The 72,089-nt window shown below is 44.7% G+C and overlaps 1 protein-coding gene and 1 pseudogene across 1 annotated transcript; both read left to right on the top strand.

Annotated features, from left to right (window-relative positions):
• Positions 1-4,532: 4,532 nt before the first annotated feature.
• LOC119455948 (uncharacterized) lies at positions 4,533-12,107 on the top strand. The gene is made up of 4 exons (XM_037717496.2): positions 4,533-4,687; positions 9,188-9,469; positions 10,487-10,616; positions 11,081-12,107. The coding sequence occupies exons 1-4, from the start codon at positions 4,648-4,650 to the stop codon at positions 11,322-11,324; spliced, it is 696 nt and encodes a 231-aa protein (XP_037573424.1). The 5' UTR covers positions 4,533-4,647; the 3' UTR covers positions 11,325-12,107.
• Positions 12,108-34,881: 22,774 nt separating this feature from the next.
• On the top strand, positions 34,882-53,922 carry LOC119455947 (palmitoyltransferase ZDHHC3-like; annotated as a pseudogene).
• Positions 53,923-72,089: the final 18,167 nt, after the last annotated feature.

Below are 72,089 nucleotides of genomic sequence, written 5' to 3'. Positions count from 1 at the left end.
CAACGCACAAAATACGAAAAATGAAAACTTTGAAATCCATGAGGTCACAATGACGCATACCGGCACTAGTGTCTCGTAGAAAAATTTAAAAAATTGAACTTTCAACTGCATGGTTCTAGTCTAATAATAAACCTACCACTGTGAAATTAACAAAAACTCTTGTTAAGAAATGCTCCATCAGTTTAAACTGATCCAGTGTTTCGTTTTTAGTGTCGCTCGTCTTGCGTAATGCAGAAATTTTTGTTTAAAATCTAATCAAACTTACCTGTGGTTAAATAGTGCCGAGACCTCAAGAGTTGGTATAACACGGATACGGAAACCTAGGCTAACCTAGCGAAGCGGAGCTTTGAGAATTCTTTTTCTCTATAAAGCGGGGATAAACGCGACACCCCAAGATAAATCAGAGAGCGCATCATCATACCCCCATTACCCAGAAACATGCACCCCGAACATCACCGAGAGCGGAGGAATGCAAGAGCGAAATCAGTGCGTAAGAAGTTTCAAAACGATGCGGACGTGGTCTATGTAGACGCGGCGGAATATGCAGAGGGTCGACACATGGCAGTGGTCGCCTCAAATCAAGCGGGCCACTCGCTTGCCAGCGGCACCATTAAAACAGGAAAATCGGAAATTGCGGTAGAAGCGGCCATAGCGCTGGCCCTAGCCTCCACAACGGCCAGCGTCATAATCAGTGATTCTAAAAGTGCGCTTCATAACTTCGCTAAGGGAAGGGTCTCGAAAGAGGCGTTAATGATCATGAGTGCCTTTCGCGGGGAGCGTGACGTTCATGTCATATGGACGCCCGCCCACTCCTCCCTTCGCGGGCAACGAAACTGCACACATCCTATATATATCTCGAGAGTCAGCGAGCAGAGCAGAAGCAGGAACAACGCGGGGCCCGAGTGCAGAGAGAGACCGCATGGTCACTTACAATGAAATCACCAAACACTACAGATTAGACAGGCAGCATTACCCTCCACCACACTCCTCATTAAATAAACAGCAGGCGACAGCATGGTGCCTACTACAAACAAACAACTTCGCAAACCCGATCGCTTATAATCATTGTTATCCAGAGCTCTACTCAGATAAATTCAAAGACTGCAATCAGCGGGCGGACCTCCGACACATAATCTGTGCTTGCCCCAACATATTGGAGGGGCCAAACAACACATATACGAACGCGGAGCAGTGGGAGACCGCGCTGCTCAGTTCAGACAGCGAGCACCAACTACAAGTCATCAGGCAAGCCGAAGATGCCGCTAGGACCCAAGGGCTCCTGGCCGCCATCTAAGGGAGGGGAGATAAACTCCTCTTCCACTACTAAGTGGTTCGTTTGAGAAAGGAAAGGTTGGCGCTATCGTCTGTAGCCCTTGAGGGAGCACGGCTCCGCGCCAGCCTATTACACTTGCCGTTTTCAATAAAAGTTGTTTCTCTCTCTCTCTCTCTCTCTCTCTCTCTATATATATATATATATATATATATATATATATATATATATATATATATAGTTTTAGAAGAGACATGCCCCGGCGTGCTTCTTCGGCCAACTTTTCCGACTTTACTGTCAAGAAAGTTTATTCTCTTTCTCCCAGGAGCTTCCTGGTGCTCGCATTCGGTACGTTGGTGGGAAAATCAAGTCCAGTCAAATTAAACCAACGCTGCACGACCAACTTGGTTTGTTCGTGTAAGTGGTTATATATATATCCACCCGGCAAGGCCTCCGAACGTGTGCCCCAAACGTACACTAAGTAGAATAAATCTCGACCAGCACTCAGCGGTGTCTATTTTGTATCAGCGCGCGAAGCAGATTCGGTGTAATAAAATCGGAAGTCGCTTATCAGTAAAATACAAACAATTTTCGCCGACAAAAGCAACTCGTGCTTGATATTTAACCTGCTAACTCTCAAGCATGGCCCTTACGCGTAAAATGCGCCAGCGCTACACATAATATATTTGTACAATTGCGAAGCACGCGAATCAGCGCCAAGTTTACTTGAATTATGATTTTGACGCACTTTTATGGTTCTAACCACGACTTGCTTCACCGCACTGACGAAACGTGGATTGACTGACTGACGGACTAACTGACTGACTGACTGAGAGAGAGAAATAATTTATTTGAAGGAAGGCAGAGAGGTCGGCCTGAGCTAGCATGCTCTAGCCTGCTACTGACTGACTGAATTAATCCCCAGACACAACACAAGGGCTATGTGAGACGCTGTTGTGGAGGGCTCCGAATTATTTTTGACCACACGGTAATTATTTTTGACCGCGGCGCACGAGCCTTTGCTTGCGGCTTCCGTTGGAGTGTGGTCACCGAGACTGTCAGTCGAACCCGCGACCTCGTGATCTGCAGTAGAACGCCGTAGTCACTGAGCTACCGCTGCCGGGTGCATTATTGGCACAGTCCTGCCGACAGTGCCATGGCGAAAGCTATTAGTTTTCGGTCACCAAGGGCTACAGCTGGGCATCGTCCGGGGCTTTCCTCAACCTATCAAAACCTATAAGGCTCGGTTTCGCTGCTTCACCACTATGCAAACAAAGTGGTCTCAACCATGATGAACGGAAACTCAGTTTCTAGGAATATGTTGATCCGAGGTACATTTGGAAAGCTTCCACGGGGGTACCTCCTGGAACGGCTATCATCGTTACAAGCGCAAACCGATCAGCGGCCGCGCCTGCCGCGCGCGTGAACGTCAGATAGCGTCAATAACGTTGCAACACCGCACAGTACACACAAACTGCAGCGGGACCATGAGAGGGCGCTATGGTAATCAATCCGTGGTGCAAGCCAAAGCAGCGGCGACCGCAGGTATGACTCATCCTCGCCCCCCCACCGAGAAATAAGCAATAATAACTCGACGGGGCTGTTCCGAAGAAATTCACGCAAGCGAGTGTATAGTGGACAGGGCGAAGTGAAATAAAAAAGAAATGAAAGCCGAGAATTCAAACGAAAGCAGCGACAGCGTAATCGCGTCGCGCACCTACGTAACGCGTTCGCTTGACGTAAGCCGTCCCGGCGTCCAATGGTGAGAAGGCGTCGGCTACGTCGTCTTCGCGACAACCCATGTCGAATGGGGCGCGCACTGCGAAGTAGGGACTGTGTGCGGAGGAGAGAAAACGGGGGAGGGGGTGCAAGGCGGAAAGACGCGGTCCGTGAAATGGTCGCGAAGACCTTGGGGCACCGGTGGAAGTATTGCCCTCTTCTCTAGTGCCACCTCCTCTCGCTAGGGGCTGGTCTTCGCCACTACCCTTTCTCTAGCTCTCCTCGCTGCCGCAGCGGAGACATTTTACTTCGCCAAAGGGCAGGCTTTCGTTCTTTCTTCATCTTCGCGCTTAATATTCTTATTGCTATTGGGGACCGTTTTTTTTTTTTTTTGCCTTATAGACGCGTATAATTCTGCTTTCTTTCCTTTCGTTATTCCTCTTTCTCTACTTATTTTGTTGTCTTACTGCCAGTTAGTTCTCTTGCCCTTACGGCAGCGTCTGGTTGGAAATGCACTGACGCAAGCGGAGGGGACGTGCGACGGTTTCAGCGTTCGCAAATCGCGCTCCGGTGACAAGTGTTCGTGCACAGCGATGAGTCGGCAATTCTTCGGAACGAGCGAACTTTTATCGAATGCGTCGAAGCCCCCCAATAAAGGTCTTGCCCTCGAACGTTTTGCACTTCCGTTCGGCTGTGTGCACCTAACCTAGAATAGCAAACAAATAGATAATAAAAAGAAAAAAATCACATAAGCGCCTGCGAGTTCCATGTACTTGAACGCACAACATGCTTGCCTATGACAATTAAGTGGTTTCACTCGGCAGTACTTGTAGTAGAGAATGAAGCGGACAGGTGAGCGAGCTATTGCAGTGTTCGTACGAAGGAAAGCAAGTCTTTCATCACTTATGGTTGGTCGTCGATCCATTGACAATTTATTGCGAGAAGTTCGCGCAGTAAACAAACCACGAATCGTACGCGCTCGAAAACAAGAAACGCCAGGAAGAAAAGAAAGAAAGAAAGAAAGAAAGAAAGAAAGAAAGAAAGAAAGAAAGAAAGAAAGAAAGAAAGAAAGAAAGAAAGAAAGAAAGAAAGAAAGAAAGAAAGAAAGAAATTAAAACAACGTTTCCAAGAACAAGCGAACTGACCGCTTTCATCTGTTTCTCTGAGCAAGCCGATCAAGCGTTTGCACGCGCAGCGAAATCGTTCGCCAGCCGAAACCGGCTTCACAGAGGACAACCGGCACGGACGTACGTCCACTCCACGTCATCCGCCGGTGGTGGCCTCGTCTGAGCGCCGGTAGCCGGCTGTGTAGTACCTCGCCTGGTGCCTCTCCGCTAGCGTACGTATACCTGGCGAAAGTGCAAGTGTGTTCGAAAGCGGCGGAGGAGGGGGGTGAGACGAGTGAGAGTGGCTTTAGTTCGCCCCCACGGGGGGGGGGGGGGGGGGGGGGAGGTTGATGCCGAGGAGGACCCTGCGGTGCTTGGGGGAGCCCCTCTCTTCTCGCACACAGCGCTGTTTACCGATTCTCCCCCTGGAGACCGGTATATAAGAGCGCGGCAGCTCCCTGAGGAGGCATCCAGATCGAGCTCAGCCTTCGAGGTACTCACATACATCCAAATTCTATAGCAGTGCGCGACACTCTTCAATACTAAGTCAATATGAGGACCTTCGCCCTTTTCGCTGCGGTTTTCGCCTTCGGTAAGTGTTCTTTATTTTTACCCTTAGATAATTACGGGAAAAGATGTTAATTATCAATTAGAGGAGCGGTGATAATTAGGTTATGAAGATTAACTAATACTCACGTGGTTGACTGGGTTTACATTTGAAATGCTTCTCAAGGGGTGAGGACTTCGAAGTGGGACTAAAGAGCTGCTACTGATGAGGAATACGAGGATAAATAGGTACAAGCCTAACGTTGCTTGATGGGGTTTAGCTTTCTAAAGCAGAAACTGGGCGTGGAAATTACTTGACAAACGCTAGTACGGCCTACGGAGTTGGGACTTATAAGTGAACCAGTGGATATGGCTGTGTCACCCAGCATCGGTATCAAATATCGAGACGTCAGCTTCGGGAGGACAAATGTTCAGACCTTCAGAGTGCGATAATACATCGGTACTGTGCGTACACTGATCTTAGGAACGACTCGAGCCATTGAAAGCAAGTGCGGAATATTTCCGGCAGCGGTGCCGTGGTACATTGCGTTCTAAACATTTGCTGTTCTAGTTATAGGTGAACTGTCTTGCAATCGGCGTATTGGCCTCGGCCTACGGCTAGTTTCTCTTGTTCTTATATGCTACCACGGATCAAATAAGCTTAGCCAGCTCCTTTCTTATCATGAGCTCGAATCAGCAGCGTGATCATCGGGATACATTGGCATCAAGTTGCGAGATCGTTCGAAATGCAACGAGGGAAAGGAAGACCATAAGAAAAGAAGAGAAATGCCTGCAAGGTTAATTCGAGAGGCCGGGTGGTAAAAACGGTACTGCAAGACCGACTTGGTGCGTTATTTGCACGACGCGTACGCTCTCCTTATTTTCGTTTCGGGAGAGTTTCGTCGCTTCCTAATTGTGACATTTCCACTGAGATAGCGAAGAAAAAAAAAAGAAAACGTAATCACCGAAAGTCGAACTGTAGTTATTGGTGAACTAAGTGGAGTGAGAGGCGAAAAGATACAGGGAGGGCTAAAGACGCCTGTGAAGGAGGGCCGCTGCCTCGGAGAGTGACGCTTATTTTATTATTCCTTTTATCTCCCGTCTGCCGCTTTTCTCGCGAGCAGCCAAGGAGTACGCTGCCTGGCGAGTCGGGCACGTTGCTAGCAGGAGCGGCAAGCACCAGCCGGTGTCCCAGTAACCCCAAAGCGGCCCTCGCGAGAGGAGATCGCCTCCACGCCCCCCCCCCTCTTTGCCGGGCGCTTCTAAAAAACCCCTTCTTTTTGCCTTAGCTTTCCTTCGTCATCTCAGTAGCGCTCCAGTGAAGGGAGAAATAGATGCTCGCGAAAGTAAGAGGAACCTCGACACGGGCATCTGGCTCTCAGTGCGAGGCGGGCTGCCCCGCCGTCTTCTCCCCCTCCTCTCAGGACCCGTGTCAGAAGGAAAGAAAGAAACGAACAAAGAAAGAAAGTAAACAAAAATCCAGGAACGTGTTCACTGCTCTTTCCCGAGTTAACCCGTTAGTGGCGCCATAGTGATCGTGGGATGGCCCGCCTCGTACGCTCAAAGTACTCGGGTCCTTTCCACGCCTTCTGGCAACGGATTCCAGGGTCAAGACACCCGTGTGATGCCGCGGTTAGCATAAAACTTATATAGCCTCGGCGGAGCATTGTGGGTGCTACTTTGCTGATATCTAGCGCAACAACCATTGATGCGTGTGCAGTTGGCGAAGCGGCTCTTACCTCCATAGATATGCACGATGTGACAGTGTCGAATAACAGATTGTCCGTGAACGGCGTTCGCACGAAGGTTTCTTAGTCTCGATCACACATGGCCCTAAGATTGCGCCAATGATCTGTCGCTGCGTCCGGATTCTGATAAGCGGATGAAACTTTTGTAGGCAGGAGAACGTTCCGCCAAGTAGGGGTCTGCTTGGGTAGAGTGGATTTCGTATTATTATGCACCTCATAAGAATTACAATGCATAGTAAAATACACATGAGCGGGAAGGTGAGGACAGCGCAGGCTGCTGCGCCAATTCCTCTCGACGGTCACTAACCCGCCAGGGGCCGTTCTGTGCCCATTTTATCGAAACGCATTGCAGAACCACGCGCTCTAACGTCCAGACACCGAAAGAAAAACAAGCACTGCGGGCCCTTTCACTGCACGCGCCGTGACCTGACAATGAGCCATTTCGCGCAGCACGCAGATGCAAATCACGCGCTCGTAGCACTGCCGATGAAGTCAATCCGCGTCGCGATACAGCGCGTAGAACGCCTCGTCGACACAGAGAAGGGCCGCCGACGGCTGCCGTGCCTGCGCCATTTCCAAAACACCTTGAACTCAAACTAACGGCACACGAAGTGGACGTGACTGTACTACCGATACAGGAGTTAGCTGCAGCGCTGTGTTGCAAGAACGCCGCCGATGCATGGGAGCTCGTTTCGCAATGGAAGGTTTTAGCCTCTTCGCGTGAAGCGAGTACAGCTCCCGCATGGATATGCGGTAGCCGCAGCATCGGTATGGCTCCCCCTCACGTATCCTGTAGAGCGAGAAGGCGACGTGATAGGATATAAGTGCGGCCCTGTGCTATGCAGTGACTGACACGGGCGTCTTCAGTCTGATACGTCATAAAACAACGCCTTGGCAGGCCTACAGGCTGCCTTGTCCGCATTGCTTGGCATAGTTAACACGGTCGTGAGCAGATTGGATGTTAAGAACGGCAATCGAACTTTCAGAATCTTCCACATTGCTAAGCTGACATAAACGCATGATCTGATTGCGGAGATGTAATGACGATCACGCTGGCTTTTGAATATTCCGCCCTCCGACCATCTTTTTTATTCTCACGCCATGCTTGGCCACCGTAAGAGAACGATCTGTAAATGCCATAAGCCCAGCTTACTATACGAGTTTTAACTGCTCAAATATCATTCGCGCGCAGATTTTCCATAGCCAAGCGTAGAATTTACTCGTAAAGTAGGTTGTCTAGAGAGTTGCTGGGCTTGCAGTTGACGCAGCTTGTACAGGACAGGGCGGCCGCTGTCGGGGCGATTGCGAAAAATGCGCGACACGCGCTCCTTATCGCGAAGGACACGCCCTCCTGTATCGAACGCGAGGGTCTTCGGAAGGCAGGCCGCGTCGCAGGCGGGCTCCAGCTCGGGACATGTCGCACGCGTGCGCCAGCAGGTGCCGAGCGGGCTAGCTGCCCACATGCGCCTTTTTTCTCTATGTAGGCCGCCACACCGACGCGTATTTTTAGATAAAGGTCAGACTTCGGCAGAGAGGAAAAAACTTCAGCACACCAGCCAGCATGCAATAGCAGCGCGCGTACACGCTTGCGCCTGTGCCTATGTGCGTGCGTATGTGCGATCGCACCCGAACGACGAAGAGACAGAACTGCCGACGGATAATCCTCGCGGATAGACGACGGTTCTTGAAGGTCACGCCGAAAAACGTCGCTGCCGCTTCCTCGGAACTACGTACTGTACGCTACGCGAAAGCGCGAGCGGGCCGGCGCACCTCCCTCTCCAACGAGGGGGGAAATTGCAAAGACCATTAGACGCACCGAGACAGGCAAGCGTCCAAGCCGTGTAGAAAGGGAAAAAGGCGGTCCGTGAGCCTTCCGAACACGACGACACAATCGTGCCGCTGACAGGGACAAACTTTGGAGCCGGTAGAAGTCGTGCGTGCGCCGTCGCGTTCAAAGGACCCTGCCTGCGGAGAAAGGATGAGGAAGAAAATGCGTCGCATCCCAAGCCAAACACGCGGAACTGGAATGCTCCTCCACCGCCCCCCCCCCCCCCTTTTTTTTTTTCTTTTTTTGGTACTTGTCGACGAAGCTTCTGTGTGTGTCAATGAGCCATCTTCTATGGTTCGAACTTTCGTCCGAGAGGTCTTTCTTTTCTTCGGTCGCTTTCTGCGAAACTTCAGTTTACTTAAGCCCCCCGAAGGTGTTGAGAATGTGGGACGTTGTTAGGAGGAGGGGGACGCGGAAAGAAGGGCAGATGCAGGGGTCAGCAAAAGGGGGTGGCCGTAATTGGAAACTGATGAGCCGCAGTAAGCGAAAGAAAAGTTGGGTGCGAGCGTTCGCCATCACCTTTGATCGGCCGTGCGAAAGATCGCTGCAACCCCAAACAGAAAGGGCGGGGGGAAGCGGGGCGTGCGGTAGAGGTAGCAGTTCTTGTATGTTTTCCGCTACGACGACTTGTATGCACGTTTCCGACAAATTCTCGCATCACAAACAACAGGACTAAACATCCTAGCGTCGAAATCAATGTGTCTAGGTGCTGTCTCTTCCACTTCTCAACCAAGGTGCCTTATAAGTTCATTCGGGTAATCGCGTGAAAGGGCAGACTATATCAGACAGTGACTCTCACCCTACAAGCTCTTTCATTCACAATGAGCAACAGTTTCATGCGGGAAGCATACACTCAGTATTGCTTGCACTCTTTTACTGCACATTAACGGAAAACCCTTTCTCAAACCTCTGGTCTCTGATCCCGCAACATTGCTGACCGCCCACGTTCTCTTATCCTTGTGTCGCGCAGCCGCCTACCAGGTGAACGGTGAGGCCTGCAACTGCCACCTGCGCGAGCTGGATCTCTGCGCGGCGACGCTGCTGCTCTTCAACCAGAACCCATCCGGAGTGGCCACCACCGATGCTGAGGTCGACAAGCAGTGCGGCTTCCTCAAGGAGTCCCAGGACTGCTTCAGGAACTTCACCACTCGCTGCGCCACTCCCCTGCAGAGGGAACTGATCGGTTTCGTCGCTGAGGGATCCCAGGAGCTCTTCAAGCAGTTCTGTACCAAGGGAACCGAAGTCAGGACCAGTGAGTATAATACCTGGCCGTTCGCAAAAGGCTCGGCGTGTTAATTGCAGTGCGCCTTCAGCCGCGTGCAAACAGTGATCCCCATAACAGCTTCCGACAACGCTGGCTGCCACAAAATGGTCTCGGAATGCGCTTACCTGCGCCTACAAATCGTCGGAGCTACGTATTATTAGACAAACACTGTGGCGCAACATATGGTGCATTCGATACGCCTATTGGCAGGAAAATTGGCGAGCTCTCATCGCCACCCACGCTACCACGTGACAATCGCCAGCGGTTATCAACGTTCATAATTTATCTTTCGAACTATCCTCACACGTATCTATAGCTTACTTTAGGGCAGGCCTTTCCCGCAAAAGTCGTTTCTTCCTCATATTTACGCACTGCTCACTTTTCCTTAGTCGTTAAGAGGAGGAAACAAAACGATCGGGTAGTTTTTTTTTTTTTTTTGCTTTTTTTTTTGTGCAAGGAAGCACAGTTTGTAGTCGCGACCGCCGGCCGTGGAAGAGTAGCCTTGTTTCCTTGTTGTTGACTCAGCCCATTGTTGATGTGTTTACGTGAACGAGCCGTTTCTACACGGTCAAAAGTCACCATTGTGTGACATAACACATGAAGGCAGCCAACCGAGGAGGTCTGTTTAGTAGGTACACCCGAACTTTCTCAGCAATGGACACCGATGTCTCCGTGAGCTAGTAAATTCGTTAACGAGATGTAGACTTTCAACACTAGCTTTTTACTGAAGATGACTAGTCTTGAAAGAGCCGCATAAATGGCAGATGGTTTCCTTGTGATGCCTAAAGTAAGTAAACCAAAATACAGCGAACCAAATGCACCATACCAAATGAGTATGAACTACTCAGTGCCAGAAGTGTCACGTGATCTAACATTGTTTTAAACAGTCAAAGCAAGAATAACGTTTGTTCGGCGGCATATGAATAATTAACCAGTAAATATGAAATAAGCTGAATGCAAACTACGAATGAGATTTGACAACCGATTTTCTTTCTTTTTTTGCAGACTACCTGAAGCACGCTCCTTGCCTTGGCCAGACCCTCCCAGACCAGAAGAAGTGTCTTACCGACATCCAGGCTGGACTCGAGAAGGTGTCCACCGTTGCTTTCAGCGACCGTGTCCCCGCTGCCTGCTGGTAAGTTATCGGTTATCACTAGCACGTAGGTTATAATTACATGTGTGAATGCCAACACCTACGAGCATTGCGCGATCTTAATGCAAGAATCTCAAGCAACCATAATTTGATCATTGGCAAGGGCAGATGATGCATACCGTTGTCGGTATCTACACATTATGATCGACAGTTACATTAATTACCGGGTGCTAGTTCTTGAATCACCAATCGTTTATGGTAGCTTCCAGTAGTCAAGCGGCATTTAGTTTTCAGCGCGAAAACGAACACACTTTCTTTCGCACAAAGATCACGCGCCAGAAGCTGAGACTCAGAATCGAATCTCGCACATCATAATTTGCTCGATCCAACCTCTGCTTTTAAAGGTTGACATGATCTTACCCCATTACTGAATGCCTGCCGCGTCGCAAACGACACATACATCTTACGTCTCCTCATTCATTCATTCCTGTTTTCTCTATTCGCAGCATGTACAACCGCTACCAGGGCTGCACCCGCAAGGCCGTCGCCAGCAAGTGCGGTGAGGAGGCCATCGAGTTCGGTGAGATCCTCGTCAAGATGGCCGCTTCCGACCTTCCCAACGTGGTGTGCACTTCCTACGGCGAGAGCAACGCCCGGTGCAACTCCCTGCTGCCACCCCCCGGCACCAAGCCTTCCGGAAAGCCCACCAGTGTGCTCTCCCGTCTGTTCTCCGCCTACCTGGGCAACTAGACGGACTGCTGGCAGCAGTGCTGCTCGGCCCTTCTGAAGCTTCCCCTAAGATCGGATGCTCGCGCCCCTCCTCTTCCTCCTACTCCTCCGAAGCGACCACCGAAGCCCAACGGACTCTCACGGCGGTTGTGCTCCTGTTTAGCCTTTTTAATTTTTTTTTTCTGCTCTGCCCACTTCTCGCAACCTTCTCGGACGGCCGGTGCGGAACCTGCAGGACTGCCGCCCGGCCCAACTTGGCAGCATCTCTCGACCGGCACTTTCCTCTCCTCGGTCGCGCTTACCCCGTCTTCTCGCACGAGGAAAAAAAAAAAAAAAGCAGAACAGATACACACAGAGAGAAAGGCGAACACACACGAACACTCTCACGCTTGTCAGCGATATTAGGGCGCTTCAGAAGAGGTGTTCCTGTAAAATGGCATTTAGTATATTATTAGCGACTGGGAGTAGATTACCCTAGCGCAAAAGATTTAAAAAAATACACAAAAACGACTGTAAAAAAAGACACATAAGGACGTGGTTGAATAGCAAGTTCCTTTTTTTTTTTCCGACTTGTCTTGCCAACTACGTGATCTCAAAAGAGAGAGAAAAAAAAGCAGATAGGTGTTGACGTCACGCAGTCCTGAGAGTACGAAACAAAAGGAAAGAAGTTCAAGACGCAGTCTTCAAGCGCATGGCATCTTCGTCGTGATGAACAGTGTGTGCCTTGTTCCAAGGCTCGACTCATGGGCCTACTCTGTAGGGTTTTGCGTGAATAAAATTCCTAATGTTATTACTGTTTTCCAAGCCTGGCTGTCATTGTCCATGTTCGTCAACCCTTTTCTGGGAACTGCGAGTTGATAGAGCTTCGCTCTCCTTGCAAGGAAGCATCTTATATGAGATCACAACAGCTGCCTAGGGCAGCTTTAATCCCTGAAAGCCTCCCAGTGTTTCTGCTAGAGACAAGTGTCTTTGTCGCACTTTAAACGTGCACTTTAAACGACCAGTGAGACCAACGACCGTAGAAATCCGCAAGCTTCGTTGACTGCGTCGAGATTGGCCTTTACGGAGCCGGTAGACTTCAACGGCTGTCCGTTTCAAAGATCGATGAATCCCGATGCATGGCGCGAGTATCAGTTCAACAATCTGCTGACAGATTGACTGCATTTTTCATGGAATGCGACCAGCTTTTTGACATGGGTATTGTGTCAGTGTCATGAAATCAGGTGCCTGAGTCCTAATCATAGTTCATTAAACAACGCGCACGGCTGGGCTACTTTCACAACTAGTATCGTGTTAACAAGGACGACACCAACAGCCATGACAGGACCAAGCGCTAATCTTCTCCTCTTCACTATGATGTCCTTCTTAGCGCAAAACAAATTGTAAATTATTGTCTGTAATCGCGTATACGCACAGAATATGCGCGCAAACGTGTTCCGTGTTCTCGTACAGTGATTCCGGCTGCAGCGAGTTGTTTGCTGGGGAAATCGAAGGCGGTAACAGAAAGAATGCCCCGGGACTGATGGCAGATATAGGTTCGCGAAAACCTGCTGTGGCTGATTATAACCTTTGTTACAGCAGCTGTAGTGCCTTGTGCAACGCTTATAACCTTTGTTACAGCAGCTGTAGTGCCTTGCGCAACGCTCTATCTGCATACACCGCAGTTCCGATATCCCCTGGACAGATGTACCTCTACTTCCAGGCTGTTGACACATGTAGCTGTGGAATTTATAAAGAGTGCCGGTTAATATGAGTATCAAGGATAGTGAGTTTTAGTGAATGCGAGTACGAACGTAAGGCTGGTGAGTGTGAGTGTACACAGGTATGAGCAGGAGTGGGTGCCGGTGTGAATGAACGCCAGTATGAAAGCTAGTGAGTGTTTGGGGAGTACCTGCGGACGCGAGTAGCAGCGCGTGAGTAAGTGCCGATGAATGTGAATAGGCGAGGGGGGGGGGGGGGGTGAGTGAGTATATCCTCCTTAAACCCTTTGTACAATACATTGCCCATTGCCGTCAACTTATTTTAGAGGTTCACTCGGAAGTGGTTACGCAAAATATTCATTCTGGGTATGTAGTACGGTGCATGTGTAACTGTGATGAAATGGTTTACTCATAGTCGTGTCGTCCGCTTTCGAGGAATTTGTCACTAAATTGATCTATGCCTCTGTGTCGCCACAGACGGCCGAAAGCAAGATTGAGGTGTGCTTCGAAATCACTGAGATTGGTGAAAATACCGGACGCGGCAGCAACATGGCAATGTACTACACGTAGTTCCATCTTCATCTCTGTGTTTAAGCAATGCAATGCAATTTTTACCATAGCAAAGATGAAGAGATGATGGAGATAGTGGAGACATGGAGACGCAGCTTTCTACATCTAACCGTGGTATATAAACTTTAAAAATAGTTTTTTTTTTCGAGTTCATAATTAACATAACAGTATACAATAAAAACCACCTTTAAGAGCGATTATGTCCCGCAGTTGTGTTCGGGTCTCAGGAGGATATAGCCAGAAAACCGTATTGGTGAGTGACCATGACCTATGGAAATGTCTTATCATGTATACCTTTATCGATGCAGTCACGTGGCGACTGCGAGCGCGTCGAAGTTAAGCAGTGAAGGCTTTGGTCAGTCCACATGTGACTACCTTGCATGAACACGGTGCGCACATTATCATAATCGTCGTGTTTTATTTTTACCAGGAGCTGTGCAAGGTGAAAAAAGGGAGGACCGGAATAAAAGGCTGGAGTTATTCGGCTTTCCGAAACTCCGGTCTCCCAGACAACAGTGGAAAGGCTGGTGCATTGTTACCGAAATGCATAAAGTGCTGACATAAAGGCCTTACAACACGGGTGCACGCACTTAATTTCACATTACTGAGATTGAAGCTGACTGAAAAACTAATATGAATAACGCTTATTGTGCACGCAATGCCTTATGTAACATATTAATATTTCAACACGATTGCAAATTGCCAAAATGAATGTACACAAAAAGTTTTAAAATTTTAAATTCCAATAAAGGGTATAGTAAAGGCAAGTTACAATCAAGAAACCTATTTCTGATAAACACATTCAAATATATGCGTCCATTTGAAGATGCAAATTGAAAAAAAAAAAAAAAGGTCTACCTAGGCCGCTGCCCCCGCCAGAGGACCTCCACCCCGACCGCGAAGCAGGATCCCCAGGGCGTTGCCACAGCCCCAAAGTCAAGGACAGTGATGACACCCCTGGCAACACCGCGGATGCAGCGCAAACCCTACCGCATGGCCCGAAGTAAGCCCCAACCACGACCGCCGAAGCCGGTATCCTAGGCACCATGGTTGCAAATGTAAATTCACAAACACAATGAGAGTACCGCAGAAGTGCTGCGAAATTGCATCCTATATTAACAAGAGACTGCATTTTACTCTTGTTTAGCGATAACACATCAAAATTTTGCTGGTTGAAGTAGTTAAGTAGGGAAGGTGTGTGTGATTAATGCGGTGGCAGCCATAATTAGCAGGCGAGAATGGGATATGCCATGATGCCTGGCGGCGATATGATGAGCATGCACTTCTATTATCTTGGAAATTCAGCGAGGGTTAGAAATGAATCGAGGGTTTCTAGCAGCAAAGCATTCATATAGCTCGGTAATATCTTGAACTTGCATGTGTCACCAGCCCTGGTTATTCTCTTTTGCTCGAAAGCTCTTGCGTGTGTTCAGAAAAAGACGTTTTCTGCTGTCAGAGTCGCTTTCTTTTGAAGTATTTTCAGCATTTGAAAATTTGCGCCGTAGTGTTACCAAATATCAGTGAGCAGTAACTGAGATGTTAATGGGAAATAGCGTGATAAACGAGACGCTTAAGTTAAAAAGATAGTATACCTACAAAGCGATTTCGATTTAAGACAGCAACACATATTCGTACCTTTGAGCAGACATGACTAATGCCTTCATTCTATAGGTTATCTGCGCCGTGAATATTATACCTACGGCTTTTATAAATGGCAAAATGTTAACTTTATGCGGTCCTAAAACAATATTATTTGGCAATGCAGCAGAACTTCCTGGAGCATGAGAAATAATACTTTTTGTTTTTGTCTCATTGAGGATGAGGCCGTTTGTCAGTCTGTAATTAGAACTCGTAGTCTTTAATTCGAACTGAACTCGCGATGGCATTATTTCTTTTAATTATTTGCCTGTAAAGAAAGCAGTGCAGTCATTGAGCACACAGCAGAGCGTGTCTTTGTTTGTCTGGGCACGACCTGAGACCGATAACCTTTCCCACAAATAAAGGACGCCCATCCAACCAGTTCAAGAGGCTGCGCAGGTTCTCTCGCTGGTGCTAGTATTGAGGACAGTCGACGAGCAGATTCACAGACGCATCCGTGGTGTTACAGTGAATGCAAACAGCGGAAGATCTCTTCTTGATTCTATGTAGGAAGTAAGGTGCGTAGGCCACGCCCAGGCATAGTCGATGTATGAGCGCATCAGAGCTGCGATCAAGAGAGAGAAAGAGAAAAAGAAAGGGAAAGAAAGACAAGGAGGTTAACCAGTGTAAGAACCGGCTGGCTACCATGTGCTGGGGAAAGGGAATAAAAGGTGATAGAAGAAACAAATAAAAAAATTGAAGTAAGACCAATTCGCACAATAACGCGACCCTACGTGCTAGAACGTTGAAAGTCGGTCGCACAATTCACAAGCCCTTAAGAACTTCAGCAGAGCCCTTAAGGTCTTGAGTGCCGACACCCGTCTGCAACCAGTGTCCTAAAACTTTTTCCTCTGTGAAAGAGCGATCGTCTAGTTTTTCAAGTGAAGTCGCGAGTACTTTTCTTGCAACATTGTAGTGGGGAAAGTCACAGATTGTCTCCTCGCAGCCACAGTTGTCGCAAGAAGGGCGGTCGGCCATTCCAATGTGGAAGGAATATGCATTCGTGAATGCCACGCTGAGCCACAGGCGGCTCAGAAGTGTTTGTTTGGTTTCCGCGGAGGCTTTCCGCGGAGGCTTGTCCACACAAGACGTTTTACTGCAAATCAAGGAAGAAGTCCTCAGCAACGTTCCCCGCAGCGGCGAACATGCCCTCCTAGCAATCGACATCAAAGGAGCTTTCGACAACGTCAGCCACCAAGGAATCCTAGAAGGGCTCGCCAACACCAACTGCGGTGAGCGAACGTACAAGTACGTTCAGAGCTTCCTAAGCCACCGCACGGCAGAGCTGAAGATTGGGGAGATCCAGACTGCAGTATACCACCCTCCCAACAAGGGCACACCACAAGGAGCAGTCATCTCACCCACGCTCTTCAATGTCGCCATGATCGGCCTCGCAAGAAAACTGCAGGACGTAGAAGGCCTCCGCCACGCCTTCTACGCAGACGACATAACACTCTGGACCACAACAGGGTCCCTTATTGAAAAAGAAGAACGGCTGCAAACTGCAGCTGACCTCATCCAAGAATACGTCAGCCAACGGGGACTACAATGCTCGCCCGAGAAATCTGAACTCATACGAGTCTGGCGAGGCCGGGGTAACCACACAGTCCCCACAGACCCAACACGAAAAATCGAGGTACACCTCAACGGGAGCCTCATACCAGAAACGTCATTGCTCAGGGTGTTGGGCATGTGGCTGCAGTCTAACCAGCGTGCTACACACACCCTTACGCTCCTCAAAACCAGTGTCAAGGCGATATCACGCATGATATCCCGTGTAACATCGAAGAATAGAGGCATGAAGGAAGGGGACACACTCCGACTGGTCAAAAGCCTGGTGGTGAGCAGAATCACATACAGCCTGCCCTACTACCATCTCACACAATCCGAGACGAAACAGGCCGACACGCTCTTGAGGATGGCTTTCAAGACCGCTCTCCGCCTGCCGATGAGTACATCGACTGAGAAATTATTGGCGCTGGGGTTACACAACACCCTCAGCGAACTCACAGAAGCCCTTCACGTCTCACAACAACAGAGACTTGCGCGGACTCACACGGGCCGGCAGGTCCTACAAACTTTGGGCTTCAAAGCCACGACACGAACCCAAGAAACCTGCACGATACCTCGTCACGACCAGGACAGGTATCACATTGCCCCAATACCACGCAACATGGACCCTAACCTACACTCCGGAAGGAGGAAAGCAAGGGCCCAATACATAGAGAAAACATTCAGGTTCGATACCACGGCCCGTTTTACGGACGCCGCTATGTACGGAACGAATAAAAAGGGCGCAGTGGCAGTGGTATGCGACCGCCGAGGCCACGTCACCTCCAGTGCATCGACCCGCCCTGCACGATCACGGAAGCGGAAGAACTGGCCATCGCGTTAGCCATCCGCGAAGGTCAACACGCAAAAAAACCACTGACGATCCTCACGGACTCCCAGCAGGCCTGCCGCAACTTCCTACAGGAAGAATCGCAAGACCTGCGGCACAAGTCCTAGCCCAAATACCTAAGGAGGACACTGACGACAACACCATCATAACCATCATTTGGATACCGGGTCACGCTGCCATCACGGGTAACCTGTATGCCGACAGAGCAGCTCGAGAATTTGCATATAACCGAGCACTCATCACGCCGACTGCAGATGACCCTGACCCAGTTGACCCCGAGTATTCAGCAATCCTGAACTACCACAGAGGGAGTCGCTTGCGATATCCCCCACCCCATCGAATACTAAAGACGGAGGATGCCGCTGCCTGGCGTAGGCTCCAGACAGGCACTTACACGAACCTACACATATTACATCGCCTGCACCCCACAGCCTACAGGGACGAATGCCCGTGGTGTGGGGCCACACCAACCCTATACCACATTACGTGGGAGTGCACGCTACACAACATAGAACTCCATGACACGAACACCACGAGGGAGCAATGGGAGGCACTGCTGTCCAGCTCGGCCCTCGACGACCAGCTCAAGCTGATCCAGAGAGCAGAGAAGATGGCAAGAGCCAGCGGAGCCCTGGACTAGGGGCCCCGACCATTAGCGATGCCCCATTGGGGCAAGACAAAACTATATTTGAATTAAAGTTTATCTATCTATCAGAAGTGTTGCTTCCGCTCGTGGTAACCCTGGTGGAAGACAGAGTTGCAGACGTGGATCCAATCTGTGGAGGTGTGCGTTGCTGCACTGGTGTTCCACAGAGTCTGTGTAAGCTCGCGTGCGAGGGAGTGAAGCTTTGTGGATGCGTCTGTTCTCGACAGTGCACGGTATTGATATAATAGGGGCATCATCGTGGGCCGATCGGGCAGCGTCATCCGCACTGTGATTTCCAGAAATTCCGCTGTGACCCGGTATCCACTGGTAGATGATGTTGTGCCTCTTGTCGGTTGCGTGATCGTGTAGTCGGATGTCTGCGACTAATTATACGTTAGGTCCGTGGTTGAAAGGGGACGGCATGCACTGGAGAGCGGCCTTCGAGTCACAAAAGATGGACCACGACTATGATAATTTGGGGCCAATAAATTCTAGAGCAGCATGGATGGCTGCCAGTTCTGCAGCCGTCGATGATGTAATGTGAGACGTCTTGAATTGGATGGTGACAGATTTCACGGGAATTACCACTGCTCCAGATGAACCTTTGGAGGAGACAGAACCGTACGTGTAAACATGGGTGGGTTCTCTGTGACTCTCATGCATGAATGAAAGCACGGTTTGTTTCAGGGCGAATAATGACATCTACGTTTTCTTTTTGATACCGTGAATTACAAGAAGGGCTTGGATTGGATGCAGGATTGGATTGGATGAGCTGCGATTAATGCATTGGTATGCTCTGAAGCGCAAAAAACGGGTCAATTCTGAATATGAGAGAGGATTTGCCTGGTCGTCAAACCACGTGGCTTCACTAAGTTTTTGGTCGCACTTTGGATAAATACCGTTTGGCATTTGATATGGAATACCTAATGGGGGTCAAGACACCCAAATTATATACCGCAGTCGCAATGCAGACATATGGTTCAGAATACACTGAAAGCATGATTGAAGGCCGGCAAAGATGCGCTCTGTAGTACTTTGGAGATCTCGTAGGGTAATATACAAGTGTCATCGTAATAGTACAATGCCTTTTTAGAGCCATCCTCGAGTCAGATTATAGTACAGATCACCCATCTATTGGTATATAATCACCTTCTGATATGAATCTCGCAGCTTGCAGTAAACCGAGGAGTTCGGCAGTCGTAGATGGCGTCTGGTGAGAGAATCGGTAACTTTTGCTCACATGATAGGCGGGAACGTAAAATGCTGCCGTCGAACCTTCATTAGTTGTTGAAGCGTCTTCGAAAACAAATGTAAAGAAATCTTGCTGAGGGCTCATTTGAAGAGTGGATGTGAACATATATGCTACCGAATTCTCATGAGCGTGAATGCCGCGCTATTAGGCATTATGAGCATATACTCCACGTCGGCGGACTCGCGCATCAATAATGTTGGGATGAGAAAGTTTTAGAATCAGCCATACGTGCGAAGATTAGTCAAATGTTTCTCCGGGAGAAAAAAATGCATTTATTGACATGTTTAGGCCTAGGTTGGCGCTGAGGTCATTAAAAATAAGTAAACTTATAATTGAGTGTCAATGAAAGTAAGTTAGGAAAACCATGTTGGCCGGTATAAAATAAGTAATTGGATATTAAATCATCTGTTTACGATATTAGAATAAATGTAAAGTTTCAGTTAGCACAAACTCTTCCGAGGAAGGAAAAACAGCAGCGTGAAACAAGGACGAGACGACTATACACAGGACAGACGCTTACTTCCAACTGTGATTTATTAAAGAAACATATTTTTAAGAACAACACGAGACCAGCACGGGGTATCACACTCGATATATAACAGCCAAATATCAAAGTCACCAAGATTCCCCCCCCCCCAAAAAAAAGAACACACACACACACACACACACACACACACACACACACACACACACACACACACACACACACACACACACACACACACACACACACACACACACACACACACACACACACACACACACACACACGCACGCACGCACACGCACACACACACACACACACACACACACACACACACACACACACACACACACACACACACACACACACACACACACACACACACACATCATAGCCATGCACGATGATAGAACCGTGCGGCCCAGTATACTAGAGGCGATAGCAGACTATCGAGATGATATCACAGCACGACACTTGCCTCTAAAATATACGTAAAGATAGGATGAAGCACAATCGCTGACCAACCAACTAATAATAGCCTATCAAAACAAGCAAAAATGCTATAAAAGAACGAGTTGCTGCGTCAATAAATTGGGGCCCTACGCACATTCTTCCAGAAATGTAACTTCTTTGTCATTAAGTGCTAGAGGGTGAAAAGTGCTAATGCACTTGTCACCCAACTTTAGAACATGAAATGCCTCATCAACTTCCCTGTCTTTTCTATCTTCTGAGTGCTTTAGAAATGTGGTGCGTGCAAATTCCGGTACATAATGAGTAAGTTTATGGATTGACTGATCAGAAATATATTTGTTAGTGTTGGTGTCATTACAGTAATTCTGAATTGAAAAGTATTACCTTCGTGACGGTGGCGCTAAACAGACATTACTGTTTGCCTCGTGCTGGTGGTGCAGCGAAACTGAGCGAACTGTCATCGAGTGCGCGCAGTACGAGCGGCAGTGACAGACTTCAACCGGTGCGGTCAATGTCCCTGGTCATGCAAGGACAAATGAATACGCACCCTCACAGCTCTTCGTGACTTTCTAACATAAAATGACTTTACGTCTCTCTGAAAAACAATCTATATCGTGATTTTATTGATTATTTCTTCTTATTGAGGTATAAAAATCACCCCATATACATGCTTGTCGGTGACTGTAACGTTCCTCGTGTTGAGTGGGACAGCGATTTTCTCTGTTTGCTCTCTAGTGGTGCTGAACTTCTTGACCTTACATTGTTTCACGATTTAACGCATATGGTAAAGGTAACCTCCCGCATCCAAAGTGCCAGACAATCTAGCTTAGATCTCTTCTTGGTCAATCGCAAGACGCTACGGTGAAATCCTAGTATTCATGTCTACGGGAGCATATTCGATCCGACTGTATGTCTTAGAATGCAATTGCAATATGATTGTTGAAGTCTAGAAAAGCGAATGAAATGTGCCTGTATTCTCTCGTGCAAGCAATGCTGATATTCAGGGTATGCTAGATAGCTCATTTTCATGTTTGACTGTGTAAATGTGCAGGGTGTGAACTGCTCTCTTCTTTCTCCTCTTTCAAACCATTTTCCCCCTTCCCCAGTGCAGTGTAGCCTACCGGGCTCAGCCTGGTTAACCTCCCTGCATTTCCCTTATGACTTTTCTCTCTCTCTTTCTCCCTCGTTGTCTTTCTCTATGAATCGGATGATTGTTCGGCAGACAACCTATGGAATTATAAGATGCCTATGTGACTTCGTATCATTCAAGCGGAAAAGCCGGACGCTCGTCTGGTTGGCCTCCCTGCCTTTCCTCTCCTTGCTTTCTCTCTTTCTCTCTCAAGCGGAAATTAACTCTGAGTACGAACACCTGGATGACCAAAACGATAGTGCGCTTTGCTTATCCTTTGGTTAGACAACGGATAGAACAATCGATAACATTCGAGAAACTTCCGATACATGCAGGCGAGTCCTGTGTCGAGCGATACGTTTAATATTTTTGTTGTACGGGGAAAGCGGTCGCCGGAGAAAGATAAACAAGTACACATGTCAATAGGTATATGTATACGTATATATACGTATACATGGGTGGCGCTAGCTGGGTGGCCAGCTAGCGTTAGCCAAGCTAAAGAACATCAAAAAAAGAAGTTGGTACAATGTACGATTGTGAGACCTACGGTGTTCGATCTTCAGTCCTCTTCCGCCGTGAGAGTAATTTTTGTGTACGAATTACCCAGATAATTAGAGAAAATTATTAGCCTACTGTTTGATTTTTAATGAAGGGCGGGAAAGCTGTTAATGCTTTCTAAACCATCACATTCAATAGTTTTCGCTGATCTTAAAATGTTCAACAGAATACATTGGTGTTCCAGTAAACAGCATTCCAAAAGCGTGCTGGTAAAAGCTAAGGACTGATTGTTGAGCTAGTACACGGTGTAAGATATATATATCTTACACCGTGAGCTAGTATAAGCCTTACATAACAGGCGAGAAGAATAAGCGAAATAAAAAAAAAATAGACGCACACACTGTAAGAGGAGATGAGTTAACAGCGCTTGTGTTCATCCCCTCTTACTGTAAGTTCGTCTTTTTCCTTTCTTTTTTTTTTTCTTTTTCTTCGCTAGTCCACATCAACTTTCAACTTCAATTCGCTGCCTCTGACAGTTCAGGGACATCTTAACTGAAACACTGAGATACATTTTGTAGAATTTGGGGGAATATATCGAAAGTGGTGCTAGTCAATATTTATGCAAAGGAGGCATGACTTCACTACCATTCGTCTTCAATTACACGATTACATGTGCCCCAAATTTAGTAATAACGATTAACTGGCCTGTTTAGTTGATTAGCGAGATTACCACGTCTGCCCACGAAGCCTATCTGCAAAACAAAAGACAAAGGCCGATTCTACCTCTGCACGTCAAATCGTCTTTTTCTGACTGGCGCCGTGCACTCTTGGTTGCGCCGTATCAATATGTCAGCTTACAGGTCCAGGAATGCATCGCCTCGTAAAGTACTTGGCTTATTACGTGTACTGGCATCTTGCAAACCATCATCGCGACATTACCGTGCTCCGTTCTTGTACCATTCGAAATTTCAGTTAATTCTGGAGTTTTACGTAGTAACGTTGGGCACGCTGTATAGTTGGGGACTCCAGAATAATTTTGATCACCTGTGGCTCTTTAACGTGCCCCCAATGCGCGGGACATGGACGTTTTTGCATTTCACTCCCATCGAAATGCGGCCGACGAAGCCGGGATTCGATCCCGCGACCTCGTACTTAGCAGCGCAACACCATAGCCGCTAAGCCACCGCGGCAGGTGCTCCGGCTCCGGTATTGGAAAAAGCAGGGAAGGAATTTCGCTTGTGGAGGCTAGACGTAGCAAGGGGAGAGAGTGTCCATAATGACGGTGACCATTTCGCGGCACTTTTGGCGCTGAGCCATGCTCCCTCAAGGGCTGCACAAGATAGCGCCAGCCTTGCCTTTTCTCAATTAGAACCACTTCTCTCGCGGCACTTCAAATATCTCTACCTCTCCTACAATGAACTAATTTGAAATATTCTGGCGGTAGAACACTCCTTAGAGGACACGTAACAACTTCCAGCGTATAACCAAAATTGGCTATCATGGCCTGGTGAGGGGGCCTTTAACGAAAGGCTCGGTATAATTTGTGTGTGTGTGCGTGCCTGCGTGTGTGTGTGTGTGTGTGTGTGTGTGTGTGTGTGTGTGTGTGTGTGTGCGCGTGCGCGCGTGTGTGTGTGTGTGTGTGTGTGTGTGTGTGTGTGTGTGTGTGTGTGTGTGTGTGTGTGTGTGTGTGTGTGTGTGTGTGTGTGTGTGTGTGCGTGTGTGTGTGTGTGTGTGTGTGTGTGTGTGTGCTCTCGTGTTTCGACTCTTTATGCACTCACACAAAGCTTCGCTGTATATAGATTCGAACTAGTTGAATCTGCTGTATTTCTTTTTCTCGGTGTATGAGCTTTGCTCTGCAGTTGGACTTTCTCCACACTGAATGAAAACAAGGTCTGGCACAGGACAACGACTTCTCGTTCCAAGAAATGCGCATATTCTGGGACGACACCAGCGGCGCAGACATCCTATATAGTTCTACATGGGGCTTAAGTCTATAGTGATCATTGACGCCGCAAGAACATCGCTTGCGTCCGCCCCGCTCGTCACTACGGACATTCGTTCCACGGAGACAGGGGCCATCACCTTGGCCATCGCTCATGCCTAATCACATTACCTCAGGCAGGCCAACTCCCCTACCATGTCGCACTATAGTTCCTGACTCCCAGGAACATTGCAAACACATGTGTCGCATTGTAGACACATGGTACCATTTTCCCTTCCTTCTCTTTCTTCTTCCCACCACGCCTTCTCTCACATCTGCCAATGTGCGCATCGTCTTGGCCTCGTTGATCTATGTGCCTCCGTCCACGACAATGAGCGCGCACACGTGCTCGCCCGTGAAACCAACAACCAGGCGCCACTGGTTAAGCCGTCCGACAAGGACCTGACTACACGACACTGTCCTCACATACTGCCACAATACACGCTTCTCCTTACCTCTATATCTCCCTTTTCTATGTGTGTGCGTCTATGTTTCTGCTCCCGTGCCGTCTTCTTCGCACAGTTGCAGAACCCTTCTAGTACTCGCTTGCAGTTGTCACCTATATACTAAAGATAATCTTTACAGGCACTTTTGGGTAAGCCGCTCTTAAAGGGCTCCTCACCAGGTCTGGCCATTTTGAGCTGACAAGCGCAGTGCATACAATGCGCACTAACGCGCATCAAAGGGCGTCTCACCTGAGTAAATATGCAAGGCATGAGTTTGTATAAGGAACTTAAAAAGATGTACTGGCTAAACTCAATTACGTCAAGCATTTGGTGCGACTATACTTTACGTAGACATTCAATTGAAAATATCCATGTCAGATGAACTGGCATTGTACACCTACTGCAGCCGTGTCATGGGGCAGGTTAGAGAAAGATTAAGGTAGAAATTAATCCGTACTTTTATGTTACGCTGCCTTTAATACCGTGTTAATTTCCTTTTATTTATTTCTTGCCGTGAACTATGACACATTGGTGTATTGTTAGCGGTTATTGTTTGTTCTTCTGATAAAGCTTGAATTTTTTTTGACCTTGTCGTGTTGCGGTTTTCGCTGTTGCCAGGCGCTGCCAGTCAAGCCCACTTGCTTTGGTATGCCTGACTCCAGTATTTAAAAAAAAATTTTTTTTGTTGGTCTGCTCGACTCCTGCGGTGGAGAAGTTCAAGCAGTCACTGATTTTCTCAGAGGTGGTCATAGCGCTAGAAGACATGGACAAGAACGAGAGAACAGGACGAGCACTAACTTTCAGTTGAAAGTTAGCGCTCGTCCTGTCTTGTCCATGTCTTCTAGCGCTCTGATGCATCTAACCAACTAGCCCAAAAAGCCATACTTGTAAACTGATTTTCTGGCTGGTCATTCCTCCTCTATATATCTAAACAGTCAGGTGACAGCACTGTCCATCCGCCGCGCTTATCTACTGAAATTTCCCGCTCGGTACTCTTTGACAAGAATCTCATCAGCGAATGCATCGGGCGTCTGAGGCCATCTGTGTACTGCGGCCCAGATTGCATCCCGGCTGCAGTATCTTTGTGCCAGTGCTGACAGCTATCTACAATAACTGACTGAATATTTCCGTATTTCCACATGCATGGTAAACCGCTCACGTTTTCCCTGCCTTTAAAACCGGTGCAAAAACGGATGTTGCAAGCTATCGGCCGATTTCTGTTTTCTCTGCCCCTTCCAAGCTTTTTCGAATTAGGTATTCACAGTGCATTAATTGTTGTTCAGTGTAAAAAAAAATAATATGTTCTCGTTCCAAATCAGCATGGATTTCTTTCTGGCGTCTCAACGACTACTAACCTTGCCAGCTTCGTGAAGCAGGATTCCACACCCGTCACTCAAAGGGGGCAAGTTGACTATTATATTTAATATTACCCATAGTGCCAAGAAGGCATTAAAACGGGATTGTTTACGTGCCAAAGCCACTATCTGATTATGAGGCACGCCGTAGTGGACTCTGGATTAATTTTGACGACCTGGGTTTTTTTAACGTGTACCTAAATCTATATGTACACCAGTGTTTTTTGCGTTTCACCTCTATCGAAATGCGGGATTGAACCCGAGACCTCGAGCTCAGCTGCGCAACGCCATGGGGGAGGGAGGGGGGGGGGGGGGGGCTGATGGCGAGGATGATATCTGCAGAACTTTCTCGATACATATAACGAAGTTCAATAACATGGATCAATTAACATGAGCTACAAAAACAACACTGTCCGAAATATGGGCTTCAAGGTAGTCGAAATAACAGCAAAAACGCACGCTCACTACTGTAGCGCAAAAAAAAAAAAAAGCATCACTAGATAGAACACCAACAGCAATAACCGTTGGACAAATAAAGTTTATTCCTATTCTATCCTAGATAGAACACTCACGACATTATTATTATTATTATTATTATTATTATTATTATTATTATTATTATTATTATTATTATTATTATTATTATTATTATTATTATTATTATTATTTGCTTTGTGTACACATAACACAAAGGACACGAAGGAAATAGGGAGGGAGCAAGCTGACAACTGCCACCGAGAGGGGCACAACGCCTGCCTACTCTTTCAGGAAGAGGGAATAGAGGAAATGAAAACATGAGGAAAGAAACGAGGAAATGAAGAAATGACGGAGACACAGACAGAACAAAACAAAATACAAATAATGTCTATAAACGGGAGGCCAAGTCAGTGTCCTTCAGAAAACTTAGCAGGGCTCGATGGGCCTGGTCACGTCTTGCAGCGCTCCTCCTTGGAAAAAGGCAATGGTCAAGGGTCGCACATTGCAGCCCCATAAGTCTATATTCCTTAATTAGTAATGCGCGCTGCGCAACGAATTCGGGACACTCTAAAACTAGATGTTCAAGTGTCTCACAGGAGCCACAAAACGTACACGACGGGCTGTCCACACGTCCTTGTCGGTATAGGCGTTCGCGCACCAACACAGACCCAACCCTTAACTTGTATAACAGTGCTCTAGCACGACGGGGCAAGCCTCGACTACGAACACGGGGAGGGAACGATCCGTCTGCAACACGCCGGTCTGGGTGCTGCTTTAGGAGGTGTCGGCGTATCAGAAGACGAGCGTTTTCAAGCATGCAGGAAATGTCAGGGCAGTCACATTCGTGGTGGGCACAACTTGAAGCGAGGTGATCAGCCTCTTCATTTCCAGAGATGCCCACGTGCGAGGGTATCCACTGGGCAATGAGGGACACTCCACAGGAAGTAATTTTGCCAGAAGTTTCTTGAATACTGCATGTAATTGGGGTATTGGCATCTTGTCTCAGTCTGCCGAGGGCAGCACGGGAGTCTGTAAGGATGACGACCTTCAATGCTTTTAGCTCTTCGTGCACGTACTTCAAAGCAACATCAATCGCGGCCAGTTCTGCAGTTGTTGATGAGGCTGTATGTAATATTTTAAACACCCGTCTGATGCCAGTCGAAGGGCAGAAGAAAGCTGCAGAAGCGCCTTGGGCGTCGCTGTGTACAGATGCGTCCGTGAATACTTTAATATAACCTCAAAATTTTTCAATATAGGTGGGACTGGGCCAATTGAAATAGGGCCGAAACAGGCTGGCTATATACTTTTTGTGTATTTCGGGAATTGACAGATAAATGGGGAAGGAACATTTGTTGCGCTTCTTCGGAGTTGTGAATGAAGTAGTGTCTCCCGAACTGCGAGTAATGTCCATAAACAATGTCGACATTTTCCCCATCCGAGAGAACGGGCGCTTAATCAGCCGATTGATCAGTGCTTGGCCATCTGATGCTCGGTGCAAACACTCGATATGGTGTAGTGCTCTCTCGTCTGCTTGCAAGCTCAGGGGCAACTGGTGCGCTTCTGTGACTAGTGGAACAGATTGCGCCTCACGAGGTAAGCCAAGCATGACTCGGAGGGCAACACAATGGTCCCGTTCCAATTGCGACATCACATTTGGCTGCACGTTCAAGACTGGCAAGGCATACATCACGCCAGAGAGGACAGATGATTGGTATACCTGAAGTGCTGTCATCTGGTCGCAGCCAGCGCCCCTAGCAGTCAAGGCGGCCACATGTACTTGAGCAGCGACCGAGATTTGCTACCGCACAGAGGTAATGGCAGGGCGCCAAGAGAGGCGATCATCGATAATTACGCCCATGGGTAGCGGTGGTGTTGTACCCATTGTACTGGTATCTCTCCGAGGTACAGCCGGCTCATGCTTCGGAATACAATCTAATTCAATCCCGAACAGTTTTTGGAATATAAGACATCTTGAGCAAATATGATTTACAGGCAGGTTCACGGACATTTAGCGAATGGTCAACACGTTGCGACCAGCAATGTGGTTGCATTATATATATTTTCCTTTATATACCTATTTTGCCATGATAAATGCTGTGGAAAAGTTTCAAATGGAGTCTTTTTCGTCGATTCTCTAGCGCCTTCTCCGATTTTAATTATTTCTTAACATTTGTCGCACTGAAACTGACAACGTATTTTCTTGAAACATACCAAGACGCGAAATTCCGTATTCTCTCAAGTTTCTCTCTGCCAAGCACTGTAGGAGGGTTCCATACTAAACACGCATATTCAGGAACTGATCTAACATATGTTTTATAAAGTAACTCGGGCAGATTGGTGAATAGTCTATATTTACAACGGAGAAAACCCAAAGTTTTCCTCACTTTAGCTGCAACATTGTCGAGTTGTCACTGCCATGATAATTTGGCTGTGTAATCAACCCCTAAATACTTAAACTCTGTTACTTTAGTGATTAGGTCATTGTTAACAATGTAGGAAGCATTAAATATGTTCGTTTTGCGGGTAAACCTCACATGAACTGTATTAGTTTGATTTAATAGCAGATGCTATTGATTGCACAATTAATAGGCTTGATCTGGGTCCTTCTGAAGAATTTTAGCATAATCGGTGGTAGTAATCGCTCTAAACAAAACGCAGTCATCTCCAAATAGCCTAATGTATGATGTCACTCCTTCAATAATATCATGTATGTGTAATAGGAAGAACAGGGGCTCCAGAACGAAACCCTGAGGCACCCCGGAATAACTTTCTGCAAACGCGACTGAACCCAATTTATAACCATGGACTGTGGTCGTAACGTAAGATAATCTGTGACTCAAGAGACAATCTGAGGGTGAATATTGTACATGATCCGTTTTGCATGCGTCAAGAATGAAGTACCGTATGTATCCTCTGAACGAAACCCTGAGGCAAGCCGGAATAACTTTCTGTAAACGCGACTGAACCCAGTTTATAACCATGAACTGTGGTCGTAATGTAAGATAATCTGCGACTCAATAGAAAATCTGAGGGTGAATATTGTACATGATCCTTTTTTCTATGCATCAAGAATGCGGTACCGTATCAAACACCTTTCTGGGCTCCAGAAAGTCGTAGTCAACAGAAAGTAGTTTATCTAAAGTAGAAGCAAGATCATGCGTGAATTCTGTCAACTGTGTGTGACAGGAGTATCTTTCTGAAACTCATGCTGGTAAGGCGTAATCAGAGAATGACGATTCATATGCGCTACAATGCTCATGAAATATATAATGACGCAAGACAAAAACCGTCTTTAAATAACGCGCGCAGGTTCGTGCGCCCTCCAAGAGGACAACGGCGTATTAGTAAGAACAAAAAAGACGAAGATGTAATGGCACGTGCATTGGCCGCACGCACTCGGGCCGCACGCACTCGGGCCGCACGCACTCGCCCTCATGGTCAAAAAGAAGAGGAAGTGAAGCGCCGCTCGTGAAGAAGAAGGCTTCTTGATCTCCTGCTTGGAACGCTGCAGCTATTTAATTTATTTACTTGCCGGGCACAAGTTCGCCCCCAATAAATAGTTATCTCAGAAGTCCTTGTATCATTCGTTACAATTCGTTACAACGCGAAATAAACGTTGCGGCGCTTCCGGTCTTCGTTCCATCCATTGTAGTCCGCCACACGCTCAAAGCCTTCTAACCAGTCCTCGGCGTCTTCAAAAGTGTCGCCGTGGAAAGGCTTAGGCGTCATCGGCTGATCAACGACAACGTGGGTTGAGGCGGTCTGGGATGTCATTTCGGTATTGGCTGCTGCTGCTATTCTAGTTGGCTCCGGCAAAAGAGAAAACTCAGGTCGCTCACCACGTAAGCGACGGCTCGTGCGCTGGTGGACAGGCGTGAGCTCGTTGGGTCCGAGTTGGCGTGGCTCCGGGCTGCTTTCTTCAACTCGAATCGGGCTGGAAATCATACCCCGCACCTCCACCAGAATTGTAACGAATGATACAAGGACTTCTGAGATAACTATTTATTGGGGGCGAACTTGTGCCCGGCAAGTAAATAAATTAAATAGCTGCAGCGTTCCAAGCAGGAGATCAAGAAGCCTTCTTCACGAGCGGCGCTTCACTTCCTCTTCTTTTTGACCATGAGGGCGAGTGCGTGCGGCCCGAGTGCGTGCGGCCAATGCACGTGCCATTACGTCTTCGTCTTTTTTGTTCTTACTAATACGCCGTTGTCCTCTTGGAGGGCGCACGAACCTGCGCGCGTTATTTAAAGACGGTTTTTGTCTTGCGTCAATATATATATATGCTGCACAGTCTTTCAGGCCACGTTGTTGTCTAGCAGGTAAGCCTCCGCAAGTGATTTAGCGTAAATTATTTTAAAGTACTGTGACACTGATGCAGCACAAGATGAAAAATGAATGTTAGGTGAGCTATCAGGGCCACAAGCTTTCCAACAGTCTAACCCTCGTAAGAACAATTCTATGCCGCACACACTGATTACGATATGACCCATATCACTAACCCCTGTAGGCGTCATCGTCGCACGAGCATCAGATGATAAGTCAGGCATGAAAACAAAGCTGAAATAGTCGTTGAAGCATTCTGATTTACCGGCGCCGTCACGAACAATGACATCACCAAGCACGAGTGGGGGCACAGATATATACGTTTTTACCGTGTCTTTCAACATGCTTCCAGAACTCTGGTTTTTCTTGTCATCTTATCGCAATAGATGATAGGCCATAGTTCTCATTTTCAAGAGGGGGTGCAACCTTCTGAACCCCCTCTCTACTCTCTCTCTCTCTCTCTCTCTCTCTCTATATATATATATATATATATATATATATATATAATATATATATATATATATATATAAACACATAAAGTCTGAGAAGCCAACAAGCCATGACACGAAGTACAACTTAGCGGAAATTACTTGGAGTTCTCAATTGAAACAAAGAAATTATAAATAAATGAACATGAAAGTGGATAAAAAAAAAAAAACAACTGGTCGGATTTGGGATACGAACACACGTCTTCGTATTCCGCGTGCTATGCAAATCAAAATCGGGCGCCTTCGCTTCCTTTCTACTCGTTCATATAATCAGGACGTTCGTATGAAAACATCTTTCTCGTGAAACGTTTTTGTACGCATGTCCTCTTCTAGGCAACTATCTAGGAAGAAATTTTATGGATATGTGTTTTTATTGTGAGCCTTTCATCGATTACTTAATTGCGATTAAAATCGGTTCAGTTGATTTCTACGCAAAACATATGAATTCATAAAACGCTACATCCTAAACTACTTAACTGTTTGACGACGACGGATCGGGTGCCTCAGCAGGTCATCGGTGCGAGCTGCTCTACATCGTGAAAGTGCCGAGAATAACGTGGGTGGTGATTCCAGCGCTGTTTGCTCGCCCTTTTTCGGTATCGGAGTTTACAGAAGGCGAATATTTGTCGGTGGATATCTGAACCACGGATGGCGTTATTAAAATCAAGTAAATTGATTTTGCCTCCCGCGGCGACCTCCTCCAATATACGCCATTGAAGTTCTGGTGTTCAAACCAGTAATAAAAAGATAATTAAACATTATTAGCTAATTAACAAACGGCCTGCGACGGCTACTCGACCATGTATAGTGTAGGGATGGTTGGTTAATTTTTGTCGATTAACGATTAATCATTCGTCAGTTTAACCTTTAATTGATTAATCGCTTCCGATGCAGCGGTTTTCATCGATTAATTGATTAATCGAAAATTTTGCCGGGTACTTTTAATAAGGTTGAAACACAGTTATCTACTTTTGTAGGATCCCTATTTTAATGTTTGAGATGCTGAACCAAGTTTGAAACAAAAGTGTATCAACGTTTGATAAAAGATAATAGGCACTAGTGGCTTAAAAAAAAATGAACACTATAAGTTATAAAATGGCACCTAGTGCAGAATTAAATTAAATAAAGGAGGAAGCATAACCTCTGCATTTCACGTGATATCATTTATGCCAAACTTAAGGTCAAGCGTCTAAGTCGATGAAAGTTGCACCTAAGCCTTCCTCACGTAGTAATCTTACCCTAGCTATCCAATACATGAAATTTAAAATAAAGGCAGCATGGTCAAACTTTTACTCAAACACACTTAAAGGGTTCCTAAGAAATTACCCGAGCATGTTCTTGAGCTACATGAAACCTAAGGCATCGAGTGATCCCCTAGTGTCGCCCGAAACTATCAGAGATAACGCTAATTCACTAAATAACTTTTTTTTTTGTTCTATCTTCACAACTGACGATGGGAAACTACTTCACATCGACGTCACCTTTAATAACAGACTAAGCCCTCTGACCATCCGAAACGTGGACACGAGAAAAGGGTCAGGCCCCAACAAAATACAAAACGCTTTTTTTTTTTAAACAATACACAGAATTGACGGCGAAGTAGCTTGGTGCTATATTTAAGAAGTCATTATCATCGTCTCTTCTTCAAGAGGATTGGAAATCAGCAAAGGTTGTCCCAGCACATAAATTAGGCAGCAAAAACGACCCGTCCAACTTTCGGCCAATTTCGCTTGCGAGTACCATGTGCAAACTTCTTAAAGACATCATACTTAAACATGTAACATCTTTTCTTGAAAATTAGGGCATCATATCACCATACCAACCTTACTTTTGCGGAGAGCTTTCTAGCTACTGTAACTCAACTACTGAAACTAACCCACGACATATCATTTAGTATCGATCAACAGAGACAAACAGACTTCATCCTTCTCGATTTTTCGAAAGCATTCGATAGGGTATCACAGAAAAAGCTCATAAGAAAACTTCGTTACACTAGGTACAGGCCCAATAGTTTACTGGACTTCCGACTACCTTACGTGATAGGACCTTCAGGATGTTAAGCGCTTTGTTTGCCTTAGTTTTTTACGCTGTTAATGTGGGTGATGAAGTTTAGTTTTGGGGCGCCGACCGAACATGCCTGTTGCGTATTTACCGCTCTGTCGTGCGCAGCAATCTTGACTACGGTTGCATAGTTTACGGGTCAGCAAGGCAGTCGTACATCAAACGTCTTGATCCCACACACAACCAGGGGCTGCGCTTAGCAACTGGTGCGTACAGGACCTCACCATTAGAAAGCCTATATGCCGACAGTAACGAAGCCTGTTTGGAGCACCGAAAAGCCTTGCTTACAATTTCATACGTGCTTAGAATCACAGCTCTACCTAATCATATATGCCACACCCGGACAACACGAAACATCTCGTGGATGTCCCGGATAGATCCGAACGTCCTAGCTTTTTATGGACGTACTGAGGACGGCCACAGCACCATGCCCACGATGAATTTTAAACACTTCGACTGCTGGACTTATCCTTCCACTCCACCGATCGACGGTTAATCTCTTGAAGTAGCAAAAGCAGATCTCGAAGGCTCTGCTATTGTAAGTGCATAGGTGGTGCTGCACATGAGGTAGTTCGTTTGATACCGAACTGCTTTGTAATGGTGGCAAGAAAAAAAGATGCAAAATTTCTGAGATTTCAGAGCACCTGAAAGCGCACAAATATCAAAACGGAGCCTTGCAATATGGGTTCTCATATCCAAGCTGCGTCATGCATCATCATCATCATCATCATCATCATCATCATCATCATCATCATCATCATCATCATCATCATCATCATCATCATCATCATCATCATCAGCAGCAGCAGCAGCAGCCTATTTATGTCCACTGCAGGACGAATTTGTAAATAATGAATTGCCCTCTAATTAGAGTGTCAAGCAGTGGCTTAGAACATGTCCTGACATCATCCGAAAATGGTCCTCCAATTGTGTACCTGGTATGTTATCAACATATACTTGGGACGGACAAATGGAACTGATCAGGAGCCTTTTAGGATTAGTGCAGAACATGTAGGAATGTCCTTATGCCGACATCAAAGAGACTTACTGAGGATGCCTTTGCGTTGTCTAGGTTGGTATATTTTGTGTTTTTCGTGCTTTGTGCACTTCATACGTCATTGTAAGCAGAAAAGTTCGGCTGTTAAATATACACTACCTGCTTATGCATTGTGTCAAAACAAATATATTAGACGAGTTGGCTGCAGGTTGTGGAACGACAAAAAAAAAAAAAAAAAAAAAAACCGGCCCTTCGTGTGCCGGTAGCCCAGGGGAGCGGTTCTTGGCAGGGAGTTGAGTACGCTCAGATAAATATGGGGAATTTCTGCTGGTGAACAATTTTATAGTGCCTGTTACGGCCCCTATCGTGCCTTTAGTGCCTAAAAATCCGGTATCTAGACCTATGAGTCATTAAGCGCATAAATGTAAATGCAATACTGAATATACAATATAGAATAACAGACGAAGTGCCCACATTAGGGTGGCTAGAATTCTAGCCATCCTACCCACATGAAACCTCTGTGCGAGAAACACAGGGTCCGAAACCGAAACTACTAAACGTCGTTGCAGCGCTCAAGTTCAACGTGCGCCGGAAACTAGAACTATAAGTGGGCGTTTGTGAGCAACAAAGCCAGGGGGCGCAACCGCTTTAACGACGCGAATTTGGGCGATACGTAGGTTCGTAGGTGTCATAAATTGGCGACGAGCTTTGCATTGTTACGATGATCGTGAGAAACAAGTGGAATCGTTAGAAACACAAGCATATCGTTGAAGATTTAGGGGTGTTAACGAACCGCTTAATAGAAATATGTCTCTTTCATAAAGCAGCTGAAGGTGTTGACATGTTGCCTTCATAACGATGGTAGTGTGGCGTTACGATATCTGTGGCTTGCTTTGCGTGTGTTCCACTTATGGATCAATTATTTACGCTGATTATGCCATTGTCGAGTGGATGGTCATTCCGACGATGTACACAAGGTACGTATGGAAACCTTGGCCTCACAATTTTTGTACCGACGACGTGAGCGTGACTCGACGCTTACAGAATCGGACATGAAACTAACGAAATCAACTTTATGTTTATGGCAGCTTGACGTAACACCTCGAAAATTGGTGCAGATGTGCCGATCTTGAGCATAAAATGACAATATCCTTGAAATGCATTACGTATGAGCGAAGTTGAATTGTTAGATCGGTGCATATGTCACTTGACAGTGCATGAAATTCATCTGACACTTTTGATCACAGTCGCCCATTCTGCATCTATATAGTTAAATAAACTCTACCACAAGGTTTATTCTCGGCACATGTGTAGCGATCGCGGAGTACCGTTTTTTTAACAACGAAATCTGTTTGAATACGCTACTGTGATTCATGCATTCAGCCCGCGGGTTCTTTATGGTCATGACCGCTTGATAACGGCACCGCTAAACCGTGCTGAATCTCTGCCCGATTGAGGTGTAGTCTGATAATCGTCCTCGTGTTCTGTTGTGGTTTTATTTGTTACTTGATACGTGAAATTCTCTTACAGCCTCTGGGGCGCATTTAATGTGGTGTGCTTCAACATCATCGTGTTCCTGACGCTGATGGCGCACACGAGGGCAGTATTCTCAGACCCAGGAACAGTCCCTCTACCTCAGACGAACCTAGATTTCTCGGATGCGTTGAGGGCTAACAAGCCTATAGATGACAAGGTGAGGGTTGCAGCTAGAGAACTATACCATAATTTGTTTTCCCTGGGGCCTTGAGTATACACTGCATGAATATGTTAGCTAACACCACCTCTTTGAATTATGACAAAGATTCCAGCAAGGCAACATTACCAAGAATTCATCACGAGTATATTTTTTTATTACTCGCCTATTTCATGTTTGCCCATACTAGCAAAAAATAATGACATACAGTACCCTGCTTGCCATAGCTCCTGCCAAAGATATTACTATTGCTTGCCACCATCAGAAGAGCACACTAGTTCTTATGTTCACTTAACGCTAACTTAACAAAGTAGTGTAGTTGTTGTTGGCTCATGAATTATGCCCTGTGACATTGAGTAGAGCTATTGTGCCTTTTTCTGCACAAGACACGAAACTTATAAGGAGTCATTTCGGAAGCCATTGTAAAGAAAAAATGTACTTTCAAACATTCATCACTTCTGTATGGTTGTCATGCTTGTTTTCGTGCTAACATGTGTTCTCAGCTTTCCTTTTTTCTCACTGGGCAGGGCGACTGGACGATATGCTCTCGCTGTGAAACATACAGACCGCCACGCGCACATCACTGCAGAATATGCCAACGATGCATTCGCAGGATGGATCCACCATTGTCCTTGGTGTGTTAAACATTGCTGACTTCATATGTGCCTTTTGTTGCAGCATTTTATTAATTTCTCCGAGAAAAATTTACAGTGCTATAGGAAATATGGGAGCCATAGGCGAATTCAATAAGTGTCAGCTCCCTTGATGCTTGAAATAGTAGAAAACCTCTACAAAAACCACTTCTACAATGAAGTGACCTGTATGATGAGAGATTCCACATCTATTGGCCGAATTCGTATTTATACGCATTGCCAACACCTCTACTCTGTGTACCACTACAATGAAGGAATTCAGGCGTACCTGACAGCAAATTTGTTGTTTTACAACGAACGCACAGAGCGGCATTGCCACGGCCTTCCGCAGCCACTATTATGCTGCAGTGCACAATAGAGAGTGCTGACTTGACACCACAACAAGGACCACATGGGAATGTCTGGACTTCACAGTGGCTCCAATAGCCCTGTCCCTATGCTGAACAAAAAAGAAAAGAAATATTAGCGGACCAAATGCCCTAGTACTTTAATGAGCGGCATGATCATAGCCTGCCGGCAAATAAAACAAATCTAGGCCCAGCGATCTTCTCACTCCCTCTTGGTGGCAGAGCCAAGTAAGTGAGCTGTAGGAACGCATTATGGAAACCAACACTGGCGAACTCTGTGAACTCAAGGGCAAGCATACCGATGAATTTTGTGTGCACAGCGGGCAATTTTACAGCGAATAATTCGGAACCATACAAAATGATAAACTTCAGTGAGGGCTTGCCAGCACTGCCTTTCTCCCCGCAGTGAGTGGGCTGGCATGTTGTTAATTTCTTTCACTAAGTATTTCTCCAATTCCGGTTTAGTAAAGCTTTCTTTCGCAGAGTTGGCTTAGCCTGCTGTATTGCGTGCAGTACTGGGCTCGTCCTTTATGAGAAAGCAAGCTGTGTAATAAAGGATTTTGTAGGTTCAAAACACTTTATAAAAATGTTTGGCTGTAACTGCATTTGAAAGGTGTGACATCACATGTCTATGAAAACTCTGAAATGAGGACATTAATTTCTAGATTTTTTTTTTCATACTGCTTAAAATATGAGGGGAGAATCCATTCATTCTTTCAGTCCTTGCAATGATATTTCATCATCCTTAATTTTGTGTTCACAGGATCAACAACTGTGTTGGAGAACAGAACCAGAAGTATTTTATTCAGTTTCTCCTGTATGTTGGTAAGGGCAACCATTTGTGTCCATTCTTGATGTGTGTCCTTCACTTTAAAATTACCATACTTATGTAATGCGTATTTATTCTTGTGCTTGCACTTCACAGGGCTGGGGTGCTTGTACATAATTGTGTTAGTGGCTGTGTCATGGAACCTGGAATGTGCAAACTGTGTTCATAGCCCTGCTTACAAGCAAAACCGAGTGTAAGTATCATATTTGTTTTTTGTAATAAGGAGATGTTTGCTAACATTTATCGCAGTCGAACAAACTGTGATAAGAGCCAAATATTTCAAGTGGTTGGATAGGTGCATTCCAAGTATGCTAGACGTGGAATAGTTGATGTTATTTTATCTGACATTACTGTAGAGAATTCTTGCATGGAGTCCACATTCTTTAAACTTGGCAAGACTCGCTGGCGTCTTGAAAATTCCTAATCTGTGCTGCTGTGATACGTGTTAAATATTTAAATGATTCTGAAGATGGCAGTAAATGGGGTGGAACTAAACTTTCATTGGACAAAATTAATTGGCACCTGAAAGAGTTAATGTTGCATCTCCAGTCCATTGCATCTTGCATAGTTCGTAACATAATTTTTTGTGCTTTTGTTGTTCTTAAGACTTGGCCGTTTACATCAGTTCTGGCTGTTCACTCGCATATGCTGAATATGAGGTCCTTATGTGTAACAATTCTACCCCAATAAAAGCAGTTTAAAAAATTTACCTTTTGTTGGAAAACTCAGATGGTAAAGCACTAATGCCTTTGTAATATGAGTGTACTACGTTGACTTGCCTTTCAGCCACCAACAGTTAATTTCAATAATAGTAGTGCACTGTTGTTACAAACCAGTGGCACATTCTACTGGGCAGTTTCATTTTCTCACTGTCGCAGGCAGTGGTAGAGCATAAGGTATAAGACCTAACAAATGCAATGCTTTCTTTTTATTAAATTAACATGCCATGGTGGCTCACTGGCTATGGCTTCATGGTGCTGATTGTAAGGTTTGTTTTCTTGCCAAAGGCAGTTGCGTTTCGATGGGTGCAGCGTGCAGTAGTGCTCATGTATTAAAGGGCAAAGAAACAATATTTTTGATCTTGAATTATGTTAAACTGAATGTGTCCCACAGCAGGCTGACAAAATTGTAGTGCGTTCTGCGTTGCAGAAAATTTAGATTAAATTTTTTTTATCACAATTAAACCATACAGCACTTCGGCAGCACTAATGGGTTACAATATGAAATTCCACCCCCAAGAATAGCTTCCTCGGAGCAACTAAAGCCAATCTCGAAAGCCATGCTTTTGTGTACTGCAAGCGTTGGATGTGATTTTGACTTTCAAAGCTTGCTGTCATGGACACTGCTGAGCTCTTTGCACACATATATATATTTGCCTTGACTGAATCCAAGAGCCTGTTCAAACAGATTGTGAGACCAAAGAGTACACCTGCACCCTGTTGCAGTGCAAGTGTCACCACACCCAGCCTTTCCGAGAAAATCGTATAGGAACCTTGGCAAAAAAAAAAAAGTATATTTTAGCAACTAGCTATGTTTCCTGTATGTTATCAGTGACCTGCAGATGACTGGAACATGTGCAAAAGTACATTGATGCAACTGTGCAGTGCCAGCTGCACAGCAACAGTTACTTTCTACTAAATGCAATACTTTTGTGTACCAGTACATTTGCTGCCTAAATTGCCTTAGGTTGCAGCATTGGGTCCGTACAGTGGGGAAAAGTTTGAAAATGTAATGTTCGTTCATCATCACTGGAATGTGATGTTGATCTGCTGTGGCTTTGATGTTATAGGGGACACTAAAGAGAAAATTATTCAAGCAGTATTAATGAATTACAATGTACTAAAATACCACAAAAAAAAAGCCTCGCTTACTGTGAGAGGAGGAGAGTCTGAAGAGGTGCGAGAATGAAAGACTGGTGGTGCTGCCATCTTGAAGTTCCTGCACCAGCTCGCCATGATGTCATGGATTCTGATGGTGTCTGCTCAGGCTTAATTAATCTGCTCTTTGTAAAGAAGATAGACACTGAAAGAAGATAGATAACACTGAACTTGGCTAGTTTCAAGAACTTTTGCCTAACCACAATGGCCCAAACACAAGAAAATACTTTGAAATCCGCTACCTGCACTCTGACCTAGCGGCCCATAGGTTTCAGCGCAAGATTGAAAAGAATTGACCTTTATTTTTTGTTCTAATAATCAACCTTATTATGGTGAAACTTATATAAAGTTTGCACATTATGTGTTGTGATTCATGATGAGTGAGTGCATACAAAGCAGACTGCTGGTGGGTGTGTTATCTTATGTGTCCTCCTCTTTTGTCATTGTATGTAACAGGATTCATTCCGTCTGCCTCCTGGTGGAAAGCATTCTTTTCGGGATTTTTGTGATTGCAATCATGTGTGACCAGGTAAGAACCAACTTTGAGCCAGTAATTAGTATGAGACATGCTGAACATTAGTTCCTGAGGCAAATGAAAATGGTGCCGCACTCTTTGACTAAATGTTAGAATTAGTCTTCTTGCTGTTGCAGTGTTTCCTACTCATAAATGTGCCCTTTTATCAAGAAAAGAAAATTCGTGGATGACATGGACCTTATGTGTAATATTTATAATGAAAACCTTAGTATAGAAGTGCTGAAGCCTGTGACGTCGTATCACGCCACAATAAAATTTTTCCTCACTGTCATAGAGACAAACAGGTTTCGCAGACATCTTAGTGAAAAATGCTTTTACCAGCCTTCTTGTAGTGCAGTCTTTGCTTTTTCCCAGGATTTTGATATCTTGAAGCTCTCACTCAAACATGCGAGCCCATCAGTGCATGCGTATGTCCATATAATGTACTTCTAATTGAAAGCTGGTGTTCCTGTGCAAGGCCTGTCTTGTGTGTACTGTCTGCTTTACCCAGTACGTAGAGCAATGGAGAATATAAATTTCTGAGCAGCCGTGAGACCTCTTAGAATAGAGGAGTGTACAGCTGTGGTGTACAGCTGTAAATTCAGCATAGAAAATTTTGATCTTCCATGATACTGGTGGAGACCTTAGCACTTGAAAAGTTCCCATTGCAGTGTGCAGCGACTGCTGGCAACATATAGTATGAAGAAATGAGAGTGAAGCTTTACGCATTCTAAAACTGTCTACTCAGTTGACGTCGAGGGAATAAAGGTTCAGAAAGCCTATCAAGGACTTCTTCAACTAAAAGTTACCCCCTATAAATAATCAAGAATGTCTTGTCGTCACTTACGTGTTGCAATTGTTGTTTCTGAATTATCTGAATATTGCATTATACAAATATTTTTTTAGATGCCATGAAAATCATTATTTCGTCAATATTGTAATGCACGTATCTCAGGTATGCCAGTGAAGTTCTTTTACGTCTGTGATGCATTCCACATAATTCATTAGGTTTTTTTTTTTTTTTTTGCTGTGTCACATGCTACAAAAAGTATGCGAAATTAAAATCAATTCGTTTTGTGTCACAAGTTTGTGGAGACGTATCTCAAAACTTGTGCTAGTCTTGAGAACTGAGGCTACATACCTTGAGCACCAACTAGCTTCAGTTACACAATTGCAAGATTTTCTTGAGTAGATTATTTAAAGTTTTTTCACTTATATTAGCCAATCAAAGAGATAATTGGAGATTATTACTAATTTTTCTTGTTTCCTGTGGCCAGTGGGGTGCCACACACACAAAAAATATAGCTGTATCTTTTCTGCACAATTTTTAAGAACTAGTTAGTCGTAGCTGAAACAGCTAATATTCAGTTGGTATGCAAAATTCTGAGCTAATTTTGGTGTTGTATCATCCATTCATAATTTCATTAAAGCCAGAATTTCATCATTATCATAATAAATTTACATTAAAGACCTTTGAGTGGACCATACATAAGGGGAGTGAGGTGGACAATAATAAAACTACACATTTTGCATCGTTATTGTAGTAATTGACAGAGTAAAAATATACTATATATCTATAGCTGCAACAATATATCCAAACATAGGTGAGAGAGAGAGAGTGAAACGAAGAGGGAAAGGTAGGGAGGTTAACCAAGGACGTGCCCGGTTGGCTACCCTACACTTGGGGAGGTCCAAACATAGGTTACTATTGTAATGTCCAAACATAGGTCATTACAATAGTAACAATATGGGTAAATAAGATTATACATAAAAATAAGGAAGCTCTTTTTTGTTCTTGCTGATCCCTACATTTATGAGAAAGTAATTATTCCTTGTATCAGTGCTATGGCCTTGTGAGAGATAGAAGTTTGACGATATAAATGTAACAAGGTTAGGCAACCTGCTACCCCACTTCTGGGGAAGGCTTATCTTAGCAGTGTCACTCAAAACACAATGCTGCTATAGTCAATCTCTCGCATGTATTTGACGGTGAAAACTGTGTCTTAGGTGTTACTATATAAAGGAAAGGAGAGTAATAGGAAGCGGGTACAGTTAACATGAAACATATTAGTAAACTTGGAATGTAGGCAAGGGATCAGCTAAAACTACATGGCTGTAAGGGCTCATTTTCTTTGATGGCTGCAAGCACAAAAGTGAAGCTGTTGTGAATACAGTCGAACCCGGTTATAAGGAAATGGTTTGTGTGCTCAAAAGAGTTTGTAACACTATGTAATTTGATATATCCGAACCCGGGTATAACAAACTTTTATGAATTTATGATCAGTCCATTATAATTGATAAAACAAGGCTGCTGAAAAAGCTGCGGTACTGAAACACCCCATGGTGGCCTAATTTTTGCATCAGTACGTGTAAGTAATGTAGCAACCTGGTACAATCTACAGCTCGGTGTTTGGTTATGTGTTGTATCCTACCCTACCTCCTGGTTATGTGCTAAAGCATGTTCACAAAGAATATGCACAAAAAAAGACAGAAAACAGTCTTTAAAAGATTTATTTTACATGAATGCTGCTAAGTTTTGCAAGTTCGATGTAGAGTGCAAGCCTGGCTCCATATAATTGTGTTTGACTGTACAGCATTGCCACTCTTTCTTGACCAAAGGAAACTGGGAAGCTGTCACCATCTGACAAATGCATACTTGTGGCAGTAGCTCACTGGACTATGGTATCCTCATGCTGAGAATGCGAGCTTGTAGGTTTGACTCCTGGTCTTGGTGGCCACAGTTTGATGGAGGCAGAATGGAAAAGCGCTTGTGTTCCATGATTTTAGTGCACCTTGAAGAACTCCATGTGGCCAAAATTATTGTGATACATTCCAGCCCTCCACCGTGTCGTCGTCATGGCTCAGGGGTTGCTTTAGCGCAATAAAGAGGTCCTGAACCATCCTTGGGCTTGGTGAAAAAAGAAAGTCAGCGGATAGCATACGCTGCTGTGTATCAGCCAAATTTTGCAGTCGTGCGCAGTGCGTGGAGCTGACAAGCGGAGCGTGAGGTTGCTTTTTTCTCAAATGCTTTTTTTTTAAACAGAAGCCTGCTCCTCTCTCGTCTCTGGACGTTTTATTTTGTAATATAGCAGATTCCCATATGCGGCTGCTATTTGCCAATAGCTGACATCAATCAAGAAGGGTATTTGGATCAGTGCGCTTCTTCCTATTGTTACTGTGTATATTTATTAATGCGGTTTAATAAACAGGCTGAAGTAAGTGAAAACGTGCTTTGAATTTCGATAATAATTAGGTACTTCCGGAAGAGCAAACTATCATCTACTCACACTCGGCCGCGGCCGCCTGCGTAGGAATTAAGCTTTCGCCACTCTGTTTGTCGGTGTCGTAGCCATCAGTTCTTGTTAATTTCAACTAGTTTTGAACAGTCACCTAGCTTCGCACCGCGTGAAACTTAGTCAGACCACACGCACGCTTGCCAGAGGGTGGTCACTCTTGGCCGCTCCTGACTAGATGCCTTGGCAGACTTCGCTTCGTATTGGGCTATTGATAGCGCTTCAAATGTGCAAGTTGGATTTGGCGGTCAAGCTGGTGCAGGACAAAGCCAGTCCGTACCACGTAGCACGGCCATACTGTTGCATATGAGTGGCAGCATGTGCTCATATGTCGTGCACAAAGGAAACGCTGCACATACGCACTACAGTTGCATGTAGCAGTGGACTGCTATGTGGCGTAGATACCGTGGTTGCCACGGTGTGCTGCGGCCAGTTCTCTGGCTGAGTGCACTGCAGCTCACTGAGGACAACCGCGTTTGGCGCATCGGAAGTAGTGGTGTCTACATGAACATCCAAAACCAAATTTGAATTGTGCGCTATAGTGACGTTCAGTTAGCGGAGCATTGTGGGCATGCCCTACTACGCCGTAGCCTTTGCAGTGCAAGTCGTTGAAAAAGGCGCGGAAGCACCGCTTAGGGGATGTTTGATTGCCCTTAAATCCACGTCTGCTGAATGCATTGAAGCACTTTTTGTGGCAAAGTATTTCTGAAATAGTCTATTTTAACTTCTAATGCATTTCCCAACTTCGGTAAAAGTGGTTAAGGACCCCTTTAAACAACATGAGTCATCGACAAACAGAAATGGAGTCCGTATGCCTTGGGAAGAGGTTCAAGCTGTGTGTTTGTGTGCTTGCAGGGAGTTTCTGATCAGCTTTTTTTTCTTGCCGCACTTCATCAGAAAGCTGTCATGATGAGGGTTTTGGGGCTTATCTTGCAGATCTTCCTGTGCTGTCTGCATCCAAATCTTCGAATGAGAACTGGCCATATATAAGGCACCAGTGAATGTCTTTGCTTTGAAATGGGACATTTGTTACTCTTGGGCAGTAAAAATGAAAGATTGTTTATCAGAACTATTCAGATGTGCTGAATTTGGAATTTGTTTTAACAGCTACAATCTCTCAGTTCCAGGCAATTCTTTCCGATGAAACTGCTGTCGAGCAAATACAGAAGAAAGGACCTTTCCGAGCAAGAAAGCCAAAAATGGCTCTTATGAGCGAAGTTTGTGGTCGTGGTGAGTGCATTAAGTGCTTGTTTTGTTCTGTAATCTTCTTAAATTGATTTCTCTGGAGAAAAAAAAACAGAAACCATCGATGATGATTGTCAACATAAACGAATAGTCTGAACGTACGAGCAAGTGAGAGAGAGAGAGAACATTTTTTTTTTTGCCGAGTTCGACCACCGACCAACCACAAGAATGACTGAAAGAGCCAAGGAAAGCTATTCGCCTAAAAAAAAAACCTAGGAATGTAGTCTATACTATTTACTATACTATTAGGACTAACTGCTAGTCCTTTGTCATTTAAACAAACCACAGTGCTATATTTGTGTAACTTAACTTATGATTGCTCAATTGCATGTTTTAAATTTGTTATGATGAGCAGAAGTGACATGACTTCTTTATATTCTGTGGCTCATAGTGCTTCATAGGTAGCCAAATAGCGATTCCAGTACATTTTGCAACAAACATTTGTGAAGGGCTCCATCACACAGCTCGCACCAAAAAATTGTACTATTGGGACTTCTGACAATGATCTAGTTTTCTTTATTATTATTTTTTTTTTATTTTTAAAAGTGTTGCGCTATAAGAGCTTGGTTAAACCTACGAATAGATGCAATCAGGACATATTTTTTGCAGTGCACTCATGTTTGTTAAACAATAGTTAAATCAACACTTTGCTTAAATTTAGCATGGTCAAATCTTTTTAGTGGTCACCTTTAACCAGTTGAAGCTTGCGGTTTGGAGGGTGATACTACTACTCGTGAAACAGTGCGAGACACAAGGCACTGTGTGTAGCCGCATTTGTTTCCTAGTCAACTGTGCATGTTGACACAGGTTATGGCTGATTAATTTGAATGTGAAATATCAAATAATATTTGGTTTATGTGAAAGAGAATCGGAGGATAGAACAGAAGTGCATTTGGGCTACAAAGCAAAGTTTCTTTTGAAATCAGTGAAACAATGCAGAAGTAGTGATGTCTACTGTGCAGGCCAGGTGCATGAATACTTTATAATGCGAAGCATTCATTGGCTCATCCCAGGCACTTTAGTGGTATCTATAAACTATCTATGAACGTTAAGATCTATGAATGTTTAATTCTTTAACTAACCTATTTATGCTAGCATCTGTAAGTAGTTTTTGTTCACAATGTGCTACAACTCCTGTAATCTGTACCTTATTATGTTTAAATTGTAAATAATATGTTTTAATTTTATTATGTTTAAATTGTTCACGATGTGTCACAACTGCTGTAATCTGTACTTTATTATGTTTAAATTGTAAAGGAGGTCCCATTGCAGTCTCTGACTTCGGGACCTCCTTCTGTATATTAACAGGCTGTAATCTTTTTACTCACTTTCAATAAAACCGATTCTGATTGTGATTCTGATTCTAGGTAGCTAGGTAGGTTCCTGTCTCGCCTTAGTTTGAGCTTGTTCAATAAAACGAAAATTCTAGTGGCCGATAATGGGATCGAACCTCTAATTCCCAGCACAGCATCCCCATGCTCTAATCGTTAGGCCATGATAGCACACATGCCTCTCTCACGCTCATGCCAACTAGACTTTTGAGATGACTGGCACAGGCGACATGTCACGTAGCAGGAGCATGTGTGCGTGCCAGTTTCTATTTAGTCACAGACTTACCACTGTCTCTTTCGTGCGTCACGAGCGAGAGAGTGCCAGGTTCTCTCATTCTTGCCTTGTGGCAGCTAGCACTTTGAGATGCTGTGTTAGACTGCACCCACCGTCGGGATCGGCCCGCATTCTCCAGTACTTTCTTTATAGCAGATAACGCTACGAAGACCGTGTGTGCACGCATGCTTCTGTGCGAATGCTGTGCGTCATTGTACTGCATTCATGATCAACCCAGGTCGTAATGGAAGGTCATAACGTTACTTCTCCAGAGTAACAACAAAACTGTCGTTATGCTGTTGCCGTCATTTTATCGTCGTCATCGTCTTGCTTGTGTCACACAGACACACAAACACGTTGGCAACTCTTTTAAGAACCTTAGACGATGCTGCATAGCCAACTACGTGTAAAATGCTTTGCATAACATCAACTTCCACAGTTTTTAGGTGCAGAATGCTGCAGCAGATGACATTTGCAAATCAAATCGGCTAAAAGGCCTTCTCAAATTCGCTGTCTCAATATCTAGGCTTCTTGCCTAAATGTGTAGTTTCCAGTTTCGAAACATGATTAGAAGTGCCTTGGCCACCACACGGGTAATAAAAACAGGACTTCTTCTTGGGGCATGTGTTTGACCTTGTGTGCTCTTGTTTATGAAACTCGGCCTGTAGTGATACAAAAGATTTTAATAACTGGTACTGATTTCATGGAGTGCAATGGGGGCAGCAATTCAAGGCTCCCATAGGTGGTGCACTTGGCTTCAGGGGATTATTTTGTCAGCACTGTTAGTTTATTTATATTGAAGGTGATTGGAGGCATAGACTGTATTCTTGCTGTCTCTTCAAAAGACATGCAGATGTTCGTTTGATGTTATATTGCTCATGCACAATAATATATGAATGTAATGTAGGCACAGACTTCAGAGTCAACATGACTGCATTAGTATTGAACTATAACTGAATTAGTATTAGATTTGACAGATATTTATGGTTGTCTACTCTTTATTCAAAATAACTTTGCGTTTGTTTTGTCTAGTTCCTGGCCACAATGGTTTCATGTTTCATCATCTGTTTGTAGGGACCCCCTTCCTGTGGCTGTTCCCTTGCGATTCTGCACCCAAGAATCTCGACACCACGTCGTATGATGTGTGATGCCTTCTCTCAGTGGAATATCCGGTGATGTGCAGTTATTTATGTGCGAACTGTGAAATAGTGTCTCGTCGTCAACTATCCCATGTTCCTGACTGTGTTGTTTGTTGGGATTGTGTTGATCACATAAGTACTAAGTGTAGCATATGTGTTCGTTTTCACAGTGCTTTATCGAACATTAGTAGCCTGTTGATTTACAATAATTGCTCTGAAATACTTTTACTGTTTTGACGGTCTCATTCTCACCATGGAACTTTGAAACCTACAAACACGCAGCAGTTTTGACATGTGTCATATATCATTATTGTTAGGAACAAGGAGGAATTTGCAGACACGTGTAATTTTGATGTAATGTAATGCGTAGGGCAGATAACCGGTGTACCATTAGAGTTACAGAATGGGTGCCAAGGGAAGAGAAGCGCAGTCGAGGATGGCAGAAAATTAGGTGGGGTAATGAAATTAGGAAACTTGCAGGCGAAAGTTGGAATCAGCTATCGCAAGACAGAGGTAATTGGAGATCACTGGGAGAGGCCTTCGTCCTGTAGTGGACATCAAGATACATGTATGATGACGATGATTTTGATTGAATGCTGTGTCTATGATAATTTAATGAGTGCTCTTGATGCATTCCATTCTTTCTTATGAAATGAGCAGAAAAGGCTGAGGTACAATAAGTGGTTTGATGCTCTGTTTATCAACTTGCTCACTGGTTACGAAGATTACAAATGAATGCTGATGAACTGAATTCCTAAAGTGTCTTTCATTTCTGTACACCAATTAAGTATGGCAATTTGCAATGTTGGCTTTAGCTGTTTCTATGTTGACCTGGACAAATGATTATTACTGATTGCTCTTCTTTTATGCCATTTCAGTGGATTTCCTGCTAGATTTCGGGGAAATTTGGCTGTTTGGTTTCGTTACAAATTTCAACAACTGTCAACTTGTGGTGTATAGTAGGTTTACAGTGAAACTTTTTCCAGCAAATTATAACTGACTCACAAAAATACCCGGTGTATTCTAGCAGGTTTTGAACATCGTTTTAGTGGAATCTTTGCTAGAAAGAAACATATTGTGCTCAACTCATAGTAAGAGTCTTGTGTTAAGTGCTTGCTCTGCAAAACTTAGTATGCTATACAGTATCGGCCATTGCCAAGCATTTGCCTTTTTTTAGTAGCTTTTAGGCTAACTAGCAGTTTTGAATGTTCTCTGGATACACAGCATTTCACTCGACTCCTGTATGATCTCTAATGACCATACTCTGCCAAATGCAGCTTTTCCAAGACTTCTTCAATACCCTTGGACCTTGAGCGAACACTTGCTTAAGAGCCCCAGCAGTCTCAACCACGCTCAGTAGTGCAAACCCAGTTTTAGGGCATCTTTTCCACACAAAAGAGTTGAATGACTCAGAAACTAGTTTTTAGCACAGCACCTTGAGTTCACCAAAAAAAGTTGATGCTTGTATCTTTTTGTTTGCTTGTCGCAAGGTTTTTGCACCAAACACAGGTTTCTGTGCCATACCAACAAGGTTGCATTCAACTCAACACTTGAATAACACGTTCAAATTCTTGGCTAACTGTACTGGTGAGCTCCACTTAGAAATTGTGTTGTGGAATGAATCATTTAGCTATGGTCCTGCTGAACATCAAAAATCACGAAGTGGAGTCGGTGAGTTGCCGGCTTTTAATAAATGCTCATAATAAGCATCATGACTCTTGCACACCTCGTAAAGGTGTCATGTCTACGCTCAGCATGTGCCTAGTATGAGCATGGTGCGCTTGGAGTTGCTCATTGCATTTTTATGGCATTAGGCACACTTTTTTTAATAATGGCACGTAACGTGTCAACCTTCCGACCACGATCGACGCTAGCTCTACCCTGCCTCCTACACCTCTCTTTACGTTCTTGGTGTTCTTCATTGCTAATACATAAGCATCTGGTCTAATACACAATTCACAAAACCCTCCATTGTAGTGGCCGATACCACAAAGATAAAATTTTGCAACTTTTGCAAAAGTATGTTTCCAAATCATGGGCAGTATTTGGAAGGTGTGGACATGTCGATGAATCCAAATTTCTCACATCATAAGGTCAGCAGGGTTCATAATGAGACATCACGTGCAGGTAGTTCATAATTACAGGATTGAAACTATTAACCTTGAGAACATGGTAATATCAGGGTTTCTTCTTAATTTTTCACAAAGCTATCAATGCATGTGCCGCTAATTGTAGCTAAAAGAAAATGTTGATTTGGTTCTGGTGATGCTATCAATTGAAGCTCTCATGACTTGTAATATATGGTCAGCACTTTTGCTTTGTTTTGAACAAAGATTAACCCTACTGTCAAGGAAAAACAAAAACTTGGACGCGTAATCTTTACAATGAGAAAGCTATTTCTGAACATGCAGCTTCTATGGTGCAAAGCTAGTACAGACATTCCATAGTCACTCTCCCATAACAGAGCATTTCCCAGTAAGCTGCCATGTATACTAGTTGAGTCTGGACAGGTGTTTTTTAGGTAAAGTGAATGTCTGATTTTTCAGACACCCTAGAAGCCGCGAAAACGTCAGAAAACATGAATGCATGCCTTTTACTGCCCCTAAGGGCTCAAATTGCCATAGGCAGGTCTGAAATAGCTCTGAAGGCCTGCCAGTACAACTACTAGGCGTATCGGTGCTCATATTGTGACAGGAGACAGCGGCTGCACGCACGTATAATTAAGGAATACATACTGTGTCTCGGAACAGTGACCCCTTTCTACTCTTGGTGTGCTTCAATGCAGTACATTGCATATGTTTCACCATGTAACACTGTTACGTTGCGGTGAAGCTAACTTTTGGGAACCAGCATTATGCAAAGCCTAACAATAGCTGTGCTTTCCGTGCTTCGAAGCCATCGGTGAGGATGACAAAGGCGGAATCGGCACCATTACGGACAACAGTGACTTGTTTCAATGAAAAACACGACACCAAACAGCAGGAAGCTTGGCAGCGAACGTTGAAGCAGCTAGGCCTAGCATTGCTACAGTGGTGGCTACGGCTGCCAGCGGATCGGCATGTGAGAGAACGCGGGTTCAAGGCTGCAAGATAATCAAAATGCCCACTTCTATACTATGCATATATATATACAGTCACTGACCGATAATTCGAACTTCGTGGGGATCGCAAAACAGTCCAAACTACCGAATGTCCGAAAAAACGAATTCATCAAGAAATCACATTTATTTACTTGTTACAGCACCTGAGGCCGAAAAAAACGTTCAATGCAGTGCTGATTGGTATTCCGCTTACGTAGAACCAAATCTGCTTGAATTTGGGCAAGTGGCATGTTCTCACTGAAGCATGACGAAAGCACCGCGAGAGCTTGCGCAAGGTCCCCATTCGATGGCCCCGTGGAACACAGTACGCTCTCCTCAGAGTCAGAGTCGTCTTCCAAGGGCGCTAGTATTTGATTAACAATGTCCTCATCAATAAGTTCGGCACAGGACACTATGGGCGGAATCGGCTTGCTGCTGCTTCGCAGATCTTCAACCACCTCGTCTCCGCTCATGTCTGGCATAGTAGCCGGCAGTTCAGGTGCAGAATCCTGCGTTCGAGCTGCCCGACTCAACGCCAGCAACAAATTCTGCGGGGTGGAAACAGCGGTGTATTGTGCCTGTAGTCAGTGCCTTCCAGGCATCGACAAGAATTTGAACAGCTAACAAATCCGCACTGTAAATTTGGCCAATGTCGGTGCACAGCACCATGTGACATAGCAAGTGTGATCGGTACAACACTTTCAGGTTCTTGGTGATGCCCTGATCTATGGGCTGGAGGACGCTCGTGGTGTTTGGTGGTAAAAATTCAATTTCAATTGCCTTCAAATTATTGATTAGGCCATGGGCACTGCAGTTGTCAACAAAAAGCAGCACCTTGCGCTTTTGTGCCTCAAACCTTTTATCCAGCCTGCACACGTAGCCTTCAAACTGTTGTGTAATCCAGGCTTTAGTGTTCGCTTCGTACCACACGTGCACACTTCGAATGCCTTTAAAGCATCTTGGGTTTCAGGACTTTCCTAAAACCAAAAGCGGTAGCTTTTCAGTTCCAGACATGTTCGCGCCTAAAGGAATGGTAACCCTTTCCTTGCTATGCTTCCCACCATGGCAAGGATCTCCAGAAACAGCAAGCATCTTCCCTGGTAGAAGCTTGTAAAACAGTCCGGTCTCGTCACAGTTAAAGACTTTGTCCGGCAAGTAGCAGCTGAGCAAGGTCTGGAGCTTATCAGTGCGGTAATTCGCGACCAACGTGTTATCCACTTTACCACTTTCGCTGCACATTTTCTTAAGGACGAAGTCATATCGGTTCTTATAGTTGCGGAGTCAGCCGTCACTGAACTTGAAGCCTATGATTCCCATCCATAATGCGAGAGTCTCGGCCTTTGTCTTCAGCAGGCTCACCAGATATGGGAATGCATTGTGTAACCAGGGTGCCTAGCTAGATATTCAGAGCCTCTTCAAGTTGGGGGTATGTGCCTTGACGGAGGTTTTTCTTCTGGACCGTAGCACATTTCTCAGTCGCTGTGCGAGCCGTATGACAGCAGCTTTCTGCGCCATTGTGATCGTCTTGTACTTGCAGCGCTTCATCCGTGGCGCTAGCTGCGAATGCAGAGTTGGCACCATGCTCTGCTCCTTGTAGATACGCACGATACAACCTGCTGTCGAAGTTCATCGGAGTAGCCTAGTGCAGCGACAACCTTGTGGTCAAAACGTAGTTAACACAGGCAATACAATGCAGCACACTCGATGAACACGGAAGGGCGACTGATGCAACATTCAACACAACAAAGCATAAAAAACGGCGACGCAACCGGAAGACGATGGTGATAGCGATGCGACGGACCTACTAGCCTCAGAGATTTGAGCCTGTTTGAGGATCTCTGAAGCTCTAACTTCACTCAACAGTTTGGTGGCAGCGCTGGCGTTATTCGGCAACAGCCACAATAACAAAAAGTTTGGTGCGAATGGCATCCTAGAAATCGAATGGCGAGCCCTAGGTGGTCCGAAATTTCGGTCGCTGACTGTATACCTATATACCTTTACCACATGACCGACTTTCCACACTACATATACACTTTTTTCCACTTTGACACTCCTAATGCTAACACATTAAAATTTTCATCGCCTTGTTAATGCGCATGGTGAAGTTGCATTTACATAAGAAATGGACATACAGGTAGGTGCGGGATTGATGCATGAAATTGCTCACAAAATGAATAGAAGTGAACATTTCACGGTTTTTCTGGAACGAAAGATTCGTGCGCTATTGTAGCAGGGTGAGTTATTGAAATCAAGGCATTTCCTAATGTGCAAGCATTTATAACATTAGGAATTCTTTTCTTAGCAGTAGAGTAACGAAACAAAATAAAAAAAGAAAACAGCCGTGGTGTCTTGTGCACTAAGGTTTATTCTTAAGGATGAAATTTTTGTTTCATTAGCAGAAAAGTTGAAATGCTGTGTAACTTGTTATTTTAAAGATTTCTAAGAAAAATGTGCTCGCCTGGCCAATTTTGGCAATGTGGTAAACAAATGGCAGAATGAGCATCTCTGACTCTGTCAAAATTTGGAAAGTGTTTATTTCTGGGGGAGTTTTCATATATTGTAACTATTGGCAAAATATTGTGCTGGATTTAGCTGTAAATATTTCAATCTTAGGATGTTATTATATTAACATTAATTTATGTTTTGATCTATTTGTGCATAGCATGGCCAGAGAAATTGTGACCAATGCTTTTAGACCACATCCATAATTTATTTCATGATTACTTGATTCTTTGTAGCATAAGTTACTTGCCCAATTAACCGAATTCCAGTCCCTGATAAGTGATTCTAGTCAGCTTAGATGGCAACAGCAGCTCTCACATAATTTGATGCTATGTTTCCATTTGGCACTTCAAGTAGTATTCTTACCATGATGCCAAATGTGCATTTCGTGTGGGTGCTTCAGTACTATGTTGAGTCTGTGTATAAGTAAAAACTGCACATTTTCCCAGGCATTCTAAGATGAAACCTTTTGACATCTTCAACTGGTTCCTTCTGGCTGCACTTCCATAACTACAAATGTTGTGTAAAGCAGAAACCAAGCTTTATTACGAGCTGGCCCGTAGCCAGGCATTTTTTTCGGGAGTCACTTGCTGAAGGCCTAGACTACTTGAGGAAAGCACCTATTTTTTCAGTAATTATTTGCGGTAAAAATCGCAGTATGTAAATTATGTAATTTTTGTAATACTATTTTATTAATAGTGTTATATTTTTAGCTTTGAGATGAATCTTCCTAATAGTATAATATTTTTGTACGGACGATTCACCTCAATAGATTTCATTGATAAAAATAAAACGGGGTTACTCAGAGCCAAAAATAAAGACTAAGAGTGGAAATATTCAGGTCCCCCCGGACTGATTATGAGATTATTTGTTCTGATTTGTCTAAAGTTTATTCTGCTATCTCTAATGAAGCCTGATCACTAGCAGTATATGAATATTCATTTTGTAATTGAATTGAATGCAAACAATTGGAAAAAACCAACAACTTGGATTATTTAATGGAATACTGAATATTTCTTCATTTCTAAAAGAAGTGTAAAAGGTTGCATGGAGTCCATCTGGCTAAAGAAAAAAAAGACAAAGGCATATACTTTACTTGATACATGTAATGTAGTTTACAAATGACCTTTCAGATGACTGATGAGAATCAGTAGAAAATTTATTGCACCTCATGCACCATGACAATGACAGTAATGAAACACAGGCACAGCACATCAGCAGATGGTGACGGTACAGGTGTAATAGACCGCACATTGTTTTAAAAGATATGCAAACATTGTGAGATTGTTCAAGTGTAATAAATTGCTTTACCTAAGTAATGAACACTAATTCCTTGGCCACCTAAAGGAGAGGCACCCTTATGGAATAACTGGAAATTATTCCCCACAGCAACCGTAGCTCCCATGCAGCAGAAACATTATAAACAGTTGCCTGTTGCATCTGGCTTTCTCCCTGTAGGCACCAGTAAATGTTGTCCCTTGTATGCGAACTAAAATGAATATTCAACAAATTCAAATAGTGAATTCTTGAATAAGGTATGATTTGAATAGCAAGGACTATACAGTTCATGTTCAAAATTTTGAAGATTCGAACACCTCCTTATAGTTCCTGTTTGAGCTCAATTGTATGTACTCGAAACACAGCTTGAATGCTGTCTTCACAAATGTGGCACTTGAAAATGCCGTTGGTATTCATTGTTTGTGTGCAGTTCTAACATGGATCAAATGTGCACACACACACAAAAAAAATTGCACCTTTTCCTGATGTTATTTTTAAAAATATGTCAGCAAATACCATGAGATAGACTTAGAATTTTGGGAGGCCACTAGGTAAGTTGTTAACCTGTTATAAATTGATATGTTAGGTTAAATTAAAGGCAAGAAAGGTAACTAGGAGACCACCTAGCCTACTATTAAGTCAGCAAAGAGGCCAGTATGTCTTGGGTTGATAGTAGAAAGGCCATAAGGCTGTTCAAGAGCAGGTAAAATGTGTCATATAACTACTGCCCCACATTTCCGTATGGCCCTCTATTGTATGTTGAGGACAACAGTCTGTGCATCTAAGCACCATCATCACCGTATCTCAAAGCTGAGGCGCGTTATCATAAAAAAACTAATAAAGATGATATCCGGGAGGTTTTTTTTTTTACGCAATTGGCCATAGTATAAAAAGTTACTGCTCGTTTTCATAAATTCTGCTTGAATGCACAGCTCTATGTATAACAAAACAGCACACAAAATTTTATGCGAAAATATTTATTACACGGAGAGTTATCACTGTTCGCGCAACTGCACAAAGCAAAAAAACACGTTTTGAGAAAAAAGGGTTTAAAGATTTCAAATGAATGTTTATGTAATAAAAAACATCAGAAATGCCTAAAATCCACCAGACTCATAGCTTGGGCCCTCCTTGGAAGCGGCACGGTATCCTTTTGAGCGAGCTGATGCACGGATTTTTTTTTCTTGCCTGCTTTGCGTCTCCACCTGAGTTGTGCGCGGCCTTCCTCACACAGCAGCAGACACTGGTCGGCATGCCATCGTCGTGTAGTGGCCGTGTTTTTCATACTTCATAGAGTACACAGACTTTATTCTTAAACATAAGAGGGACTGTAGGGGTTTGGGCCACAAGCAACACATTGCTGAATTAGCGGGGCTCTGACTCATGCACTTACAGGGGTGAGAGGAGAAGCAGTGCTAGCTTGTAAGAGAGGAACTAGCTTTAAGTGCATTTAATAGCAGTTGATATGTATGCAGAGAAGCACATGTGTGCTCTTTTTTGGGTACACATGCGTACACACACACATATAATTACATACATACACACATACATACATACATACATACATACATACATACATACATACATACATACATACATATGCGCATGCAAACACACTCACTCTTCCTGTAAAGACAAGCTGACTGTCTGTTAAATTACTCTTCAGCCTATGGACATATTGATTTATTTCTACATATCATGAAACATGCAAAAATAAATACGGGTTGATTAAACAGTGCTTCATTTCTTCTAATTCTTGGGTACTAACTGTGCAAAGTTGGAAGAGGAAAACAGAAGACACAAAAGAAGTTTGAGTGCAGAGTGCTGACTGGTTTATTGAAATTGTGTGCAACATATGTAATTGCCGATTAACTGTGCATGTACTGGTGCACAGATAACAATTAACATGAGGCAGCTATCCCATGAAGATGTACTGATATGTCACCTCTTGTGCATGGATTGTGTGCGCTTTTCTGTGTCAGTGTTCAACGTGCACGGGTAAAGTAAACATGAAAAACCAACTTTTCTTTGCTTCCACACTATTAAGCATACATGTTGTGTGTATGCATTATGTGGCTTTGCTGATGGAATAAACGTTGTGAAGGTTGCATATGGGAGCAATAAATAGCCAGCGCATGAATCTCACTCCCAAGCTTTACACATTGAAAAAGGATAAATATTCTTTTTTTAATTATTGAGGTAAAAAATAAATGAAGTGGTTGTCACCGTGTGTTGACGATACTCCTTTTCACTTGGTTTTTAAATAACACAATGTAAAAAAAAAGATAAAGACATATCCAGTCAAAACAGTATAAACGAAGCTCCTTTAAACAGAAATGCCAGATGAATCTGAACAATGGTATCAACTTTGGTTGGCCACCCATAAGTTCAATGTTTGCAAACTTTGGTTAAATGGAACCCATCTTCTTGTTAACTTCGGTTAAATGGAACTTTAATCAGAACCACCACCTATATCATAGGCATATGGACCAGCAAAAATGAAATAGTGATGCTATAAATAATGAAAAAAAAAAGTCCAGTCCATCGGGCAGTTGCGGGAAGGTTTATACAAATTAAAGATGTCGCAGTTTCAACAATGTTTTCATCATGAGGACGTTGCTATAGTGATCCCCGAGCAGGAATAGGGCGCTATACAGAGTAGGTAGGATATTGCAGTTAAACTGCCACTGCTGCTTCGTTGACACCGCCAGGGATAAGAGACCTCTGATGATGCCATTGTTAATACCGGCTTTGAAGGGACAGTTGAAAATATAATTGACGAAGTTCGTTAAGACTACGATGCTGTTGACGAAGGCATAAATATTATAATGGTTATATTGCGCATTAGTGTCCCGGATGTGATGGCAAGAGATGCAGTTGAAAGTCTACAGCATTATTTTAGATGTTGCGGACTGAAGAGAATTATTGGGAATTTTCTCGCACATGAACACAACCTTGTGCAAAAGAAGCTACATCACTAGAAGCTGAGCACAGTAAAGTCTGTTTTTTTCTGCACCAATAATATCAACACACTCTGACACTTTTAAAATATAACAATTCTTGGTGATCTTTGTGTCCTTCGCTTAAATCAAACTTCGGATAAGTAGAGCACATTTCTCTGTCTGTTCTGTTTAAGGGGAGACTACTGTTGCACATTTTCACGTTACGTAATGGTTAAAAGAATAGAAGAAAAAGGTAGTGACACTGAGGGTGGAAGTCTTCCGCAACAAATTTCACTTGAAACTTAGTCCTCATATGTCGGAGGTGCACAAGTATGTTTTATGCTGACACATGAATGAGACACAATTACACATAGTCCAGTGTAGTCGATATTCATCAAATACGCCAGTTTCTTAAAAGAAGCATTGAAATGTTCTCGCTACTTTGTGACACACTGTTTTTTATGGCCTTGTTTTATGTTTTTTATGGCCTTATTCACTTCCGGTAGCTTACTTCCATCCAGAATCTGCAGGGAATGTGAACATAGGGTGAACACAGAGCAGTGTAACCTTTCTTCATACTTTGAAAGAGTTGTGCCTGTCTTAAATGTTTCACAAGGAACCAGTGATGAGGTCAACCTAGGCTTTTTTTTTGTGTGGTTTGTTTTTTGTGCCAGACAGTAGTAAGTTCTCCAGCTGGGGAATTTGTAGTCATTTTTAGATGTTGTTGACCACAGTATAACAGCAGCATGTAAACTTTGGCCGATAATATTTCGCTTCATTTATTGTTCTGGAGGGATCAGGGGGCCATACAAGTGCATGGTATACAGTAATTTTAGAAACAAAGAGCAGGAAGAGGAAACGAGACAGCTGATATGTGTATGTTTATTCAGAGTACCTTACGGGCCTCTATTTTAGGCATCGGGTTAGAAGGGGGTAGTACAATGATATGGTTATTCAAGAACAGAGAACTAATTTGAAGAAATTATGAAAGCATATCAACAATACAGTCATGAAGCAAAAATAGATAACTTTCTAGCTAAAACATTGCATGAAAAGATGAAAGCATACTAAAAGATACAAGGGCTATTTTAAGATACATGTTAAAGAAAGAAAGCAACTTGGATTCCTTAAAGTGGGTATAAGAGAACTAAGCGAATAACAAGCATTTCAAGAAAATTCAGAGTAGAATGAGCCAAGCCATTTCATGTGATGGATGGATGGATGGAAAAACTTTATTATGGTCCATTTGGTCGCGCTAGTTTCTTAGCCCGAAGCGGGCCGCTCCCACGTTGGGACCGAAAGGCCTAGCCTATCGGCCGCTTCGCGGGCCCGTTGGATTTCATGTGAAACAATGGAAATAGACAATGGAAACACCAACGCCTACTCTAGAAAGATGCCTGCCGCGTGCGCCAAAAACCTGCTGCCCTTACTTTTCACCTTTTCCTCCTTTCCACTTGAGGTAGAAGCTAGCGATCGTAGCGGTGATCGCTTGCAACACACATGCGCGCATGCGCACACCAACGCATGGCCGCCGACGCCGCTACCGCCGTGACACCGCACCACCCCAACCCCTTGCGGAGATAGGGTAGATGCTGGCGCCATCTCTTGACAACCGACCGCAACTCAAGGCGCGACGGCTACAATGAGTGAGCGAGCGACGCCGCAGGCATCTTTTTAGAGGAGGCGTTGGAAACACATACCCAAAGAAAAAGAAACAAAAGCTAATATATCATATGTCATCTCGTGATGCGCACAGTAATTAGATTTTGATGGAATTTTTAAAATTCAATTAATGTAGCTTGGAGTGTTGTACAAAGAGTGTTGCAATGAAGTGTTAATTTCACACGTCATGGAAGAAAGCAGAAGCTAATACAGAAAAGAACAATGCAGGACAACGTAAGCACAAAGAAAAAAAGAAGAAAAAAAAATCCGAGGTCACCTAAGCACATTTTATAAGTTGTGAATGTAAATGCATTAATGTCCAATTGAACGCCGCTGAGCGGTCCTTCGAGTTTTACGCTGAGAGTAATGTACCATAGCGATACGTGCTGCCCAAGCCAGCAAGCAGCAGCAGCCTACAGTGCCAGTGCTGCATGCCACTGACGTCTTGAGTGACGAGAGAACGAGGAAGCACATCATGTGACTGCCTTGCCAACGACAACCCGTCTCGCCCTATGGCGTTGCGTCGCCGTATCCGCTCTATTGAGGCGCGCTGGTGATGTGGCGCCGCGGCACTGCGCTCTCCCCTCATGCAACACCTGGTCTGCTAATGCAGCTGCAGCTGTTCCAATTCGCCCACTCCGCTTCGTTGAGGGGCGTTGTGGCGTCGCAGCCAATGGCAATTTAGGTGCCATTTCGCTGCTACAGACGCTGCCGGCTTTTTCGCTCAGTGGGCCATTTGATGCTATCGCATAAAAAAATGAGTGGAGCAATTTTTAAACATAAGATAAAGGAGCAAAAAGAAAACAGCACTGGTAAGTATACATACAATAATAGAAAAATTTTAGATATTGATGATGTAAGGGTTTAGTTTATCGCATAAGATCTTGTGGTCTGAAGACATGACCATGTTTTCCAGTATTGAATATTTCAGTGTGTTATTGTGCGGGGAAAGAGCTAATCACTGAAAAGGTACAAGACACCGGTGGTGATCCTTTATGTTGATTCTAGTAATCTTATTGAAATGTTCTTCAGAAAAGAGTGCCAGTGCTAGATTAATATCCTATCAAATATTTTTCATGCATGTTCTTGTTTGTGAACATATGAGTGCAGTGGAATTAGTAGTGTGCTTTTTATGTGTGTCAGTGTTCTGAGTGCAAGAACCAAAAAGTATGTACAAATCCTTTAAATATATCTTAACCTTATATGTACTTTCTTGCAAAGTGCCATCGACTTTGTTGTAATGTTGTGTACTGTAAATTGTGTGCAGCCTGTTGAACATTTGTTTTGGCAGTGAGCAGTATGGGGGCGTGCTCTTGTGGGACAGCTGTCAATTTATGCAGCTATTTTGTAATTTGTTTTGAAATAGGCACTTTGATGTTTTGTTCATTTCTTTTGAAGATTGTCATTAAGTTGCCTCAATACCGTATCCTACCAAGATGCAACGACATCTTGGTGCCCAGCATGGGATGTTGCCAATGCAGGAAGCCAAAATTTCTGCATATATCTGCTTATCTTGCTTAACTATTAGTCTTTCTTACTTGAGTTTATATACTCACCAGCAGTATGTCACTCATTTGCAGTTAGGCAATGTGATTTAACCACTTCTGTGACCTAGCATAGTTGCAAAAGAGAGTGAACTCAGATGGAAGCAGTGCTAGCAAAAAGGCACCCTAGACATCATGCGGCACTGGTGAGCACAGCAAAAATTTAGTTTGTTGGAAGAAAGCAAGGTGACTGATTTTAAGCGTATTGATATTTGCTGCTGTTGTATGTAGTTAGTTTTTGAAAATGATTTTAACATTGTAATAACATCAATGACATCATGCTTTTTGTGTATCTTCCAAGAAAGTGGATGGGAAAACGGCACCGTGGTAGCTCACTTGGTAAGACCATTGCATGTATAATGTGAAAAAATTTGGTTTGGATGTCACCTGCGGCAAGCTGTTCTTTCATCCACTTTCATTTCCCTTTAATTTATCACTTGTACATTTCAATTAAAAAAGATGTAATCTACCCTTGGGTTCATTGTCTGTTGGCTTATATGAATATGGCATGAAGGTATGTGCACATTAAGTGTAATTTGAGTCTCTTAAAATAGTTTTTTTTTTCTTACCTATTCTGTACTTGTTCTTTGTTGGCAAATTATTCTTCTGGATTCTGAAATTTGGCAGCATCATAAACGTTTTAAGGCTGCAGAAATGCAGTGGTTTGAAGAAATATTACAGCTGCAACCTCTTCTGTACGCAAAGTATTTGCATATGCTCTGTGTGCTTTGTCAAAGGGAGGAGCTTTCATCATGTTGCTTTCTGGGGTGTTGTTGAAACTCGGAGGAAAGCCGCAGTTCATCATCACTAGAACTGCAGTGGCACATAGGTACAGCTTTCTTTTTTTGCATGTCAGATGAACATTTCACACCCATCTGCAACTCTGTCATGGCGGGTCAGAACATTAGGCAGACATGTTCCTGATGAAATTCTTCCTTTTTATTGAATTTGCTGACATGTTATGATGGGGCAGGCATACTGTGTTGAAGGCAAATACTAATGCATGAGTAGCTGTCCTGCACATTGTGTGAGTATTAGCACTGAGTTATGTCTGCATAATAATATTGCAATATGAGTGTGTTTGCTTTCAGGTATATTGATTTACCTATTAAGCTGCTCTGATCTCACTTACTACTATTAATGTGTAAGGTGGGCAGTAGACAACGAACAGTCTAGCTCTTTGCTTTATCTGTATGTGTAATTTCATTTTTCTGTATTTTGCACTTGCAGCTTCTTTATGCCATGTGTTTCGGGAACGCTTTAAATATGAAACACACTGCTGCAGAAATTCTCACTTTTTATAAGTCATTCACGGTGGCATACATGAGCTGTGCAATTGCTGCTTAGGAATTGATTAACCAGAGTTGACTATTTTCCCAACTAACCTTATGGGTCATGTTGCAACTGCAAAATTAAAGCCCGCCAGTGCACAGTATAAGACCGTATGACATTTGTTAAAAATTCTGTGCATAGCAGCAACTTTGAGTAGTTCTTCAAGAAAATGAATTCAAGAGGTGCGGCGAAATGCATTCCTATGCAGTTCACATTGCTTACAGTGTTCAGAAATTTGTTAAAAGGTCAATTGCTGAATTTTAGTGAGTCTGTAAAAATTGTCAAAGTTCCGGATGTCTACTGCCACTAATGATGTGTTACCAAAAATATTGTCACTTAAACCTCAGCTGTTCTTTGTTTAATGTTCACCTAAACTCTTTCCTGAGATATCAGGTGTTTCTTTCGCAAGTATGTTGTGGATTGATGCCTAATGCATGTTTGATCCTATACTGCACTCATGGAGACATTTCTGATCCTGCGCTGTCACCTGATTGTTGATAATAAAGAATTTTTTTATTAGTTCATTGGTCTCATAAGCAGTCTCTGCTGTGGCCCATTGGCTGTGATATTCTTCTGGTTAGCAGAAGGTCACATGTTCGATCCCGGCAGTGATGGTCACACTGTGATTGACGAGGATGGAATGCAAAACATCTGTGTTTCGGTGCAAGTACACATATAGGGGCCCTGAAACCACTCTGAGCTCAAAAATTTCTTACATAGTGGCAGCTGTGCACCAGTCTATAATGAACACACAGCTGCGAAAGTTTTTCAGAATGATGCCGTAATGTTAAAGTTACTGAAATGGAAGCTTCACGAAAGGATCTGTGGTGCATAATATGGGCAAGTCCCTTCCCGAAACACATAGCTGCCTCTCGTAGTGTTTGATCTCTTCTTCTTGTTCTTCATCGGTCAGCAAATTCACAGCGTTTATCCTCGTGATGTCGTGTACATTGGTGTCAAAATGTGTGGAGAAGGGACCGGTAAAGTTCAGAGAAGAGCACAGGATTGTTTTTTGAATTTGTGGCCTTCCCACTGCGTGTAGCTTTTCCAGGTTCACTAAAGATGATTGTCACAACATTCTGTACATGCTACATGTGTTTATTAAAAATTTGTTGAAAATGTCAGAGGTGGTTTTGGGGCTCTTTAAGTGCGAGCAGCTCTTTTTTTTTTCAGTTTTAGTTTATTAATCTATGAAGACAAGGGTCCCAAAGTGAAAGACTGCAATGGGACCATCATTGGATTGAAAGTAGTTTCGCCTTCATGTTTAGGATGTTAACTTCTCAGTTTCGGAGGCAGTCCTAAACTAAGTTTGCTTCTTTTACAGGTAATGACAATGTTTGAGCATGTCTGGTTTGTCTTCATTGATCTTCTTCTAGGGCTTGGCTTCCTGTCATGTCTACTGGATGGTGATATGATGTTGTTTTCTTCAAGGTTAGTGTAACCCAAATAATAATTAGAAAAGCCGGACGAATCTGGCACTAAGGAGCTAAAGGGTTGTTTTAGTAGAGACCAGTGGCTAAGTCTGGATAGGTATAAGAAGAGGGACATTCTTTCCACTTCACCACCAGGAGGCGCAACTTCCACAAAGGAGAATAGTATCTTTGTACTAGCTCATTGCATATAGATTTCAATAGCGCATGGATAGCATTTCTAGATATTAAAGGAGCTTATGGCGATGTTACAGGGAATTGCTATGGGATACCTTCAGCAGGAGGGCATCTTTTGAGGTCAATTGGCCCTCTTGAAGTCAGAAGCGCAGAGCAAAATTAGTTTTGAAGAAAAACTCGTGAAAATGGACGAAGAAGTCAAGAAAGTTGGCAACCAAGTACAGGGTAATTTAAAGTAAATAGGCAACCTAGAGATAGAGACGGTATAAATTGGATACAAAGGACGAAAGCAAAAAAGACGCTGGAGATTTACAGTACAGCAAGAAAGCAATCGGTAGGGGAAATCTGTACGATTCTATGAAGCAGCTGTGTCATTTCCGCTATGTGCAGCTGACCTAGCTGTCCGGCAAAACGTGCTTAATGGATACAACAGCTGCCCTACTGTACATATTCGTTACTCCGGCGCGTCATGCTCGCTCAGGTCATGTGTAGTGACCGCGAGTAGCGCTAACGGGCACTTTTTCTACCTGGCTGTCTACGTGACAATGCCCTGAATCCAAGTTAACCCCCCGCGTCCAGCCCCACAAGTCCAACGTGTACCTTCAGTGCCCTGTTCACATTGTCATTACAATTCAGAAGGTGGCTTGAGGTCGAATTTTTCTGATTAACAAAAACACTCTATCCCTGTCTTGTATTTATTCATTGACTATTAAATTACTTTGAGTAAAACGCTGAAAAAATAGACATCGTCATCATCATCCTTGGTATTATATTATTATAATTATTAGGCATTTTATTTGTTGTTGGATTCCTCTGGCTAAAGCAAGGAAATTGCATATTATGCAAAGGGCGTGTCCTTTTAATATGGCCTCACAGTTGTGCGCGCAAACGAATAGCCGCACCTGCTGGCAGCTGCATGCAGTCGCGAGAGACTTTTGAAGCGTCTGAAAGTTCAGATGACGTGAGGATGAAGTGCTCGGGAAGGACAGCCTCCCTCTTCCCCCGCCGCCCTGTCCCCATGTGGCGACTGCAGTAGGGGCAGGAATCTATTCTCTACGGAATTACGCAATGAAATAACAAACAGGTACCCAAATATATTATGCGAGAAATATACGCCTTTAATCACATCATTTCTTTATTAATAAAGCCCTAGCTTTCTAGAAGCAATCGGCTATCCCCTTGCATTGACAATCATCGTCGATGGTTTCGGCAAATTTATGTTTCTAAGCAGAGTAGGTAGTAATGAAGGACATGCTGCACAGTTTTAAAGCGAAGCTTTATTTTCGTACATCCCTGAGGTTTGGCGTGTCATATCTCCCGCCGAGTTAAGTGGGTCAATCAGGGAGATGATGTAATCAAAAGTGGACCGGTCCCGGCGACTATGTAATCGAAACTGGGCCAATCCCGTAGACTATGCATGTAATCAAAACTGCGATGATATCCCGGAGAATATGCACCGCATTTTCAGAACTACAGTCCGCACCCGGCTTTTAGTTCGCAGGGGCCAACTAGGGCTTAAATTAAACTGTTTTTCTTAAACAGCGCGCACCTGTTGTATATTCCGCAGGGACGAATTTCGACTGATGATATGTTTTTACCTTGTCTGCAATGAGTAAACAGCAAATAAGAAGAAAAAAAAAAAACTTCTCGACCACGCAGTAAAAGCTTGGACCCTTTATCGCATATACTACTTTAATACTTTACTGCATATAGGAGTGAATTTTAAAATCCATCAATATCACTCTCGTCGGGGCTGCCTGAAAAAAAAATGAAAAAAGAAAACGTCGGATTTGATGAACGGCTCCTGAATTTCTTCATTGGCTTCAGAATCTATAGTTCTTGCGCATGCTCGACTTCACTGAGCTTGAGCAATGAAGGGAAGGCTCTTCGTCGTTTCGGTGGCTATCACAACTGTTCTTTTGTTTTGCGCTTACATGAAGCTAATATATAAACACGTTGCGCATCTTGTGACGAGGTTTCGCGCATTTGGTAACGAGATCTTGCTCAAGTCTTGAAAAGCATAGTGCTTTAAGTATCGCGAGCAGCATTCACTTGCATATCACGAGCAGACAGTATGAGCTGGAAGCATTTCTCGCGCGCAGCGACGATCATTGCGGAGCTGATCTCAATAAAAGTGATTTAACTTGAAATATTGCAGGCGCAATTTGGCCTTGTTCTTCTCTAGCTCACCTCTGATCTTAAGAAATAAAAAAAATGTCGCAGTTTCTCCCGAAAGGCGAAGCATCAATTGCGATAGAAAATTAGTAGCGAGTACGGAGTAGGGATAGTATAGTTTTATCGGCTGCATAAACATGGACACATTCGCTTACTAACTGAATTAACAAGCATGGTGTCAGCGTGCACAAGCTAACATGAATAGATCACACTCGATGACCGCAGACAACCACTGTCAAAACGCTGGCGTGAGCAAGCGCGGCTGCAACAGCGAGCGAAGGCTCGTGTGGTCTATCGCTTCAACGGAAACTGAGCGGTGAAAGGCACAGCGAATACAAAGGTAAGAGCCGTGTGGAGATCGCTTTCAAGATACGGTGCGCGTGACAGCCCGCAGCAGCGCAAAGTACAAGTACGCAGTTGTTGGCGGAGTAGAAGCCGCACCCCCCCCTCCCGCGCCGCCTTCCCACTTTCCTCCTTTCGCGTGGGAGATCGAGTCGCCAGTTCCCCTTGCGCCCGGTTGCAAGATACGGATTTGATGCCGCAGCACAGCGTTGCCCCTTCCCTCCCTTCCTTCCTCCCCCCATTCCCCCACGGCCTTTCGCGCGACGTAAGAAGTCGTGTTTGCTCTCCGCCGTGCGTTCGCTCTCTGTGAAAGCGCGTGTCTCTCGCGCGCTTTCACTCGCACATACGGCGCGCGGCGACGATTTTATCGCCCTTGCACTTCATACAGAACCTCACGGCGACGACAATGGCGACGGCGATGCCGACGGCTGAAATCCGCTTGGAGCGTCCACATAATTGCTATCGCAATAAAAGCATGCCTAGCCCGCACCCACAGATAGTCCGCACCGCGTGAAATTTCAACTTTTGATCTTGTATAGTCCGCGAGAATAGTCCGGAAAATACGGTAATCAAAAGTGGTGATTTTGTGAGCAGATGGTGACACCAGTGCGCAATGTGTGTTCTCACAATGGTCTTAATGTGGTCTGTAGGACGGGTCAGTCCTGGAGGCAGTGCACTCGCTCAGGTGTAGCACGACGTCTTGGCTTCTTCGCCAATTTCTCCACATTTGGCGTCGGTATCCGGCCGAGTAGACGTAATGGGTGGTCAGTCAGTCATAAAACTTTATTCTCGGTACTGGGAGTGATGGGTTCTGCGACCCCACCAGATGGCCCTCAGTCAGTGCTGAAGGTCTCGCACGCTGCTGATGCGTGGAGAGTGAAATCTCGAAGAGTAGCGGTGCGGTCCGCAACAGCTACGGTGTCTCCCTGAAAAGGGAGGTACCCTAACGTGGTTCCTCAGGACCATCAATAAAGTTCTTTGTCTGTCTGTCTGCCTGTCTGTCTGTGACGTCCGCGTGGAGCAGTTTGGACAGGAAGCGCTTGCGTAGTGGCGCTGGTTGGTAGGTCACAAATTGTGCGCGTATCACGCGTCGTCGCAAATAGGGCGATCCTAAAGGACGTTTGTCGACGTCTCGATGGGGAGGTGCGATTGACCAGGTCCTTGCAAAGCGTGTGGACACGTTAAATGTCAAGCGTTGGGATTCGCACCTCTCAGTACGTAGAAAGAAAAAAAATCACCAATCAGGGCAGATACACACACGACAAGCTTCGCTTATCCCCATTTTCTCGACAGGGGAAGGGCTGGGGATTTTTTAACAGCGAAGCTGTTTAAGCCAGCCGTAATTTGTGGTGCGTAGCCGTGGCAGCCATGGCAACCCGGAGGAAAAGGAGGAGGAGACGCGCGGTCTCCTCTTCGCCTAGCTCCCTGCCTTCCCGACCCCTGCCTCTCTTCTCTCCGCGGCGCGCTGAGCCAGGAGAGAGAGAGACAGAGAGAAAAAAAGTGAAAGCTTGCACTAGGCTGCGCAAAGCTCAAGACACAGCGAAGCTGGCCGATTGATATCGAGCGGCTAGTCTCCAACGCGTTCGGCGTTGGCAAGCGGCAGCGTTCTTTGCACTGTGCCAACCTTGGTTAGCCTGCCAGCGTTTGTGGCATGCCAGGAACGCTGTCGCTTGTAGGCGCCGACGCGTCCAGCGCTAGTCACGCGAAATGTCGCCAACGCGTTCGGCGTCGGCAAGCGACAGCGTTCTTGGCACTGTACCAAACTTGGTTAGCCTGCCTGCGTTTGTGGCATACCAGGAGCGCTGTCGCTCGTAGGCGCCCACGCGTCCAGCGCTAGTCACGCGAAATGTCGTGAAAGGGAAGGTACCTCCGAAAATGATCGCTCGAGATTACTTTCCTACATGCATAGTTAAATTAAACCAAGTTAAGACCTAGCAGCAACCAAGTTCATACCTAGCAGTAGCAGCCAGTAAGCTTCGTTGTGCCTAAGCTTTGCGCGACCGAGTGCAAGCTTGCCTGATTTTTTTTGTTAGGTATACAATCGCGTGAAACGAACAAAGAAGTAAGCTAAGGAAATCGTAGCTGAACTTCATGGTTCTTTTCATTGAAATGTACAAATAACAAGGACGCCCGTGTACCGTGCATTGGGTGCACGTTAAAGGTGGTCAAAAAAAGTTGTCGCAGTTTCACCTGAAAGGCGAAGCATCAATTGCGATAGCAAATTTGTAGAGAGCTATACGGAGTAATGATATTAGCTTTATCAGCTGTATAAATTTGGACATGCAGCAGCACCGGCAACGCGCAGAACTGTTGTCGACGCCGTCGGCGTTTTTCCCGCGTTCGCTCAAAATGCCTGCGGCGTTGGTGACTGTTGCCGGAGCCTCTGATATAAATAGGCATTTGGTGCCGCAGCTAAACGTCGTCTCCCTTCCCTCCCCCTCCCCCCCTCCCCCACGGCCTCTCGCGCGTCGAAAGAAGGTGCCTTTGCTCTACATATATGATGATTGTAAAGGAGGAAAGAGACGCCTACTTCTACAGCCCTTAAAGGAAGCACGGCGCAGAACGCGCGTTTGTTCTCCGCCGTTCGTTCACTCGCCGTGAAAGAGCGCGTCCCTCGCGCCCTTTCACTCGCACATACAGCGTTCGGCGGCGCGCCAACCTTTCCCTTTCCCTCAAGAACCACTTATCAGGCGCGCGGCGACGATTTCATCTCGATTGACGTCATACGGAACCTCACGGCGACGGCAACGGCGACGGCGACGGCAGAAATCTGCTTTTGAGTGTCCATATAATTGCTATCGCAATAATAAATCCGGAATCCCCCACTACGGTGTGCCTCATAATCCGAGTGTGGTTATGACAAGCACGGCCCCATAATTTAATTAAAGTTTAACACTTCTGCCACGATGCGATGTGCCATGTGAGGCAATGAGAATGCTCAGACTTCTCAGAAATTATGAACAATGGCGCACTACAACGCCTCAAGCAAACTCATCTCCCTGTGTGTTCTGTGTACCACGCAGACAAACAGTATAGTGGGGCACGCCATCTAACCTTTAACATGAACTCACCACTCGTATTGAACTAAACGTTGAAGAAATAAACATCACCGCTAATTATCGTCAATCAAAGCAAACAGCACAGAAAGCGTCGCTTACATCGATTCGGACAGTGCGTTACATCCGCATAATTTTGTCTTTTGATCTTCTCAGTGCGTGAAGTGCTTTAGAACGTAACAAGCCGTGGCGCGTAATTACGGAAGAAGCAAGGACCGAATGTATCTGTTAGCTCTTTGGTGGGTATATGTTATCGAATTTTACTAGGGTATTCTTTTTGTACAAAGGAATAGCACCATGCGTAAATAAACTTCAAAATTTTGATCACAGCAAGGACTAGTTTATATTGTGCGCCTCTCTCAATGCACAGTTAGTTCAGCTTCAACCCTCCCTCACCCCCCCCCCCCCCCCTTTCCGGGAAAATGGGAACGCTACGCCTCTGGTCAAATACCGCCTTATCGGTATAGGAGCGATGGTGTTATGCGATTATGCAAGCGTAGCCAAAGCGTCGCGTCATGGTTGCTGTGGTTCGAGCGCGCCGCTTGTTGAAGGTTCAAGAACATTGCGACGGAGGCGCGGTCGCTGGTCAGTCTGAAAACGCAAGAAACTGCTGTCTCTGGAAGCCGCCTTGCACTGCTAGTGTCAGAGACACGGTAACTTAGTGTTCGCGTTCCGTAACGCCAAAGTATGCTGGTCGTCTGCTAGGGTGTTCAGTTTATTCGTCACTCGCCGGCGATGCATGGAAATCGTCACACTCAACCTTCACTGCGGACCCGCGGAAAGAATTGACTCCGATCAACGGAATTCGGTGGCGAAAAGTGAGTTGCGGGGCTAAACCTCGTGGCAAGGATGATTTTTGTTCACGGAAGCCAATGCGTGAATTCAGTAAAATTGGTGGTTTGCTCCCTCTTGCTGTACTGGAAAAGTATCATGAGTGCTTTAGATTTGAAAGCTTTGTAGGTCTGTAGCTCTGTAGGTTATTGTAACGTCTTGTTAGTTCGGCGGTAGTGTTTCGTGAAGTCACGGTAGCAATGGGACCTTCGCATGCTAGCTTCACATTTAGAGCTAGATAAGCAGGAGTGGCTGGCAGTTCCCCCTTACATTCTCGTTTCGAACTGTGGCCGGTACTGAATGCGGTCGATACCCGACCACGCTAAACTGGTCGGGTATCTAAATGGCCAAATTTCCGCGCGCGGGAAGTGCTCTTGAGAGAGAGAGAGAGAGAGAGTGATTGTGAAAAGGAAAAAAAAAAACGCTGTTTTCTGCAATCCTTTAGGGAGCAGGGCTGAGCGCCTGCTCTTGCACCATAAGTGCTTCCCGGGTGCTCACAAAATTCAGAACTGTCGCCAACGACGCCGATGAATGGCGTCGTAGCGCGTGGCCTGCAGAACGCAGTTTTTATGTCGTAGCAAATGTATACTTTGGTACAACATTTCAGATATGTTTTGCAGCAAAAAATTGCCATGCCTCACGCCGCCGGCGTATCGCTAAGTCGCCGGGATGATTATGTAATGGCCTTGCTTGTTTGTGTTTCCAACGAGCTCTTGCTGCTGGCGTCGCTGATCAGCGGACCATTGTCTTAATTTGCTTATTGCGGTGGTTCTAGCGCGAGCCTTGATGCACGTGTTCGGATGACTGTGGCGTTCTGCTGCTATTCATGAGGTCGCGAGTTCGATTCCCGGCGGGGCCAGCTGGTATGCAAAATAATACTGCAATAATATGCAAAAATTGGCCCGTGCAGTGCTCTAACCCACACTATGCCGTCTCTCATAGCCGTCAGTTGGTTTGGGACGTTGAACGCGATAATGAATTTTCTTAACTCGGTGATATATATATATATATATATATATATATACAGGCTTTCGCCTTGACGTTGTACACACGTGTAACACTTGCTTATTTTTTATTTCTGTATACATACATACATACATACATACATATAGAAATAAAACAAATAAGCAAGTGTTACACGTTTGTACAACGTCAAGGCGAAATCCTGATTGCACACTCGGCACACTTTTTGTCATGATTCAGTTACGTTTATGAAGAATTGTGGCAACTGTCCATCGGAGCGCACGACAGAACTCGCCGAAATCGCCGCACCTACTGGTAGTGGGCCAGTGCCGTCAGCGCCTTCGCATAGGGAGGGCCAGTAGGGGAGCGCTGGTATGATGAGCGCCATCAGAGCTAGCATTGGAAGAAGACGATAAACGCGCGAGCAGTATGGAAACGCTGGCATGAACGGTGTCGGAGCCAGCTGTGGAAGAAAACGACGACGAACGCGCGAGAAGTGGCACGAGCGCATCCCTGTGACCCCGTGACGTGGGCAATCAGGCACCGCGGAGCAGCCGTGGCTTCAGTAATAACGAAGGAAAAAAAAAAAAAAAAAAAAAAACCGCAGCCGTGGCTTCAGGGAAGCGTGCTTGTCTCGGACCCCGGAGGCCATGGGCTCGATTCGCACCCAGACAGAAATGTATCAAATTTTCTTTTCAAAGCCACCACTTTACTTTGTTTACAGGAACCTCCCTGAGAGATGTGACGTCAATCCGAGCATTTGTTGACGTGATTTTACTCTTTGCGGTGTCGGCCATTTTTTGCCTCGGCGCAGTTTCGGCAAGGTCACCGCCAAGGGCTCCACCAACATAGACACTCAATGCTTTCGCCTTAAAACAAACCTATTCGAAAGGGTCTGCTTTATATGGGCTGCAGCCGTGCTCTCAGAGCATGCGACGGAATTCAGTCATATGGGTCGCATAGCGGTGCCATGATGTCTTCGGACGTTTCTGCCAAGGATGCTGTCGGTTCCCTGTGTGTGACGAACGAAAATTCCATTCACTATACGTCGGGCAATAAGTTTTTTGAATAAGTTAACAAACCGACACACCTCCTCCAGAAACGTCCACTGTGTCGACAAGCAAAGCTAGTATGTATGTAATGTGCAGTTGCGCTTAACTGCGTACCGCGAATTCCGCTTTGTATTGGTACGCAAGAGCTCGACTTAGATTATCCTGCTGTAATAAAACCAATTTATCGTTCAAGGAACAGCTGCATGGAAGTGCTTCAAAAATTTAAGTAAACAGCTGGAAGCTCGTTCCAACCTCAAAAGGCTGCCTCGTGCGCAAAGCCGGGCGAAAAGGCCTGCCGCTCAGCGCTCG

This window comes from Dermacentor silvarum, chromosome 6 (assembly GCF_013339745.2).
Source record: "Dermacentor silvarum isolate Dsil-2018 chromosome 6, BIME_Dsil_1.4, whole genome shotgun sequence".
NCBI lineage: Eukaryota > Metazoa > Arthropoda > Arachnida > Ixodida > Ixodidae > Dermacentor > Dermacentor silvarum.
This window is presented reverse-complemented; position numbering and strand designations above follow the sequence as displayed.

Excerpts from the sequence above, each read along its gene's own strand:
- LOC119455948 (XM_037717496.2), top strand. The coding sequence starts at position 4,648 with ATGAGGACCTTCGCCCTTTTCGCTGCGGTTTTCGCCTTCG. Across the intron at positions 4,688-9,187 it reads CGCTGCGGTTTTCGCCTTCG|CCGCCTACCAGGTGAACGGT; the intron begins GTAAGTGTTCTT and ends TGTGTCGCGCAG. Across the intron at positions 10,617-11,080 it reads CGTGTCCCCGCTGCCTGCTG|CATGTACAACCGCTACCAGG; the intron begins GTAAGTTATCGG and ends CTCTATTCGCAG.